Raw genomic sequence first — 72,089 nt, 5'->3', positions numbered from 1 at the left:
TCACATGTGACTCACAATGAACATACCATGCCTGACAACATGTTCTGTATGGACAGATGACACTGACATCAGGGAATTCTGTTGGTATGCCATCAATGTAGGTGAAGGGTAAACCTGCTGCCCAGTACCAGTTCCTGTCACAGGTGGCCAAGACTGGCACATCTGTGTTCACAACATGGTCCCGACAACCCAGGTACAATTCTACATGTCACTGTACATGCATGTGGGAGGTGTGCACATCCCAGACACCATCCATGTCATGGTCTAAAGAACATATACATGGCATGTGGTGTACAGCATTGGCCACACACATTAGTCACCCAGGTGACTGGATGGGGGCTGTAATACCCACCTGTGTGGACAAATGCAGTATCAACAGGCCTGAGCCACAATGCAGACCATTGTCATGTGGCCTGATGCCAAGGTATACCCATCGCCTACCCTTGTATAGTCTGCTGGCACAGGTGACCACCACACACCCGTGTAGATATGCACCCATGCATGTCAGAACTGGCACCCTCTGTGTTCGCGTGTGTGTATTGTATGGTGCATATGTCTACATCCACAGCCACTACAACCTCCCAGGGCATACTGAAGCATGCTGTCTGATGTATGACATCTCCTCATATTCTTTGCCCATATGGCCTCCGTATGACCCATGTGGCGCATGTGATACCTGCACATTGATGTGTTATGGCAATCCCACTAGTGATGAGTTGCACTCCTGGCCCTGTCAAGTGTGTTAATGTGTGTGCGTCCCTGTGTGTGTGTGCCTGTGTTGACTCTGGCACCTGTTCATGCAGACAGGCACATGTATGACACCTACCGTATATATACTGTATCCCTGTTGCAGATGTCACTCACCCTCACATATATGTTCTGAGTGCTCCACATCAAGTAACCCATGTGGTGCATCCAATAACTGCATCGAACTGTGATAGCACTAAATAGTTGTCGGGGGGTTGGGTACCCTGTGCTGGTAGGTGTGTGACACATACATGCTTCAGTTTTACACTCCCACCCCTCCCTGACATGTATTTGCCTCTGTCTGCCTCCCTCACTCCCTCTCTGGTGGATGTGGAGACACACACCTCCCTTGCTTAGGCAGCAGCATGTGTATTTTATGTGATGCTCATGATCAGCTGATGGCCTTTGCATGAATTGCAGCCCTCCCCTAGCTGATTGCATGTGAAACAGCTGTGGTAATAATCTCATAGCCAATTGCATGGAAACACATTCCAATATCTAGGAACATCATGGTGGTGTTGTGCCTTTTCAGCCACTGTGAGCAGGAACTAGATATGTTGTTTGGCAAACAGCATCTCAGATGGAATGGGGATTTACCTCCAACAACATACACTGTGGAAAGAGGGCAACAAACAGGAGGGGGATGTGCCTGACCTGACTAAAGACTGTAAGTTTTGCTATACTGCATTTGGAGTAATGTTAGTGTAATAGTGTTCGTCTGGATATGCCTGCCATACATGTAGTAATACCTGCCATGTCAGTTCCATGTATATGATGAATCCCCATCTGCAGGGTCATCTGGAGACTTGGCAGTGTTGTGCCTATGGTTTCATGTGTTATGCACAGTGCATCTCTCTGTGGAATGCAGATGGTAGTGTGAGGATTGCAGTCTGTAGATGGTGAAGGCTGTGACAGTTACTGACTTCATATCCCTCATAGGGCATATGTTGCAACAAACACCGTTACAATGGAAATTATACAAGGTTATCACAGCAACATGTCTATACTGGCCCTGTGTATGCTGTCAGCCACACCACGGTCAACGTTTGTACATATGGCATGCATGAAGTGGTGCATATGTGCTGTACGCCATAAATAGTGTCATCATATATGATAACAAGCCAGTGATATATCAGATTGCTACACATGTCATGCAGAGTAGGGGTTACATTTCATGACATAAGCTGGACATTCTGTGGATGTTTGTACAGTACTGAGGTCTCTGTAGTGATGGTGAATGTTGGCAGTGTGTATATTGTTAATATGTACTGTAGCCTGTGTACAGACTGTGGTAGATGTCATTGTCCTAGCTCCCCTTCTATCAGATATTACATGCTGCCCCATTGGGCGGCACAGTGGTGCAGTGGTTAACATTGTCACCTCACAGCAAGAGGTTCTCTGGTTCGATTCTCGGCTGGGGTGCCTTCTGTGTGGAGTTTGCATGTTCTCCCTGTGTTCACGTGGGTTTCCTCCGGGTACTCCGGTTTCCTCCCACATTCCAAAGACATGCATCTGGAGCATTTCTCCCTGGGCCTCCACTGAAAACAGGCTCTGTGGAACCTAGTCAGACATTCCTGGTCAACAAATGTTAAATAAATAAATAAAATAATAAATAAATTGTATGGTACCATTTTGCCATACATGTTTGTAGGGCCATACACACACATGTCCCATACCACAGACAGCCATCAGACCAAGCTGTGTAGCAGCCCACTCTATATCTATATATATATATACATATATATATATATATATATATATATATATATATATATATATGTAGGGACATTCTGTGACTGGAACATATGAGGATGGTGTAGAACAGATAGTCCATATACTGTAATATTATGCTAGCCTACCATATGTGGCTGTGGCTGTGGCTGTGTTCACATTGGTTGTGGTTATGCACTGTCACACAGGTGTATCTTACCCTGTGCTGTGACATGGCTGTTGAGCCTGCTATATATGCAAGTATATGTGCATTCCCCCATACAAGATGTAGGCCAGTGTTGAGCCAGTCTGCTTGTAGCCTGCACAGTGAATTGTTACATGCTTAGCAGCTTAGTGTACTTAACAAGTGGGATGTCATGTGCAGATACTTGTCAGATGTACTGCTGCCGGGCCTCCCTTAAATGTATCTTACCCTGTGCTGTGACATGGCTGTTGAGCCTGCTATATATGCAAGTATATGTGCATTCCCCCATACAAGATGTAGGCCAGTGTTGAGCCAGTCTACTAGTAGCCTGCACAGTGAATTGTTACATGCTTAGCAGCTTAGTGTACTTAACAAGTGGGATGTCATGTGCAGATACTTGCCAGATGTACTGCTGCCGGGCCTCCCTTAAATGTCATGTATGTCAGACAGACCAGTGGGATGCTGTACAGATGTATGTCAATATCTAGTGGGTAGTATGTGTCCATGCCACCCCTGTATCAGCAGTCATTATGTGTCAGGCCAGACAGGAGTGTGTGAATCCAACACCTATGGTGCCAAATGTATACCAGTTGTTATGTGTTATACCCATCTACATGGCTGTCTACATTCATACTGTCAGGCCTGGTGCACATGTGTTGCACTAAGGGAATATGTGTATACCTCTGGACTGTACAGGGTGTGTCCGAAGATCCATATATAGTGGCCAATATCTCTGCTGCACTCCACATAGGCATTACATGCTAGCAGCAGTACTTTACAATGATTTCCGTAGAATGTCTGTCAGTAACCAATGGCACGTTATAAGCAGATTTCAGCATCCACACACACCATGTCTGTGAAGACAATCCTAATGACAGTAGCAACAGTCTAGTAATATACCTGCTGTACATACCTGACATCTCCTTGCACTACAACATTGGGACTGTAGGGGCTGGGGTAGGGCTACACTCCATGTCCAGGACATATGGTGGAAATATATGTCCATATACCTACCAGATAGTCATATATATAAATATATATATATATGACGTGTACTACATTGAATTACCACTGTCATGACAACCACCTACTATAAATCCCTACAGCATGTGGCCGTGGTCCCTTCACATTTCTTGTGTGATGGACATCCATCCTGTGTGTGTGGGCATCAGTGATACAGGCAGCAGGTAGCAATACCTCTTACAGGAGAACATGTTTGTAGGAGGTTCAGGAACTACAGACAGACTGTGGGTAGAGTTGTGTAATGCTTTGCATAGTACTGGTGTTACAGGGTGTGTGTGTGTGTGTGTGTTTGTGTTTGTGTGTGTGTGTGTGTGTGTGTGTGTGTGTGTGTGTGTGTGTGTGTGTGTGTGTGTGTGTGTGTGTATACATACAAGTGTACCTTGGAACGCCGTCTTTCTGCATAGGTCACTACTGTTGGCCTACCTCTTGCTGGGCAGATGTATGCCTATCATGTGTTGTCAGTCCACCACACAAGCCCTGTGTCAGTTATGACACTGGCAGTGTGTGTGTTGCATGCTACTGGTACATGGCTACATCCATGTCTATATCTAACCTCAATTCCCTGACTAAGGGTATGTTGCAGACTATCCTGTAACACCTGCACCTTTCTTAGTGTAAGGCAACAGTGTTCCACATATATGCCTGTGTTCCAGCCTCTGTCCCCCATCTACATACCAAGCTCTGCACATTTGTCATGCTGTTGGTGGTTGTTCTGTAGTGGGCTGTGAGTATATCACACTGCCATTGCTGCCATTAGTACACTGCTGTTGTATCCCCCACACATACACTGGGGCTGGGGCCATATATGTGTGGGCATCACCTACACAACACATGTGCACCCTTATGCACTGCAGAGGCCAGTGTATGCAACAGTGGTATATGTTCTGGTATTACTGAGTCCATGTGGGGAGCACCATAAATGACCTAGGCTGTTACAAATGTGGGGGTATCAGGGGTGAGCTTCCACAAGGTATGTGGATGTACAGTACCGTATACCCCACTTATATTGCAACTACTAAAATGACTTGGTGTACTGAAAGCATACTGTCTCTTGCAATACAGACTGTTCTGTGCATTATGCCGAGTTATGTTCCAGGTACAACCCATTTGATCACAAAATGTCTTTACCTCCTACGGAGATTGTACAGAGTGTAGATAGAGGCTGCTGGACTACACACCTGCAGTACATACTGTTGATTGTGCGGTACCCTGTGGCCCAGTCTGTTGGCACTATTGTACATTCTGAAGGGCTTGGCTTGGACTGCAACAGTTCTGAACCTTTTCAGACTACTGTATAAGTGTAACTGTTTCACAGTTGCAGTACTCCATTTATATGGTTGTCAGTATTTGAATAGCTATATGATATGGCATATAGGACCGTTATGGTACACAATTAAAGGAGTCCCATTTCTGCAAACCTGTATGTGGTGTCTTTACTATGACCTTTCTGTGGGTATATGTTGCAGGCAATGATTGACATTTGTATGCTTAGCCCATACAGTGTCCAGTTGTTCAGGTGTTAACTGTAGGCATACTGGCTGTTCCATATTGTATGCACCACCTACATATGTATCTGACTGTACATATATCTGCGTGTGTATGTGGAGTTACATGTATATATATATATATATATATATATATATATATATAGATAGATAGATAGATATATGTATATGTATATCTGTATCAGCATATATGTGTATGTGTATGTGTATCCTGGGGATGTTGATGGCTTCCACATATTACATGTCCTGTGGGTGGCAGACTGTACTTGGTAGTGTATTGCAGGGTGCAGGTGTTTGGCTGTGGGGGGCATGCCTATTCACACAAGATGTATAGTGTGTGGGGCCTCTCAACCCCATTAATGGTGCATGTGGACACTGGTGTATTTGTTAATCTGCAATTGCTATCTACAGATGTATGGCCATATATACCTATATAGATATATTTATTTACTAACAGATATATTTGTGCATAGATAGTGATATATATGTATATAGAGGAAGTAAAACAACATATATATTTGAATACATGTATCTATACATATATGGGTATGTTGTATCTGTTAAGGTTGCACTATAGTGACACACGCAGACATCTATATGTCGTGTATACATTCTCTGCACTGTTGCATGACAGGACTGGCTGATATGTTTCTGAAACATTGGATATATGTGTACCTGTCATGGCTTAGTGGTACATTGGTTTGTTTAGAGTGTGCAGGGTTCTTGGTTTGAGCCTTGCCAGAGTTGTTTAATTTGTTGCTGGCCAGTTGGATAGAGAGTGATTAGGGCACTGTACAGCAGATGTAAGCAGGTCTGTGTGTTCTGCCCAGCAGCAAAATAAACAGGTCCTGCAAGGCTCGTAACCAGGACCCTGCACATCATACACAAAGTGATTTACCACTAAGCCATGGCAGATATGCATAATTATGATGTTTCCACATACATATCATCCAGCCCAGGTATACAACACTACAGGGAACGTATTCCACCATGTAGATGTATTTGTGTGTGTATATATATATATTCATCATTGAATAGATATAGCATATCTATATATGTAGATATAGGTATAGACATATATATATATATATATATATATATATATATATATATATATATATATATATATATATATATATATATATATATATATATATATATATATATATATATATATATAAGCCAATACATACAGATATACATACATACGCATACAGCCAACGATATATATGTATATATCCACATGTCCACATATAGACAGCACTAGGAATGCATATATGTCAGCATATATATGGCTCACCTTTCAAAGGGAGAAATCCATGTGTCCGGAAGCTGGTAGGCCTAAAGTATGTTCTAAACATTGCACAATCCTGCAATACATGCATAGAATGTGCAATGTGTGAATGTCAGTATGCATTCACTCATTGCAGATTAGGCAATTTAGTTGCGGATGTCACTATAGTGGGTATGGGGAATAATTTCCTATCCCCACTGTAGTGCACACTAGGAGTTTGTATATCAAAGTAGGGTGGTTGTAGGGGGCCCAGTCCCCCAAATGTGGAGTGCAGGGAGTCATGCCCCCTGCCATTACGATATGTATTCCATCCTGCAGTTCGAGTGTCAGCGAAGGTGCCTATAGAACTGCAGTTCTCTTAACTGTGGTGCAGAAAGAAATGACAGGTTAGTCCTTTTTGTTTGCAGAAAGGGCCGTTCGAAGGAATGATTGTCCCCCTGTCAAAGGTGAACACATATATATCAATATAGGCATATATGGACATACATCTGTAGATGGAACTGGGAACATAACCAATGTCCACATGCACCATTGATGGGTTTGAGAGACCCAGACAACATACATCTGGCATGGATAGGTATTCCCACCAGCCAAATATGTCTGGCCTGCTATACAGTACCAACCTTAGCAGACCTCATAAGCAGGACCCTACACAACAAGGGCAGTACATGTTAACAGTACTCCATCCCACCTGTAGGAAGTAAGGCTGGCATTCCTAACATATCATGCAGTACAGTCAAGTGACATGTCATGCTTGGGGGAACCCCCTGGGCAGGTGCGGTAAGTAGCTGGGATCTCTCATACAATCCAATAGTCCTACACCTGATTATGGTTTCACCAATGTTGGCAAGGACAGCCACAAACCCACCATGTCAGCTTGGAACTAACACCCGGTAGCCTGATGACCATGGTCTGCAGGGACATGGAACATACCAACAATGAACCCATGGCCAATGTCACTAGTTATCTCAACACATGGGACTCCCAACAATGTTGGACTTGTCAAAGGCAGAGAACACAACCTGAATCTGGTATACCTCCTCAACTCAATCATGACAGGTGTAGATGAGGGTTAGGAGGTGCACAATGCCTATGTAGATCATAGCAGGCTTTTTTACACCATCTTGCTTGTAGGAATGTGTGTAGTTGTTATGGGATCTACCTCCGTTCACAGGATATGTTTCCACCAGGACTGCTTGGCATATGCCAACGTACCACAGGTGCCATCCTCTGGGCATACAGTCCTTCACAGGTCATAGATGTGTCAATGCCCTCCTCCACACTGTTGAAGTGTGCAGCACTACTGGGGTTGCTATACCTCACAGGGTGTGGTTGTTGTGGACACGACTGCTATAATTGCAGTTTCTGTTGCATCTATCCCCCCACATAGCTGTCTGTAATACTGTACAGTGTATGTAATCGGGTTGTTAGTTGTTGTCTACACCATTCACAGTAGTTGAGCACCTCACACCCTCCTAAGGGTAGGGCTATGCCACCGGCATTGCCACACACATGTTACTTAGGTGAGGATCACAGTAGAGTGGGGAGAGGGACATACACCCTGCTGTTAGAATGTTCAATGTCATCCACATTGCAGACTGCAATTAAAGCACTGTGTGGTTGTGCCTATCCTTTCTTGGTGGAATTACATGTGCACCAGATGTGTTACCTGCACTGTGACATACCTCCATGTGTACAGTCCTGTACCTATACTGCATCCTAACCAAAGGCATTGTGTGTTGTACCCAGACATGGCATGTGTATCATCCACTACACTTACTGGTTTCCAGTGTAGAAGGCCTGCTGACACCACTACACCCATCAGCCATGTGGCACATGGACAAACACAACACAATCTGAACAGATACTGGTGACAACAATACAACATTGTTAAAGCTATGATGCATCATGGCTGCACAGCTACACCTTCCAAGATATTAGCATTTCACTGTACTGTTGACAACATGCTACACATCATTCCATTGCTACATTGTTGTACAGTCACCCTGTGCATCAGAACCATGTTAGCCTGTTCCTGCATCGATGTTGCGGATGTCAGGCAGTGGCACAGGTATCATCATATGTACAGGTTATGTTGTTGGTTTGCCAGAGGCCTAGGCTGAGCCATACAATTGACAACATGTGTGTGCGTGAGGGGGCTGAGTATTGTTATGGGCCACTGGTGATGTCATATGTGCAGGTATGTGGTTGCCCTAGGTTCATTGTTTATTTGTGTGTGTCTGTATGCACACAGTTCCTCCATGTGGCTGTCCTATACAGGAAATTGTGGGACAGCTGCAGACTGTACCTGGCAGGGTTTGCAGCTCTCCATCTCTGGCCACAGACATGGGACCTGTGCCTGTCAGGAGTGCTACAGGCAGTATCAGGTATAGAGCCAGACCGAGTACTGTCCCCCAAGTTTGACAGACATCCATTGGATCCAGGTCCCTCCTGGAACTGGCCAGGGCCACATGCATATGGTCTGCTCTGATGGGTTGTGGACAGCCCCTCCACAGTGCTGGGGCTGGTACTGTCACTACAGGAGTGGCTGTGACTGTCTGCATGTCCACTGTGACCTCCAGCTGCTGGTGTTGCTGGCATACGTCCATGTGGCCGTTGCAACCATCCCGCCCTGTCCTGACGCATGGACATGACATTTTGGATGAGTTCCAGTGTCTCACCCCACCATCTATCCATGACCTCGGTGTAATTACGGATGGCACCTGCTAGGTCATGGATGCTGTCAGCTACAGAGGTGTGATGAGCCCTCTGTGCCCTTAGACCCTGCCTGGTGCACCGTTCCATTCATGCCTGTGCTTCCATATGGTTGAAATAGATGTTGCACATCTGCCAGGTGCATGATGACCAGCAGTGCTCCTAGGAGCACCCCTACATCTGCCTATGTGATACCCTGCCAGACATCTGGCTATGGCTGCTGTGTCCTAACACACGTGCCATAGATACCACACTGTCCTGGCCCATGCCAACTGTAGCCTGTCCCTCAGCTAGGGTCAATGGTGATGAGATGTGTAGAGACAGTGTGACTGTGTGCGTGGATGGTGTGGATATGTGTGTTTTGTCAATTGGTGGCCCAGCTGCAGCCCCTGATGACCCTTCCTGTGCCTCACCACACCTATCTTCATGGTCACTGTCTGTATCAGTGACATCAGATTCCCTGCAGGGGGGACCCAGCCCTAACTTGCCACCTGTGAAGGGGAAACAGGAAACAGACTGTAAGACCTGTACAACATCACTAAACAGTAAATACACACACACACACACACACACACACACACACACACACACACACACACACACACACACACACACACACACACAGACACATGTGTGTGCAGACATGGCCACACACACACAGACATATACACATGCAGTCGACATACACTATACCAGACAGCACCTACAGGCAGCTCCCGCAACCCCATAACTCACACAATAGCAGGTGATGGTGCATTACAGTATCACACACATATCTGTAATTACACACATGTCAGCATACAGGACATGTGGGGCTAAACAGCATGCAGTGCAACTGTAGTCAATCTCCGTTGCCAATACTATACATGGACGTGATGCATGGTTTCTGTTTGTAGGTGATGGCCCTCCCCCTGGAACCCACTGCACCCATGTCCACAGCATTGCTATGCATCTGTTCAGCACCCTGGCATGTACTGTGCACCATACCTCATGGGTGTGCACACCATTGCAGGATGTGTCTGTGTGTGTCAGGTGTGTTTCCGCTGCTGCTCACAACCTCTGTGTGTTCCTGGATCATGTGTGGACATGTGTTTAGTGACTGCTTGATGTGTATTCACATACGTCATCATCAGTGGTGCAAGTATGAGTGGTAGATTACCATTAGACCAACCACAGAGACATTGTAATGTATCTATGGTGAGTGTAGCGACCATTATTGACCATGACTGGGCCCTGGCTGATTTTGCTTGTGGTACACATAGGTTCATAGATGAGTACTGTTCTATTGGTCCTGGGCCTACATGAGCCTAGCCACAGGGGTTCCATGCCATGCACCACCCACTAATGTTATTCCCCTGTGCCCCTGTCAGTCTGTGGCACACACATGCTACCCAGGGTGTATTCCCCATTCACCATATGATTGACAAGTGTTTCTGTCAAGAGGGCCAATGAGTAGCATTGCCTGACATGTATGGGTAGTCCGTTCCAAAGTGTGGTGATTTCCCAGGACAGGGCCCTATCCCTCCAGTATGTTCTGTGTAATGTGTTGATTAGGTTTAGGACCCTGGAGCGTGTGTTAGCAGAGGGAGTAGGATGTTGTTATATGTAGCATGTTCAACTGCCCTGTGTATGACATAGCCATGTATGTTGGGCAGATATGAGCTGTGCCTGGCCAATGCACACTGGAGTGTAGCCACAGTTGTCTGAGATGGACTGTGTATTGCATGTGTTTGAGGCTGATAATCCCATTAGTGTGTGTGCTGTGTCAGTGCACATTTACACTATGCATTATGGGTAGGTGTGTTAGATGTGTATATGGCCTACACCTTAGCTATGACATGCACAGTGAATTGCCAATCATAACCTTAAACCATACTCACTGGCATCCAGCCACTGCCTTGCTGGTATCCCAGAGGTACCGACATTGAGATGGGATAGAGTTGATGTCAGTGGCCACAGCTGTGGCATTGCTACAGGGTGGCTGTAGTATTACAGTACAGCTGAAGTCCACAGTACTACAGTTTATGCATTACTGCTTATCGGTACTACACAGCAACATACTCCACATCTCACACATGCATGGTGTACCTGTACAGATGCATACACTACAGTAGTCTAACGATATGCCCTGGAACCTTGCATGTTCAATGTGTGGTGTGTGAGTAGCACCCACCTCCATGAAAGTATAGGTCTGGAGATCTTGCAGGCGGGCAGGTGCTACCAGGCTGATGAGCAGCTCCTCTACTCTGGTGAGGGGGGGGTGGATGTTATGGCCCACCCCTCATTGCAAGGTGGTCACCCCGCACAGCAGCGGCATGACTTCGTACTTGCCAGAGAGGGTCACTACAATGGTGGCAGACCTGCTCATAGGTTCAGCTGTGCAACCCCACCTCATTCACCCTGTGGACCACATCAGTTAACATGGCTGTTCTCTCCTCCTGGTCCATGCTTGTCCATGAGAAGAGCAGCTGATAGTTGTGGATGATGCTGGTGATGATGACCTCCTCCTCAGCAGCACTGTATGCGGGGTTTCTCAGGTGTGTCATACTCCCTGAAAGACATGATGGAAATATGTCTGAGCAACTCATATGTCAAGTTTACCATAATACAATACACATATCAGTCTCCCACCACCATATCAGCTCCAACAAAATGTTTGCACTACGCTAGTGGTATGTGTCCGGTATGTGTACCATTGGGCCATATATTGTATTGTACAACACTTTCTCCTATGTGGTTATAGACACGCTCCCTGTGGGGACACAGGAGTTGCAGGGCTGTTACATGGTATTTCACCTGCATGCCATTGTCACTGCCACTATGTTTCCACATACGCATGTGGTAGGCCTGCTATGTGATTGCTACTCATCTGCCATTCTGTAGTATTGGAGATATCTATGCATGCTGTTGGACATGTTCTGGGATTGTGTGGACTATTACAGCCCACATATGTTCCATGACAGTTACACACCGGTATGTGTAGGGGTCATTTGCAGTAGGAACACCACTCCAACCTAATGTGCACATGTTCCCAGTCCACATCACATCCGTGGCCCACCATGGAACCTCATTTCCTAGTGTTCCATCACTACCTTCATGCGGAACCACCTCAGGGGATGGTGCCCCCCCATGGAGCACACACAGGCATGTGTCTGTCACCCAGGTAGGTCATGGGTATTGGGCATGGAGAGGTCCACAGCAACACGGGGTATGTGTTACATCATCTGGAGGCATGCAGTACACATACACAAGGTTCGACATGCATGTCACTCCTGTCCAGCGCACAGCCCAGGCACCTTTATGTCCATGTAGATGCTGTCATGACTGTCCATGGGTGGGCACCATGTTTCCTTTGTTCCCATGTGGGGGCTCAATGGCCTCCACATTCCAAATGTAACTATCCGTCCACAGAGTTTAACCACCACATGTGTCATATACCAGCCCTGTGTACTGTCATGAATGTCACCCAACCAGACCTACATACTAATACATGCCTAATACCCTTCACCAGTATATATATCCCACCATCCCATACAATTGCAATGTGTTCCCAAGATTGGTTACAAACCCCACTCCACACTCCATCTTGCAGCCATGTACTGGTGTGTAGCTATGTTGTGTATTCATGTGTGATGTTCTCTCACACATGTCATGGCAGGGAAAATGTATTGACTTGTGTATACATATATATATATATATATATATATATATATATATATATAGTTATATCTATACATATATATACATATATATATATATATATATATATATATATATATATATATATATATATATATATATATATACATATGTGCATATATGTGTAGATATCATTTTGTGTTATTTACCTATATAAATGTATAACTGTCCGAGATTCTGTACACATACATAGCTGTGAATATGTATCACACATATATGTATATGTATGTGGAGTCACACAAATATCTGGACCACACTCATGTACCCGCTTTACTTCACAGCTGAGCTGTTCTGCCTTGCTGAAACACAGACAGGTGTCACATGTGAACACAGACTAACATTGTGGGGGTATATATGGTGACAGACTTTAGCTAAGCATATTATACTGCTATGGCAGTTTGGCACGCTATGGTACACTTTAACATGACTGTCCTGCAGGTGGTGTGGTCTCTCACTGATATGTCTATCATGGCAGTATTAATACCCCCACTAGCCATGGGCCACAGTAGGTTACAGGACACAGATATCATGGGTCACATCTTTGCCATTCACTGCTGGTCTGCACATTTGGCAGGTATGTCCCACTGCCCACAGGGAATGATACTACTGTCCAGTGCAGTTGTTGAGCACAGCATCATTAAAGGAACAAGTGCTGATGGCACATATACATCCTTTTACAGTATACATCCTATTATTCTATACCATATACTACAGGCCAGTAAATGCATATCTGTTCCACATACATGTTATGTTGTTTCTGCTGTTACACAACCCTGAGCTTTGTGAACTTTCTTGACGTTTCTCTCTCTCTCAGTTTCTCTAGTAGAGTGATTGAGCTGGTTTGAATAGATTGCAGCATGCTTTTGTTGGTATTGCACATGATCAAGTGGTGGCATCTGCACAAGTCAGTGTCCACCAGTTGCCTATTACATGCAGCCTGCTGTGTAGTACTTCAGATAACTACTGTCATGGCAACCCTGTACTATAAACTGCTGCCTTCCGTGGGTGTTGTCCCTTCACCTTTACAGTATGGAAGACATCCTTCCTGTTTGTGGACATCAGTATTACAAACAGCAGGTAGCAATACCTCTTACAGCAGAACCTGCAGACACAGGCCAAATCCACATTTGGGTAAGGTTCCAGACCTACAGACAGCGTGAGTGGTGTTGTGTGCAATGTATCTTGCTGTTCTTACAGGGTTTTTGTGTACATGGTACTTTTTCATGGAATGTTGTCTGTCTGTATAGCTCTCAATTGTGGGCCTATCCATATGATACCAGGGGGATTGGCTGTTAGGTTTTGTCTGTGCACCACACAGGTATTGTCCCAAATATATCCGGGGCATTCTGTCTGTTGAGTGCTATCAGTATATGGCTACATCCATTTGTATTTCAATGTCATATCCCTGCATAAGGGTATGTTGCAATGAATCCTGTAACACCAGCAATTTCCTGGGTGTGTAACAGCAATAATGCAAATATGGCCCTATGTTCCTGCCTCTGTCCTCCACATATATGCCAGTCTTTGTCCTGCTGTGATACAGGAAGGGTTGTTAGGCAATGGCCTATCATTATTTACAGCTAGCATTACTGCTATCATACCAGTCTTGTCATGGACTCCCACACCAACTTTTGGGCCATGTCCATATATATGGGGGCAACAGCTGGTGAACACATATGTGTCCTTGTACATTCCTGAGGTAAGTGTGTGGCACACAGTGTTCCTTGCCCTTGTACAGCCTCTTATTGGGGGGTGTTCCATGCCATTAACCTAGGTATGGCACCTTTTCAGTGATATAACTGGTAAGAATAGGGTCATTCAGTGTGATAGTGAAGTGTTAGGTTAAGCAATGATATGTACAATATACTGTGACATTAACACAAGTGCTACTTTCCCCCTTAGGGCTTGACTACAGGGTGTAATTAGAAGCTGCTGAACTACATTTGTAATTGTTGATTGTTACGTATCCTGAAGGCAAATCTTGTTCCTACTGTTGTACTAATTGAAGGCCTTGGCCTGGACAGCATAGTATGGTATATACACACATTGCTTGCATCTACTGTTTTGTGTGGGCCTTACATTCATGACTGATTACATATTTCAAACCTTATGTGGTGTCAGTACTGGCATACATTATTGTATAGTACAAGAATAAAGGATATCTAGATGTGCATACCTGTGTTTTGTGTCATGTCCTTTGAATTGTGGGTGGGTATATGTTTAATGTCAGTATTCTCATTTGTGGGAATGGTTGCCACATTACAAATTTCACAGGTGCCAGTTGAAGGGCTTGTGGCTGAGAGATATACTTTGCACCAAGTACTTCCACACTACTTCTACATATGTATGGCTACTGATACCTTTTGTGTGTGTACATGTGTATGTACCTATATATATAGCTCATATGGCTATATATATATATATATATATATATATATATATATATATATATATATATATATATCTATACACATACATACGAACATATGTACGTGTCTATATACAATTGCTGCTATATGATTTGTGAGTCATACATTAATATATATATATCTACATTTACAGATATATATCTGTCCATATGTCCATGCATGTTCGCCTCATATTTTGGCCTGTACCTCATTCACTTGGCAATTGTCATGGATGATCGCAGCATTGAAGGTAGTAACTAGTGGCAACACTTTTGTGTTTCAGACTTCATCTCCTTCTACATATGTGTTCTGATACATTTAACTGTGTAACTAGCAACATTTTAAGTGTAACAGAGCATTAGTTGACATATATCTCTATTTGTATCCACAGTGTGGCATACTTTGTCCAGACTTCTTGCATTAACAGATTATGTGGTGTGATAATAATACATTTCCTGTACTGTTGACTGATTATGCTGCAGGTTATGTTTGTGAAAACTTCAGGTTGTGTATATCTGCCATGGTTTAGTGGTATATCACTTTGTGTGTGGAGTGCAGGGTCCAGGGCTCAAGCCTTGGAGAGGCAGTTTATTTTGTTGTTGAGCAGAACAAGGGATGTTGACTACAGAGTGATTAAGGCAATTTTAAGCAGTTGTAAGCAGGTTTGCGTGAGTTTGCACCATGGCAAGCACTGCCAACCTCAGCTTATGTGTTCTTACAGTCAGTTAGGTGAAGATTTCTCAACCTGTGTAGGCATAGCTTACTCCCACGCAGTCCCCCGCAAACCTACTTACAGCTGCTTAAAAGCTTACCTCCGCACTAATTCCTTTAAAAGAAAAGAAAAAGGGGTTGATAGGAAAGTGGTGAAAAATGGGGCACATAGAGGGAAAGACAGTAGGGAAAATAGCTAAGCATGTGCAGGAAGGGTATAGGAAAGGTCCATAGCTGCCCATTTCTTCTACAGCAACAGCTGTGCATATACGCTATATTTGCAGGTACATTAGGACCCTCAAACCCCTGGGGGAAGGGTGAGGACAACATATATTCATTGTGATGCCAATTAGACCAGATTACATGTGTCCAGTGGACACGTGTGCGAAATGGGCAGCTATGTATGGGGTGAGATTTTTTTGTGGGAACAGATTGCCCTTTATTTTTTTTTGTTCAGGTGAGAGTGAGATGTTGGGGAGGGGTAGTAGGTATATTTGGGGAGGCAGGTTGGGTAGGTTAAGAGACAAGACACACAAGATGCATACAGGTCCAGTATATGACACATGTGGGGGGTAAACACATTGGATGTGGAAGGGTGTTTGGAAATCGCAAGTCCATGAGCCCCCAACTGGAAACAGTGGGACTGAAGTCTCCACTCATGGGCAGTTACCACTGAAAATATCTGTGCTGGGGGCTGTGTAGGAGGGGCAAGCTCACCCTTTAATAGTACCACTCGGCCCTCAAGCTGGTGTAGCCGCTCTCGGTAGTCCAGATCAAGCTCCTTACACACCACGGCCTGGACCTGTTGACGGGTGACGGGTTCCCCTCTGCACCTGCTCTGAGGGGGGGTGAGCCCCATCCCCTGCGGAGGTTCCACCCAAAGGTGGCACAGGGTCCACGGAGGAGGAGGTCTCAGGCTGGGCCCCTGATGTGCTGGTGTCTGGTGCCATAGCAAGCTGAGATGGGACAGGTGGGTCCGCTGGAACCGGCCTACCCATACGAACTGTGTTGACACAGGTTTATGACAGATATGGGTTAGTAACAGTCAGCAGCATTCAGGATTAGTTATAACAGCATGCATAGGTATTCCCATTAACCCGACACACCAGAATTAACACAATTGCAGAGCAAGCAGATCACATGCATATATGAAATAACAGTGGCCATTACAGGAGCATGCGGGTTTCATTGATTGCAACAGGCCACCAATATGGGTGTATTTTCACATGGCACATGCATAGAAACAAATGTGAATATTTATAAACCATTAGGACATATTTCCCAACAATAGGTTGGAGTGTACTCATACCAGTTGAGGAGTGTCATTGGGTTAATATGCACATATGGTAGGGGTGAGAGAGAGAGTTCAATTAACAACTAATATGTCCTTATAGATTTTATAACATTCTTAGTCACTGCAGTGGTCTTTCCCTTACATGTATAATTACACTACACAATGGCCTTATATTGTACACTGGTATGTTTATATATTATTATATACGTGACCTGTGTGTTACATACAAGCATGACAGGCTGCAGGTGTTAATGCAACATATGTTGAGAATTGCTCTCATACACTTTGGGTGAGGTGCTAGAATGACAGGTTTGTTTCCATATACAATCTCTGATTATGTACACATTTGAATATCAGTTATATGTGATTGACAGCTGCCTACATTTTTTGGAACATCACACTGGATTTTCAGGGGAACAGGGTACCAAGTTGGTGATAAGAGGCATTTATCTGGACATGCTGGACAGACTGGAACAGTTGTGGGATATGAATATGCATACGACTTTCAATTTGAACATTCTAGCAAATTCCATATAGTTGGGTGTAATTATGCATACAGCTTTCTATCTGAACATTGTATCAAAATCTGTACAGTTGTGGGGTATGATTATGCATACAACTTAGTAGCACTCCCAGGAGTCAAACCCCTGCTGTGTGTGACAAAGTATAATAGCTAACATCACAGTAAACTGTGCTATCAGGGAATTGATGTACAGCTTTCAACTGTTTTCTATTTAAGTCTCCCTAAATTGTACAATATAATTGAGTCTTGGCACTTCCTACATTGTTATGCAGAACTTCATGCCCATTTTATCTGCATACCACGGTGTGGGTGACACAGCTTAAGATACAACAGTACTATTTATAGTATGGAAAAGTTCACCAACATATGTGAGAAGAGTAAACAGAAGCACTCCAGGGGTTATACCTTTATTCACAGACTAGTACACATTTATTTCTACTAGTACAACACTTTCTAAGGCTCTTATATTTATTTGTTATGACAGTACATGCAGACTGATTACTAACCTGCTTCGCATTGCAGCCTTTGCAGCCTAGCATCATGGGCTTGCTGGTTTGCAGCCCACTCATCTGCAGCTATCAGAGAAATGCAGTGATATGCAGCCATACCTATCCATAGTATACACAAGCTAGGCAATTATTTACTACTTAGTACATTGAGTACTTACTCAGTCCTGGGGCATTGGGCATCTGCCGAGACTCCTGGATCCACTGTTCCAGTACATCCCCCTCCACCACTTCAGGTCAGCATGGTGGTGCCTGACCTGCTCACCAGTTCGGGGGACACCTGTGGCACTGGTGAGGTCATGGGCGAGACTGCCCAGGCCTCCATTTTATATTGCGAGCCCTGGTACTGGCCCTGCAATAGTCTCTGACCATGGTGTTTTACCAGGAGCCATACCATGAGTTTTGACTCCTGGATGACCCAGCACTGTGCTCTAAATCAAGTGCCTTCACTCACACCAGCCATTCTGCCTGCAGTAGGAAGCTACAACCAGTTATGAGAAGTATTCCCACCTGTGGGGTTTAAATACTGCCATTTTCATGCACGTTCCCATGATTGGCCGGTTTTGAAAAGGCTAAGCTATGGGCACACCTGCATACATAAGGTTGGCACTGCTTAAAGAGGTTTACCGCTAGGCAGATTGAATTGTCTCCGCTACACATTGCTTACACTTCTTAATTTGAGCTGTGCTATGGTTACCATTGCTTAATAGTTAATTAACACTATATTTGCCATTTGGCAATGATTTATTCTTCATAACAGGTTATATATGTGTCTAGTATCCGTGATTCATGTGTCCATACACTGTATGGGTACCTGGGGAATTCTACACTTTATTACAATCACACCTCAGATCTATGCTTACTGCAGTACTCCAGTTCACATATTTATGTTCTGTGGCAAGTTATCCAACATCACACTGTACATGGATTCACTTCACATGTTTGGTTTGACTTTCCTGTGGTGAGGATTAGTTTGCTGATACCTCATTCATATCTATTGCTATTATGGCTAGGTGGTTAACTACTATGACTATAGTATACAGGCTCCTGAGTTTGAGCCTTGCAGAGACAGTTTATTTTGTTGCTGGGCAGAACATGGGCCATTGGATCCAGAGTGATTAAGGCATTTTAAAGCAGTTGTGGAGCGGGTTTGTGCAGATTTGCATGACGGTAAGCACTGCTAACCTCTGGTTACAGTTTCTTACACTCAGCTTCCACGTTGCTTAATCTATGTAGGCAATGCTTACCCCCACGCAAACGCACTTAAACACGCTTACTACTGCTTATTTTTGCTTAACCCTAGTGCCTTATTCATTATGACACTTCATATGTGCATTTAATGCAGTACTCCAGTTCACATTTAAATGTTATTATGTAGGTTATACGGCAAAAAAGATGTAACTATATGTTCATCTACAGATTTCACATGGAAAATGATATGTGCTGTAGTAGGACTCAAACCGGGAACGCCTGCTCATTAGGTGGATGCTCTAACCACTACACTATTGCTGTACTGCTTCATTTGCATATATATTCCTTGTTATCCTCTTCAGCCTTTTCAGCTACTTTAGCCATAGCTAAGCGATGGGCATACCTGCACACCTACGGTTAGCTGTACTCAGGGTTTTACAAAAAATTAAATAATAGGGTTTCTTCGTTTTGACTGTACTGTTGCTGTTGAACACATGGGGACTGTTGGTGGGATATGCGGACACTTGTGAGCAGTCTTGCTCATTTATTTATACATTCTTCTGTTCTACTTTGCAGGGGCATGTTTATTCTGAGAGCTCTGCTCTCAGACACTCCCCCTGCACTCATCCACGCTCCGTGTAGCATTAGTTCAGGCAGCGCTCCTTCATTAATATGCATGGCACGCTGCCGTCCTCCTCTTAAACTGCCGCTTCCATGCAGGACTAGATTAGTCCTGCATGGAAGTTTAGTAAATCCGGGGGAATATGTTTTCCATTCAAAAGTATGGTCAATGTGCTGCAATATGAGTGTGTGAAATTTGTCTAACCTACCTATAAGTTTGACAATGGTGGATTTACTATTTACACTAAGCATGCACTCAGACAGCATTTTAGACTCCTGTTAAGTAATAGGAAAAACTCCTCTGAGGAGGGGTGGTAAGCTAATTTAAAAATAGAGATTGTTTTCTTTTTGATTTTACTTTTCCTTTTTCATTAGTACAAGAAAGAAATGTAAGCCTAAGCTAATAGAAATGCAGCCTAATTTTATTTACCACTACACTCAACAAAATCATGATACTAAGCCACAAAAAGCAACCATATAAACAACACTAAATTTGTTACAATACTTCTATCTGACTACAGCATTGTAAGTCTGTTTTCAAAATTCTATTCATGAAGCACCAGTGGAATTCTACAGCAAAGTCAGCAGCCAAGAAATATCAGTATCACAAAATGAGCAAGCTGTTCTAAGGTGTGCACATATCTCTAGATATTTTGCATTCCACAATAGATAGATCCATGATCTCAGTACAGGTTTATACAAAAATTGTAGTAAGAAATAATCTAGGGTACTATTTGTTTATCTCTAGATGATATGCTGATGCTTAATTAAATGTTTGTTGTATCACAGAGTTTTATTTATTTATCATTTGTTAACTGGGAAAGATCGACTTGGAACAAAGCCAATTTTCAGCAGAGGCTCAGGGAGAAATCCTCCAGATGCATGCCTTTGTAATGTAGGAGAAAACCAGAGCAATCCCACATGAATGCAGGGAGGACATTCCGAGTCCACACAGAAGGCACCCCAGCATCAAACTGAAGACCTTCTTGCTATGAAGCAACAATGCTACCGCTGCACCACTGTGCTATCCAGTTAGTTAGTGGGTTAGTTTCCAACCAAAGCAGTGTATTTTGTATTTGTTATTATTTAGTGTATTGCCCATCCATTCCTTTTTTTGCTAGTATGGTTTGGGTTGCTTGAAAAAAAAAGTCTAGAAATATTCACAAATGACTTTGTAGTCTTGGAAGGTACATTTTGTAATGTTATCCTGAGCAACTCTTCCACTAATAGTCAGTCTCTTTTTTTTAATACTTTAGAAAATATTTGCATATTTTCAGGGCATGAAGAGCATTTGCATCTGAAAACTCTCATCTGAAAAGTTGGAGGGTAAAGCAGGTATAGTTACAAAAATAGTTTTAGCATGTAAATTACTGCTGTGCATATATCCACTTAGGAGTAGGTTAACCTGCTTCTAATATTACATGTTTCTCCGAAAAGAAATGTGAGGAGACATTAAGACATTTTTATTCACATGCCACAAACATTAGGTGCACTTGACAATCAAAGACATAAATAATGCAAAACAAAATCAAATGAATGCTAAATTAAGACTTCATCTTAAAACAAAATGAACCAGGTACACCAGCCACTGCTTAGGAGTACTACAAAAAATCCAACTGTACTTGCTTAAAGCAAGTTTTAATATAACCTTCTTAAAGAGGCCGTATATGAATGTTAAGGCATAGTCACACTTTTGCATTCAATAGACATCTTGCTTATGGACAGGATTTATTTGCTGGTATATGCAAATATCCAAACAGTTGTATGCTCTTGTAAGTGCTGTTCAAGTTTAATCTAATTGTTTATTGAGGACTTGAGAATTATTACATTTATTTTATTTTTATTGTGACAATGATGTCTTTGAAAAGGGCCCTATTGGTCAAGTTAACCTACCTAAGTAAACAAAAATAAAGTAAATACGCAGAGTATACCACATCATTTGAATCTGTGTCTTTTATTCCTCTGGGAAAAGATAGTGAAGATCAAGAACCCCCAAACTACTCTTCTTCAGTTTTTTTCTGTTCTGAGGGTACTCGAGTCTATATGCATTTAGCATAATTGCTCTTGCGAACAGATGGCACAGTGGTGCAGCAGTAGCATTGTCACCTCATAGCAAGAGGTTCTCCAGTTCAGTTCTCTGCTGGAGTGCCTTCTGTGCAGAGTCTGCATCTCCTTCCTGCATTCGTGTGGGTTTTCTCTGGGTACTCTGGTTTCTTCCCACATTACATAGACATAGATGGGTCTCTGCTGGAAATTGGCTTTGTTCCAAGTCGGACTTTCCCAGTAAACAAATGTTAAATAAACATCTGTATGGATAAATCCCAGAATGCTGCAGTGGACAAGGATGTACTAGACACAAAGCAATGCGTTTTAAGGGGATTGGTTTCTTATAGAAATGCAAGACACTGGAAAATGTGGAGAATATGATAAGCCAGAACTGACACATGAAGATCATTGCCAGTCTGAATCGTGCAATTAGATTGATAATTTATTTCTTTAGAACATATAAGGTCTTGTACCTTTTATTTGGAGATGCTGCTGTGTGGTTTATGTGCTGATATTTTACTAAAAAAAATTCTTCAGTAGCATCAAAAGATAATACGTACAAATTAGAAAAAAATAAAACACAGGAATATAGACAAAGAGTTTAACAACACATAAACATAGCTTGGGTGGTACAGTCGTGCAGTGAGTGTCATTCTCAACTCCAAACAAGATATTCACCTGTTAGGTTCTCAGCTAGGGTTAGTTCTGTGTGCAGTCTGCAAGAATTTTTTTCAGTTTGTGATCATTTTCTCTGCATTCTTCTTTTTTTCTGGTTTCCTCTCACCTCTCAAAGACATGTGGTATGTAGGATGATGAATCAAAATATTGCTAAGTGTGTAGGCAGTGTGTGTGTGTGTGTGTGTGTGTGTGTGTGTGTGTGTGTGTGTGTGTGTGTGTGTGTGAGACAGAGAGATAGAATAGTGGGCGTGGCAACTATTTATGACTTATAAGCATGCAGTGAGGGAAGAATGTCTTGGACCATGTAGTCTCTCCATTTTCTGTCTTCTGGATAAGCTGATGATCCTTCTTCACTGAAAAACATATTTCTTTTTTTTACTACACAGCACAAACATCACTTCCTATATTTAACAATCAAAAGTTTCACACTGTGAGGATCCAGTAACCACTCATTTGGGTTAAAATAACAAGAAATACTTTAGTGATCTAAATGCTAAAAACCATAAGAGTGATTATGTCCTGCTATTAGGACTTCATCAGATGCTACACTGACCTTTTGATTGGTTGGTGTTTTTTCATTGATCTTTCACACTGAGCTACTTCTGTTTTTTGATTGGTACTTTTCGTACTTATCAGAATTCTGCTACTGATTTCATGTCTAAATAAATAATTCATTTGAATCAATTAACTAAATGAATTTAAGCAGTGTGATCAGTTAAATAGAAGCAGCCAAACTATTTTACTAATTCTTGCTGAAAAATTACCTTGTTCCCAATGTTTAAAAAGAAAATGGTCAAATTATTTAGCAGCATATTGAATGCTTATTTTTACTTTGATTACAATCAGTGAAAAATAAATATTTGTATGCATGTATTACAAAATGTACATTGAGTATTAATGAAAAAGTGCACATATTTTAGTGTTTATTAGATATAGTATAATTTCAGGATGTGGTATATTTACATTTGCTTTTTGCATGAATTAAATAAAGTGAAATTTTGCTAGAAATGTATATAACTAACTTAGGGGAAATGACTGACTGTGTTTTATTAATGTGTTAAATCAAATTACCACAGGGCATATATGATTATATGTAAAACAACATATATAAAGGGATTAAGAAATATTATGTCCAACATTAAGCTTACAAGATGTTGCATGAGTTAAAATAGCTCAAATTCCTTAGTAGTCACCCAGTATGGTAGGGGTCAGAGGTACTATTGATGATAACCCTTGGACTAGTCATAAAACAGCAGTAACAAACTGAATGATTAACATTATCCATTATGGATAAAAATCACTAAGTCACATAACTGCTGCCGAAGAGTGTGCTCCTCTGAGGATGGACGGATGGCTTGTGCTTCTTTTGCTGGTCAGACAAAATGCCCTTTGGAGAAAAAACTTAAATTTTCTTAGATTTTGTTAATGTTTTATTACCATTCTCTGCAGAAAAGTTATTTAATAGACTGTCTCAAGACTGCAGTTTTCTTTTAAACAGAACACTCATTCTTTCTGTCATTTTGAAAGTACTGTAATCTAACTATAAACATATTTTCTGTAGATGAACTGTTTATTGTTCTGTTGAGGGGCTGTCATAGTGTTTTAAAGTGGTTTTACTGTGTGTTTTATGTCAAAATCATCATGTTTGTGGATTTGGTAGTTTTACTGGCATTTGCTTTTTTCTATCCTGGGAAAAAGACACAGTTTTCTGCTTGAACATGCAAGAGTCTATTAGTACTATGGCTAGTCCCTCTTCCAGCAGAAAAAGTTAAACAAACAGCCTTTGCCAATACTGCAGGCTAGCAATTTGCCTTAACCACAGGTGGGTGACTCTGCTGTGGCCATTTGTTGCACCTCAGATCGCTTATCTTTTACCCCAGATCACTCTGATGTAGCACCTACAACCACTATGGACCTGGTGTTAGCCTTGTCCTCTGTGGCTGTTGCAGTCCTCTCAGTGGGTAAGAGAGCTTCAGTCTTGTTGGTTCTGGAAGAAGGAACAGGGAAAGTTTCCCTGTTGTGTCAGAAGACTGTGTCCATCCCTGGGGAAGCAGCTGCTGCCATTAGTAACATAGATGGCCCCATTCTATTTCATTGTTCATGTCAAAAAGAAATAAAAAAAAACAAGCATGTGTCTTCCCCACCTCAAATTTCTTTTGATAGAACTAATTTACTGGGATTGGCTCAGGGGTTAATTCAGGGTATTGATCGTTCTTGTAAAGTAGTTTCTAATAATTAAGAGGGACTCCTCTTTTCCTGAAGAGATTCAAGATTCTGAATATGAATAGGAAGATGTAGGGACAGATTCAGGGTTTTATCCTCAGATTTCTGATTTAGACTCAGAGAGCTCAATTTCCGAATCCTCCTGTGAAAGGTTTTCTTTCTCTGATACTATTGCTAGAACATTCCAGTGTTTTCAAGAAGGTGAATGCTGATATTTTCCATTTCCTCAAAAAATACTGAGTTGTTACAGAAGGGTTTCTAGAACCTACACCCATTCTTCCTGGCCTATCCTGTCTGCTTTAGGGAATGTGATTCTTACTGCCTGCAATTTTCCTGATAACCAGATGTCCATAGGATGTATAAAGTTACTCAGTCTTTTCAATTTTTATACACTGTTCCCAAACCTGACTCAGCAGTTATAGAAGTTATATCCTTAGATGATTCCACTGATGCTTAAGTACTTAGTTAATTCCAATTCTACTTTTTCTAGTTCATAGGTTCATAGGTTCATACTAGGCTATCTGCCCTAGGGCATTTACAAGCCTAGCCAGAGTGTGTTTGGCTTTCGCCACCCTTTGAATTGAGTTTACTGTGCCCTTTTTAAGATTAGTTTACTGTGCCTCTGTCTAGTAGTGACACAGAAGTAATCTCCGGGGTAAACCTACGATCTCCCATCCACTCGTCAAGATTCCTCTTGAAGAGAGTCAGTGAGGGGCTCTGCCTAACATGTACTGGGATTTCATTCCAGAGCAAAGGGAGCCTCTGGGTTATGAATCTGTCCCTGCAGCATGTCCTATTTATTTCTGTTCTGAGGTTCAAGTCCCTCGAGCGCATAGCTCTAAGGGATTTGGAATTTCTGAGGTGGAGCATGCCCATTAATTCCGGGTTGGACATAGCTTTATACATCAGGCATAGATTGCCTCTAAGTAGGCGGTATGCAACTGAGTAGAGCTGGAGTTTCTTTAACCGATCAGCATATGGCATCTGTTTGAGTCCCTTGATCCTCTTTGTGAGGTACTTTTGGGGTCTTTCTAGTTGCTGCAGGTGTCGGGTAAGGTACATCCCAAATGGGGCATTGTATTCTATTATGGGCCTGATGAGGGATGAATAAAGGGGCACGATGACCTCTCTTGATCTAGATGTGAATCCTTTCATGATAAGGTGGGCTATATAGAAGGTCTTTCTAACCTCTTTGGCAATGTGGTTGTCAAAGGAGAGATTACTATCAACTTGGGTCCCCAGGTCCCTAATTACTTCCTCCGTACTTAGTGGGTTACCACCTATGTGGTAATTTGTGGGCACTTTGTTTTTGCCAAAGGGTATGACTATACATTTTTTGGCGTTTAGCTTTAGGCCATGGCTCTGGCACCGGTTATCCATCTCTGTGAGACCCATTTTCAAGGATGCTCGTGTCAGCTGGAGAGTCAATTATGGCACCCAGTTTGCAGTCATCTGCGAACTTGGTTAGCCACAGTCCTCCCATGTTAGCCTGTACCTCAGAAAAATATATACCGAACAAGAGAGGTCCCAGGACTGAGCCTTGTGGGATGCCACTTGTGACTGGTTTCGAGTCTGACATGACTCCAGCAATTCTGACTCTGTGGGTTCTGTCTTTGAGCCAGTTTGCAACCCATCTAGTGACATAGGGGTTTATATTTAAGCTGGATAGCTTATCTATGATGCCCGAGTGCGGTATTGTGTTGAATGCTTTTGCGAGATCCAGGTAGGCTGTGTGGACTACCTTCCCTTCATCTATGGCCTTGGTGACTGTTTCAAAGAAGTCAACCAGGTTCAAGAGGCAGGATCTGCCCTTAACAAAGCCGAATTGGGTACGATCTAGTGTCTGTAGGTCCCCAATGTCTTTGTTTATGAGTTCCATGATGATCCTCTCCATAGCTTTGCAGACTAGGCTAGTCAGGTTTATGGGGTTATAGTTTCCGGGGTCCGTAGAAGCACCACCTTTGTGGAGTGGGACCACTGTTGCTGTACACCATTCTTTGGGCACATATCCTGTAGTAAGGCTGAGATTGTACAGCAGCTTTACGTGAGGGTTTAGTTCTTCTTGGAGTTCATGTAGGACGCAACCCAGGACACTGTCTGGTCCCATTGATGCTGTGTTTTTTGCTTTGGAGGGGCAGCTTTCACCTGAGCATCTGAGATGTTAGGGAGGCAGCACTCTTCTGGGATAGATATTTGCTCTTTTGGGGGAGAGGGGGGGGTTTGCACTGAACCTGTCTGCCAGGATATTGGCAATGTCCGTAGGTTCCATGTATTTTTTGTCATTTTGGATCAACTCTGAGCATATCTGGGAGTTGCATCCCAGGTTCCTAACATAACTGAAGAAGGCCTTGTGATTATCTTTAGTTTCCTGTGCAATTTTTCTCTCGAAGCTGGTCTTGGAGGATTTTATGAGGGATCGTAGTTTTTTTGCTAGTACTGATCAGAGATGCCTTCCCTTTTTGGGATTTTGCTCTATCATGTAGTAGCTTCCTCCTTCTGTTGTACAGCTTATTTATGGCTGGGGTCCACCAGACTGGACGCCTGCATTTGGAAGATTGGGTCTTGGTTTTGTTTGGGATAGCATGATCCATGCATTCCTGGAGGTGTCCATAGAATGCGTTTATATAGGATTCTGCAGTTTGGGCCATAGTTTCCATTTGCCCGGGGGCCTTGAAGGATTCCACCTCAGTTTTGAGAAGTGTGAAGTTTGCTTTTGAGAAGTTTTTCACTGTGGTTTTCTGGGCTGGGGGTGGGGTCGGGATGTGGATATCCAGTGAGATTAATTTATGGTCCGATCTTACCAATGAGGGGTATACCTCTGGTATGGAGCATAGAGTCCCAATGTTGGTGATGATTAGGTTAAGTATGTTTTCCCCTCTTGTGGGAGTGGTGACTAGTTGTTCCATAGCATTTGAGTTTATAAATTCTAGGGACCTTTGGGCTAGGGTGTTGGGGCTTGAGTAATGCTCCCAGTCTATGTTTGGGTAGTTGAAGTCACCCAATATACTGGTGTTTGGAGAGATCTTCATATTCTCCCGTGTTCTCAGGAAAGCCGAGTGGGTTTCCTGATTTTGAGAGGGTGGTCTGTAACATGCTACAAACTGAAAAGCTGTTTTGCTCACTGTTAGTTGCACATGGATGGTCTCCAATGCTTCGTGCAGCACCACTAACCTGGAGGTGTGGGTATCTTTGATGAATATGGATACTCCCCCTCCTTTTGTGGATCAGTCTGAGTTTTGGGGCCGAAAAGCATGATATGAGGTATAACCTGGTAGTGCTGGTGTGCTCTCTGGAGCCTTGAACCAGGTTTCTGTCACTGCACAGATATTGATGTTCTCCATACTGAGGAGGGCTTCGAGTGCGTGCATCTTGAGGTTTAGACTTCTGGCGTTTAGCAGCATTACCCTTAGTTTCTTATTCATTGTGTTGTCTATGGAGGTGGGTTTGTCTTTTGAGCCTTGCCTAAAAAAGGAACTATGGGGGTGGCAAGAGCCTTTGCCAATATCCGAAAACCCAGGGGTGACAGGTGCAAGCCGTCCCTAGTGAAGCAACATGGCTTGTCGAGCATGTCATCCCAGGCTGACAGACACTGGATCCCCTTTGTATGACACCAAAATTTTAGCCAGTTGTTAAAATCGATCATTTTGTCTTTATACTGTGGCATAATTCTAGGTGAGGGTAAGATCCTACTCAAGGTCAGGGTCATACTGGCCTGGGCTACATGATCAGAGAGCCCCTCTATGTCTCTTTTCATGTAGTCGAGGGAGTACATAGTAAGGATCGTAAAATTACTGATATGGTATGGGAAAAGGTGTATTCTTCTGCAACTATGATTTTCAGAATTTTGAATTGCTAGGCTCATATGTTAAAGTTGTTCTGATAAACTGTGAAATTATGAGGCATGTTTTATCTACAGTTTCTTCTTCTGAAGAAAAATCTGCTTCAAATGACTTAGTTTCTTCTATTGCATAGGTCACTGCTAATCGTTTACAGTTTGTGTATGACTCTGTTGGCATTTCTTCCAGGGCTATGGTCACTGGTACTGTTTCAATGGGGGTTTGCTTGGCTGTATTCTCATCACCTCCCAGGTTATGTAAAAATGAGATTTTAAATTCTTCCTTGGATAGAGGTTTAGTGTTTGGCCCCTCTGCAGCAGAGGTGATCAAAAAGTGTGATGAACGGGATAAGCTGATCCAGTAAACCTCTAAGATTTTTTAACTCTCTTTTCCAAGTTGTCCAATGAATTTTCTTTCTCCTCATCTGGTTTTGGCAAAAACAGAATGGACAGCCTCAACACAATTTAGATAAATGGACATTTAAAAAGAAATGGAAAGGAATTCCAAAAAGAAATCTCAAACCTCCCAAGTTCAACAAGTCTGAATAACAGTTCGAGAGACTTTGTCACCCACTCCCACCATGGCCTCTTTTATCTTCCAGAAATTCTGAATCTCTATTTTTCTCTTTAGCAACAGATTGTTTCAGACCAAAGTGTTCTGAAAATCATTCACCAAGTTTATAGATGGCAGTGGGAGGAAATTCCTCCTTTCCAATGGGTCATTCCTTATCCTGCAGATCAGATTATTTTGCTTCTATCTGTTCTTCATCACATGCTGTCACAAAGAATGAAGAAAAAAAAAAAAAAAGAAACAATTCCTCCTTCCCAGGTGGGGAAGGGATTTTATTCAAGAATGTTCCTAGTACCAAAGAAAGACAATATTTGGAGACCTGTGCTGGATCTTTTTTTTTCTAAACCTGCTTGTGATAGTTCCCAAATTCAAACTATTGTCACTTTAAAATCCCTTACCTCATTTTTCTTTAAAAGATGCTTATCATCACATCCCTATACTACAAGACTTACAGAAAACAGAAGTAATCCAGAGGGCTCAAGTGAAGTCTGGTATCCCACCTGTGACCCAGAGGGTGACAGGATTAACAAGAAACAGGGTATAAAAAAGTAGTCCAGATAAAATCACTTTACCTAGCAGATCTAGGAGACTCTGTCTCTCTGATACCCTCCTTGTGTGAGGAATAAAGACATTGCTGAAGTTTCTAGTAGTTTATTCAGTTAACTGCAAATTCAAAATAATGTTAGCACACCACCTGTCTGACATCATACTCCAGATTCTCAGAAACTATTTATTTATTTATTTGTTTATTTGTTTAATTATTAATTTGACCCATGGTGGTGGTGCTGCGGTAGCATTGTCGCCTCACAGTAAGATGCTGTCCGGTTTGATTCTCAGCTAGAGCGTCTTCTGCGTGCAGACATGCGTGAATGTGTGTACCTTCGTTGAAGGTTGTGCGTCAGGGCTGGTAACTCGGCACGTAAAAGTCAACTACCAATCATTAGTGGACCAGAGTTCCGCTGTGGCGACCCCTAACCGGGAAAAGCCGAAAGACACAACCATTTATTTGTTTAATTATTGACCTTTGTTGACTGGGAAAGTCCACTGGGTCAGAAATCCATTTTCAATGGAGGCCCGGGGAGAAAAGCTCCACAAACAGTATTCTTAACAATAGACAAAGAGTAAAATGGTCATAGAAAACATATGCAAAGGATGTTAGTATATATAGTATAGTAGATCAACAAAATAAAATTAATCAAAGTACATTTATAGATATATTCAAGATATACAGTTCATTTGAAATACTTAAGATCAATTAGAAATTGTGTAGTAGGCAGTAGCAAGAAATAAGATATGTTAGAGGAAAAAGGGGAGGGATCACAGTCATTTCAGGAGTTGATTAATGGAGTACAGGTAATAAAGAATAGGCTGGAATTATATTGCTTATGGTAGCTTAGAGATTTGTGTGCAGGAACATGTATGGGTATTGAGAAAATGGCATTTAAGTGCAGCTTTAAAAGGTTTTAGTGATTCTAGCTGAGTGATTGTGAGGGGCAGGGCATCCCATAAATGGGAAATGGTGTAGGAATAGAGACTTTTTCCAGCTCTTTTGTTTGGTTTTGTTATACTTAAATGTTGTTTGTTAGTGGACTGAAGAGTGCAGGTTGGGATGTAGGTTTGTAGGATGGACTGAAGAGCAGGGCAAACTTTGGGTTTATATATCAGTTTGTGGGCAAAATTAAGTTGGGAATACTTAAGGTAGTGGGGGAATTTAAGCCAGTTTAGTTCCATGATAGCATGGCACTGGTGAGTGCAATTTGGCAACCCTGAGGCAAATTTAGCTACTTTATATTAACATCACTGTAGTTTGTTCCCAAGAAATTTGTGAAGATTGGTGAAGATGGGACATCCACAGAGAAGGGAAGGGATGAGAAAAATGTTTGCAAATTTTATTCTGGTTGGCTTGTCTAAATAAAGTTTATGTCTATAAAGTTTTCCTAGTTTAAAGTGGGTTTTTTTTATGGTCTGGAGAATAGTTATTTATTTTCAGTTTGATTAACGGGGAAGTCCAGTGGGGGCCCGGGGAGAAAAGCTCCATAAAACAAAATACAGCAAAGAAAAACAGTAAACAACAAATGCATTTGCAGTAAATACAGTAAAAGAAATGCAGTTGCAATAAAATCTGTTACAAGTATCATCAAAAAGTGAGATATAAATTAATTTACATGAATGCAATGCCTTTGAAATCTAATAACTATGTACAATATTTACATTTAGTAAAGCTATTATATGAGAGATAGCTTTAGATGGCTAAGTGAGCCGTAGGTGCTTGATATTTTCAAGGAGAGAAGATGTCACATAGGAGGTAGCTTTAGAAGGCTAAAGTGGACTCTAGGGAGTTTAGGCATCAAAAGAGAGAAACCTTGCTTTGCTTAATGGGATATAAGTGGGAAGAATGCAGCTACATCTCCATTTTGAGGAGAGGTAGGAGTAAAGCTGTGGTTTGAAATGATCTAAGTTTGACAATGTCCTAAGTGTGGAAGGGAGTGAATTCAATTTTTTGCCTAGGGAGAAGGAGAGGAGAAGTTGTCCAGCAGGTCATTTTGGTTTATGGATGGAAATTAAGTTTTGATGTTCAGAATTTATAGTTCTATTTGGGGTATAGAAGGGGAAGAATGTTTGTCAGAGCAGGGCATTTGGTTGGGCAGAAAATGAGTCTATGAGCTATGGTAAGTTGGAAATAGTCAAGGTAATTAGTGAGTTTTAACCAATTCAGAGACTGAAGGGAGGCACAGTGATGAGTAAAGTAAGTAGATTTGGAGGCAAATTTAGAAATCTTATTGTAACAGATTTCAAGTTTGGAGGTGAGGAAAGAGGAAATATTGGTTAGAAGAGGAGCTCCATACAGTAAGGAAGGGAGGAGGTAGGTAGAAGCCAAAGTATGTCTTGTAGAAGAGGAGAGGAAATGGTTATTCCTATATAGTATACCTAGTTTTTGGTGGGTTTTCTTTATGTTTTGCTGTATGTGGATATCAAACTTTAGTTGTTCATCTATAGTCACACCAAGATGTTTAGCAGAGGGAACAACTTTAATAGGAGAGTTGTTTTGGCTAAGGACTTGGAAGGAAGATTTATCATAGGAGAAGGATTTGGAAGGGGAGAATAGGAGAATTTTAGATTTATTTGCATTTCGAGAGAGGTGATTTTGGTGCATCCATAATTTGGTAGTAGAGAAGGCTGTTTGAGTTTTAGTTAGAAGATCGGGGAGGTTAGAGGCAGAGCAGATGAGAGTAGAGTCATCGGCATACTGAATGACTTTAGCATCACGAATGGCAGAGTGAAAATTGTTGATAAAGATATTGAACAGCATGGGACTGAGGATGGACCCTTGTGGCACTCCTGTTGGAGTGGAAAAGAAAGGAAAGATGCTTTCTTTCCATTTCACAGCCTGAGATCTGTTAGAAAGATAACTTGAAAACCAGGATAGAGTGTTTGGGGAGATGTTTACCTTAGACAGATGACTAAGAAGATGCTTATGGGAAATGATGTCAAAAGCTTTAGAGAGATCAAGGAGAACAGTAGATACAGGATTACTAAAATCCCAGGCTTAGTTGACAGTTTCTAAGAAGGAGAGAAGAGCTGTTATGGTACTATGCCCAGGTCAGAAGCCATGTTGGGTTGGAGTTAGAAGTTGGTGTTGGGTGAGAAAAGGCATAAGTTGGAGATGGATGCATTTTTCTAGGATTTTAGAGATTGGTGAGATAAGAGCTATAGGGTGGGAGTTAGAGAAGTTTGCATTTTTGCCTCCCTTGTGGAGGGGAAGGATGTAGGCTGAATGCCAAAGTTTGGGGACATAGGATTCCTTTATGGATCTATTGATGAGGATACTGATAGGGAGTGCTATACCATCAGCAGCAGATTTGAGAAAGATAGATGGGATATTGTCTGGAGCATTAGAAAAGAGTTTAAGCTTGGATAGGAGATTTTTATGAGGTTAGTTGAGACTGATTTAAGCTGAAAAATAGGAGAGGAGTTATTAGGGAACTGAGTTAAGAGAGAAGACTGGTGAGGTGGGTTACTATTTGGGAAGGTCTTGGTTAAGTCAGATATTGACTGGATGAAAAAGGAGTTGAATTGAGAGGCTAGTTCAGGGTCAGATTTGCTTGGGTCAGGGCAAAGGTTGTTTTTGGAGCCTGAGTTGAGAAGAGAGCTAATGGGCTTCCAGAAAAGCTTAGGGATTTTGGCATGGTTAGACTGGAGCTTAGTATAGTAGGATTTTTTATCATTGATGATTTGTTTTTTTTTAAAGGTTATGCAGCTATGTGTATAGGAGATGTTTTTTTTTAGGAGTTTATTTTTATGAAAGAGCTTCCAGGCTTTATCTCTTTGAAGCATGGTTAATTTAGTTTCTTTGGATAGCCATGGGGCACTGTTCATTTTTATTCTTTTGTTTCTTAGGAGGGCTAGGGAGTTTAGAGTGTCTAGGAAGGTAGAATTAAAGTATTCTATGGGGTTGTCTAGAGGAAGGGTTTTTAGAATGTTCCAGTTCATTTGTTTTAGTATGTTGGAAAAGGTTTGGGGGTCAAATTTACTAAGGTTGCGAGTTTGAATATATTGATGCTGATGTGGGGTAGAAGTAGTTGCGCGGAGGATGTAAACTGGGAGATGGTCACTAATAGAGTCAGGGACGATGCCAGAACAGGAAATTTTACAAGGATGGTGACTAGGATCCAATCTAGAATGGATCCTGGGGGGTTTGTTTTATTAGGTCTGGTGATGGACAGGGTTAGTTGAGTGAAGTTGAAAAGATTAATAGATTGGGAGGGATTAGGGCTGTTGATTTTGTTCCAATCGATATTTACATCACTCAGGATGTAGGTTTCAAGGTTAATATTAGTTGAGGCCCATAGGAGTATATCTTCAAGGGTAGAGGAGTTTTGCACAGGAGGGATATATAGGGCAATGATACATAGGGTTTTGTAATTGTTCATTTTTAATAGACTGACTGTTAGTTCTGCATAAGCAAATTGAGGTGTTGCCTTTGGGAAGGGGATTAGAGTGAGCAGATTAGAGCAGATTAATGCAATGCTGCCACCTTTTCTATGAAAGCAGTCACATCTGAGAGCATAGAATCCTGGAGGAAGGATTTCAGAGTCTGAGATGTGAGGTTTGAGCCATGTTTCAGTGATGGCTACGACATCAGGTTGGTTGTGGGTAAGAACAAGAAAAAACATGAAACCCGAAGCTAAGAAAAACCACAAAACTGGAACACAGCAACACTTTATTCCGGTACCTCGGCAGAACGCCTTCAAAGGAATAAATTACAGTCACAGGTTTCATCTATTTATACTATACATAATATAATTAATCAATTAACATAGTTTAATTACAAGAAAAAAGCTGCCAAAAGCTACAAAAAGACTTAAAGAGACATTACCAATAACAAACTAAATATGAATTATATAAAGCTATTTCATATAAATCCATGTGTAAAAGTATCTAAATGTTCAAAATAGACAATAAAATGGTTATATTGGTTGTGGGTAAGCCAAGCTTGGAACTGGTGAAATTTGTTATACAGACATTGAGCATTGACTGTTATAAGTTTGAGGGTATTGTGGGGGTAGAGTTGTTAGGGGGGCAAGGTGGATAGATGGCATTTATGGGAAGGTTTGGTCCAGCATTGGGGTAAATGTCTCTAGCTAAGAAGAGGTTTTTAGAGGGAGTTGTCTTTAATTGTTTTTGTTTGGATTTTAATTGTTCATGAGGGAGAAGTATTTCTTTGAGAATACATGTTTTAGTAGTGGAGGAGGTATTTCTAACTTTGAATAGGTACAGGGGCTTGGGCTGAATCAGGGAAGAAGAGATGAAATAGAAATGACTATGTGAGTCTGTTTGGTGAATGTTTTCATTGGTTGTATGAGAGGGTGGTAAGAATAGTAGTTGGTGGGAGGTGTAGGAGGTTGAATGATAAAGAGGAAGAAGGAGAAGTAGGAGGGAAATGGAAGCTTTGAGGGAAGAAACATGGTTGAGAGCAAAGGAAATGGAAGGAGTACACTATATGTCAGTATATATTGACTATAAGTGAAGGTTTATAGTAAGTAGGAAGCGAAAGAGAGGAGAAAGAGGCTAGAATAAAGGATTAAGGGTAATTTAGTATAAGACAGGGAAAATGAAGAGAGAGAAGAGGAAGGGCAGGGGAAAAGAATTAATGTGTGTAGGGGGGGGATAAAGGGGTGTGCTTGATAGGATGCTGAGTTTAACTGTGAGGGCAGATGGGAGATCTATCATTGGGTGGTGGGAATTTAGTAGGTGTGGACATGTTATTATAAAAGTAGGAGCATGGGGGTGGGTGGGAATTGGGGGTAGGGAAGGGCAGCAGAGTAAGCCCGCAGGGTGAATGGAGTGGGTAGAGCCAAGGAGAAGGAGGACAGCTAGTGAAAAGTTATCAGTGGAGCAGAGAACACCTCAGAGGTAAGAAGGCACAATGGGAAAGCACTGAAAATGAGTTGGAAGGGGGCAGAGGAATTAGAATGATTAAGAGATGTAACCGGGCTGTAGTAGAGTAGTGGAGTATAATAAATTACTAGTATGGCTTAGAGAGAAGGTAGTTAGGTGAGAAATAGGGCAGAGAGGCTTTGGAGAGCAGTAGCAATACTGACAGCCAGTATAGGTATTTAGATAAAAGTTGAACAATGCCACCTAGTGGCCAAGCAGGGAAACAACAGAAAAGAGCATTAGCTGTTAGAGGGCTGAGAAGTAATTCAGGAGAAAAAAGGGTAATTTATATCCGTGGTAGGCTGCTAGCAAAAGCACACTGGGAAAGAACTACACCAGTGTTGGTAATACAATGAATCATAAATTGCTGTAAGCTACATACACTAGTATTATTGATTAAATTCTTGGGGCAGCGGAAAGGTTTCAGAAACACTGTAGGGTTCCCTTAGTAATTCCAAGTCAGGACAAGAAGTCTGGGTTCACAGTAGGGCAGTGGGAGACACCTGGGAGGTATAGATGTCGAGAACAAACTGAAATGGAAGGGAAAGAATATACAGTTAATACCTAGATAAAATGTTCTGCAATTATAATGGTGGTAAGAGACTGTGTTTAAATAAATCTTTCTTTTCTTTTACAGAGGTGGCAGATGGCCTAGTGGAGGGTAGCAGTGGAGGAGTAATCAAGAGTAAACTGTAGAGTTAGGGGAGAACTAAGAACTAATATGGTACTCAAAGATGAGTTTATCAGTGGTTATACCTAGTAGTTTAGCTGTCTTTACTAGCTTGATTTCAGTGTTGTTTTGTGAGTAAATATTAAAGTCTAGAGTTGGTGGTTTGGCTGAGAAGATTACAAGCTTACTTTTTGGGGGTTCAGTAGTAATTGAGCATCATTTAGCCAGAATTCTATGGATGTAAAGGCATTTTGTGTAGTCCTAAGGAGATCAGAGAAATTGCTAGAGGAGGAGATAATCCTGGACTCGTCAGAATATCGGATGAGTTTACTTTGTTGGGAGGCAGCGTAAAGATTGTTAATGAAAATATTGAAAAGGAGAGGGCCTAGGAAAGATCCTTGAGGAATGTCAGCCAGATATTCAGATTGTTTATTTTTCCATCTGACAGACTGTTTTGGGTTCCTTTTAGATGACCAATGCATCTTGGTCGAACTTGAAAAGACGAAAAGGCAAAATGACGAAGTGGCATATAAGCGAATTCTTTCCCCTGGGAAAGAAATCGCTTGGCTGTTTGTTACTTTGCTGTTTTTGTCACTGTAGTGCAATCTCGGAGTTGGTATATTTAAGTAGGGGGTGTGTGAGGGGCACAGCGGTGGGTGAGGGGAGTGAAGCCCTCCACTTTATGTTATGTTTTAAGTGTTTTTTTTGGAACAGAGATTTTTTTTTTCCCTTGGAAAAAAAATCGCTGTTCTAAGCATCTGCGTTTGTAAGCTTTCACTTACATGGGGTCGATAAATCATTGTTCACTTTTCTAAGTGGTCAGTGATTTAAAATAGACCCACTGTTTTCTGTTAATTAGGTAGCTGGAAAACAATGTGAGAGAATTTAGAGAGAAGCCTAGTTTTTTTTGAGTTGTTGCAACAGTGTAGGGTGTGATACTGTGTTGAAAGCCTTATATCAGTCCAACAGGACTACTGAAGTTATTTGGCCAGAGTCTAAGGCTTTTTTCACAGTATTGTGGAAAGACATAAGGGCTGTGATAGTGCTGTGTGCTGGGCAAAAGCCTTGATGGGTGCATGCAAGGAGGTTGCTGTCACAGAGGTGCTTTAGGACCTGGGTGTGCACACAGTTTTCTAGGAATTTTGATAGTGGGGAGAGTATTGAGATAGACTGATAGTTTGAGAGGTCATTAGTGCTACCACCTTTATGAAGTGGAGTAATGTATTTTTTCCATATTTGGGGAACATATGATTCAGAGATTGATTGGATTATTAGTATACTAACTGGATAAGCTATTGCTTTAGCTGTGACTTTTAGATATTCACATGGGAGATTATCTGCTGAGAGAGCATGGTCTAAGTTTGGTTAGAAGTTTAGAAATTAGGGCGGTAGATACAGGCAGTATAATGAATGAAGGAGTTGAAAGGTTGTTGGTGGAGGTTTCAATATGGGTGGATAACACTGAAATGGGATTGTCCTGAGAGAGATTCAGAGGGAGATTTAGATTTTCCAATTGTATGTTAGTTTTTAGTGATGAGTGTTTAACTAATCTTAAGATAGTACTGATAAACTGGGAGTTAAACATGGGAAATTTGATATAGGCAATTTTGGACCTACTAACACTCCTAATGCTGACCCCCCCCCCTTCAACCTATTCAGATGATAACCCCAGACCATCAACTACGTGACACGTCTTACACTGTCATTATTAACCCTCTACTCAACAAAACATCATACAAACCCCATTCTCATTTCAGCCCATACCCACTGACACCATTAGGAAACTGTTACAAAAACTAAAACCCTGCTCCACCTTGGCTGACAGTCTTCCACCACACTACCTCAAACTGGCTGCTAACTCAGTCACCTACCCAATCAGTATCCTTATAAATAGGTCTTTTTCTGAATCAGAAGTACCTACCATATGGAAACAATCTCACATCACCCCAATCCACAAAGGAGGCAACTCTTTTGATTCCTCCAATTTCCATCCTATATCCATCTTGTCACCCATATCCAAAATTCTCAAGAGAGGTATCCATCAGCAGGTAATGCAATATATATTGCAAAACAACCTTTTAACCAAAACCCAATATGGCTTCCGGCCTAGCCACAGCACAGCTACAGCCCTGTTAACTTTTACAGACACTGTGAACAAGGCCAGAGATGCAGGATGCTATACAGCCTCAGTATTCCTTGATGTCTCCAAGGCCTTTGACACAGTGTCTCACCCCTTACTCTTGAACACACTGTCTAACTTAGGCTTCTCACATAACACAGTAAAATGGTTTCAGAGCTAGCTCAAGGATTGTAAAAAAGCAGTGAAATAGTCCAATAAACTCTCACACTTTCTCCACAACCCTGCTGGAGTTCCTCAGGTCTCCATCCTAGGACTCTTACTCTTTAACATTTTCACAAACAACCTTCACACTGCCAATCACCCTGGGACCCTCGTTCAATACACTGATGATTCCACCATAATCTGTACTGCTCAATCACTACCAGAACTACTTTCAAAAATTCAACAGTCCTTTACTGCAGTCGAATCCTGGCTAAGAAATGCCCAACACTTTCTTAATCCAAAGAAGACAAAACTAGTACTCGTTCATCCCAAAAACACCTCTACTGTCACTGATCATTTCAACATCCTTACATCTGACAACACTGTCATAGAAATAGTGCAGGAAACCAAACTTCTAGGCATTATCATTGACAATAAACTTTCATTTGACACCCATATACAGAAAAATATAAAGAAAACTCATCAAAAACTGGGAGTCTTATATAGAAATAAACATTTCTTTACTGCAGCAACCAAAACTACCCTTGCAAAAATAGTTTTACTTCCCTCCCTTCTTTATGGTGCCCCTATACCTCTTAACCTCTTAGAGCAAAACATCTGGACAAAGACTAAAATTATGGGGGGCAAAGAGGGACAGGTTTTAAATATTACTCTTACAAACTTAGAAATTTGATAGAATGATAGGTTTTGCATTAGCATGAATTTTTTAAAGGGTGTGGAGTCTTAAACTCAAATATTTGTAATTATTTAATGACCTCAGTCCTCAGCTATTTGCCAGAAAGGTATAGATTTTAGAAGGAACACACCAAAAATATGAGGCAAAAATCTGGACATTCTGCGAAAATCTGTATAGTTAAGAGGTATTTTACTAATTTACAAACATCTACCCTAAGCAAGATGGAACAGTGCTACAACAAAGTTGCAAGTTTGCCACAAACTTTAAATATCACACACACCACTGTAAACCAGTTAAACTGGATGGCGCAGTGGTGCAACGGTAGCGTTGTCACCTCACAGCAAGAGGTTCTCTGGTTCGATTCTCAGCCGGGGTGTCTTCTGTGTGGAGTCTGCATGTCCTCCCTGTGCTCATGTGGGTTCCCTCCGGGTGCTCTGGTTTACTCCCACATTACAAAGACATGCATCTGGAGCCTTTCTCCCCTGGCATCCACTGAAAATTGGCTTTGTTCCAAGTCGGACTTTCCCAGTTAACAAATGTTAAATAAATAAATAAAAAGCTGGCTTGAACTCCCCAACCAACTTGCCTTTATTCAGCTATCCACTTTTCACAACCTTATTTCACGCCTATTGCCTGCCCTGCACTAGCCAATCTAGTCACACCTTACACACCAAATCGATCCCTATGATCAGAAGACAAAAATCTCTTAGCTATCTCAAAATCCACAAGAAAACCAGATCATTCTCTGTATTCATACTCTGTCTCTATACTTTGGAATTCACTACCTCTAACTACCAGGTCTATGCCTAGCCTAAACCATTTCAAAGCATCTTTAAAAAAATAATCTCAAAAATACATGGCTCTGCTCCTGCATAAAGCCTGCCTAATGCTCAGGTCTTCCTCTTCTTACACATTAGCCTCATCATCCTCTTCTGTCACATTTCAATCACTCACAGATTGCAAGATCCTAAGGCTCTTCCAACTCCTTCTCTGTTTCTATACCATATCCTTAAGCTACTGCTCAGGCTGTATTGCTTCTATTCTTCTTAACTCTCTCTCACTATCTACCTGCATCACTAACTTTCTGGCTGCTATTTTCCTAACTAAAATTAACATTCTATTTTTCATGTACTATAACAGTCAATGTCACACATTGCACTACCTACGTACTATTTTTTTGGACACTATATACATCATATATGGTGAGCGTGACTATTATTGTCCATAGTGTTTTAACTCTATTGAATTTTCTAGATGTGCAGTAATATATTGCAACATCTTGTAACATAGTTTACTCTTTCAACTTATTTTTGTGTAGTATTTCTAATGTAATTTGTATTGTATTGGATTATACCGTATTTGTATTGTACTGTATGTGGAGCTTTTCTCCCCAGGCCTCTGCTGAAAATGGGTTCTGTAGACCCAGTCAGACCACCCCGGTAAACAAATGTCAAATAAATAAATGGGTCTTTATCAAGAAAAGGAGTTGGGGTTTGAATAATACCTGGGTTAAGAAGAGAGGAAACAGATTTCCAAAACTTTTTTGTGTTGTATTCTTGGTTAGATAATTGTGTTGAGAGTTTTTCTTGTCATTTATGACCTGTTTTTTTTTACTTTGTTACGAAGTTGCTTGTAGTTGAGTTCATTTTATGGGCTCCTATTTTTCTGCCATTCTTTCCAGGCTCAGTCTCTGGGAAGAAGATCATGTTTGGTCTGCTTTGTGAGCCAGCGGGCATGGTTAAGTTTTGTCCTTTTGGTGCGTATGGAGGCTAGGCTATTTAGTATATTGAAAAGATAGGGTTTTTACTGAGAACCAATCTGCATTTTTAGGTTATTTATGAATGCACATTGGTTGAATTGGGCAAGGTTTCTAGAAGTTCTAAAGGAGTGTGTTTTGGGTAGATGAGTTTGAGTTCTATGGGTAAATACTGGTAAGTGGTCACTTAGTATGTTTGGAATGGTTCCAGTGTTAGAGGAGTTTTGGGGTGGGAAACTAAGATCCAGTCTAGGGTTGATTCTGATTTGTTATTGTGAGTATGAGTAAGGTCTGTGATGAGATGAGTAAAACTATACAAGTTTATGCTGTTAGCAGGTGAGTTAGAGATTAAGTTTTGCTGATTAATGTTTGTGTCTCCGAGAATGATGGTTTTGTTAGATATGTTACGGATTGCCTATGATAGAAAGTCTTCTAAAGAAAGGATATTTTGGCCTGGAGAATATATAATGCCATAATACATAGCTGCTTATTGGCATCAAGGTGTAGGATGCTGGAAGTAGTTCAATGTTTCCAAAAGTAGGGATTGATTTGGGAAAGACTGTGAGAGTTAAAGGTTCATGATATATTAATTCTACACCCCCACCTTTTTTGTAAGGTCTATCATTTCAAAGAATATTGTATCCTGATGGAATAATTTTGGTATCAGATATATGTGGTTTCAGCTAAGTGTCTGTCATTGCCACAATATCGGGGGAGTATTGAGATAGCCAAGCTTGGAACTCAGTGATTTTATTACAGATACTGTTTGCATTTATAGTAAATATAGATAGACTTTGGTTACTAGAAGCTTGGAAGGAGATTGGTAGGTTGTTTGGGCCAGGATTGGGATGGATATCATCACTGTGAATTGATGAAAAACTAGCAAAGCGCTGCTGCAGTTTCACAGACCGTGGAGGTTTCCACTTCCACATCCTGCACAAGCTCACTATGAGTCCACTTGAAGGAAACAAAAATATGATTGTTGAAAAAATGGAGTTGAGCTGGAAGATCAGTCTTGACGGCCACCAGCACCCTGGTCCAAATTCAAGCATTTCTATTAAAAGTGTGCTTGCACTCAGGAAACTTAAATCATACAGCTAAAACACCTAACCCAGGATTTGGACATAAACTGCTAATTAACCCCAATTCCTGCTGTTAATATGAAAACGTCAATCAAGTAATTACATTTGTAAATCACTGCATCTACATTAGCATGGTTTATCTGGTAAAACAGTGACATGGAAAACAAGACACATTATATTTATTTTGGGGGGGGGGTGTATACTGATGTGTAAGTAACTGGCATGGGTTTGAAAGTGTTTTTTTTTACCTCATGATGTGCACAAACTTAAAATCAACTTTCAGTTATTTGAAATGTGTTTGTTTTTCTACCACTCATTTGGGATTTTGGTGCTAAGTGTGAGAAAAGGTGGCCAAACGCTAGCCTCCCAGTTTGATTGAGACACCACTCCCAAACTGATTACATCAGCCTTTTATATCACCTAACCCTACCACAGGACTCATGGCACCACCCGTTCTCTCAGGAGATTGGTTAACTGACCTTCCACCTGATCCCTCCCAGTTTTCAGTCCTTTATCTAGCCAGGCACAGAGCTGTCTATCCGTCTTTTGCACAAACATTACCACCTGGAACCCAAAGAAGGGAAAAATCTGAACAGAAGAGCTCTCAGTAACTCCTAGACTCAGGAAGAAGGTTGACAGTGAACACCCCAGACTGGAGTACCATAACACCATGTTCTTGGACCAAGACCATTCCACATTTCACTGCAGCTATCCCACAGCAACCAGGTAGAGATACTTTAGCCACTGGGCCTGCATTTCACAAAATGTCTATAATCTACAGTTCAATGAAAATTGTTGTTCCAGGGCAGCACTGCACACTGCTATATTCTTTACACTATAGGCACAATTTGCCGATATTCATAGAAGATCTGCGATTCTTATGTTTATTAAAAGTGTTTATATACTCTGCAGTTCACCACTTGCTGGATTTTTGTACCATGGGCACAGTAAGGCCACATTAAAGGTTTTGAGGTCTGAGACTTTACTCACCATTTACTTTTTTCCTCTTACTTGTGCGTGTTCATGAGCTCTGTAAAAAGTTAGCGCTGTTACTTGTTTTCCATTGTATGCTATTTTTCTGGATGCATGTACTGTTCAAAAATAGGAATCACCTAGTTTAGCTTTAAGTGACTACCTCCCCTGCATATAAAAAGGGCTGACTTTATCAAGGGGAAGAATGGGGACTGATCACATTAATCATATAAATGAGCATCTTATAAGCAGACACTGCAAACCCTTTTTTGTTATACAAGAGAATATTAGCCTTTCAAATTATATGTCAGGAGATAATGAGCTCCATAAAAGTGGGCACAGCCTCTCATTTTACATGTGCTTGACTGGAAACCGTTCTGGAATAAAGGTTTCATATTTGGTTCCAAGGAATATGAGCCCCACTGATCTAGACACAGCCTCTCATTTTAGATGTTACAAAACAGACTAATAAAGTCTGGTGAAAGTTTCGTAAAAGCAGGCATTTTCAATTATCAAAGTGAAAACCACTGTATTAGATGGACCAGATGAAGCTCAGGCAAAAATGCTTTCTTAAATATAGTTCTACAGCTGTAGCTCATAGTGTGTTGTCATTCTTTGTTAGTAGTTAAAAATAAAAATAAAACCTTTTAACTAAGAATGAGGTTCCACAGACTGCTGATTTGGTAAATCCACACACGTCTTTCAGGAATATTCAAATAAAGGGTTAACCTCTAAGCCTTGGGATTGGCTTTTTATTTTTCCAGCTTCCAGTTTTCCTCCAGTCAGCTGCCATGGAACCTCCCACTATTGTCTGTAATTGCCTTTAAATAACTGACCTGTTGAATGTAATCTGTTAGAATAAGAACAATCATCCATCTACCTGCTTAAATGAATAAACCACTGGAAACTTCAATTATTCCTCCCACAAGGAGGGTATCATAGAGACAGAGTCTCCTAGATAAGCTAGCTAGCTAAAGAGATTTTATCTGGAATAATCCTTTATTCTTTGTTTATTCATCAAGACTCCAGACATTTCTTAAGGTTTTGAGTGTCTGGATCACATTATAAGTTCTTTACCGTACCCTTTGGACTATCCACTGCACTGCACTATCCACTGCATCAACGCTGTTCACAAAGTATCTAACTCCAATCATGGCTCACTGCAGCCTACAAGTTGACCACATCTTTCCATATTTAGAAGACTTGCTAATCTTTGTAGAGTCTTTTACAAGTTATCATGAATTTCTCTATTGAGTCAGAGATCTCTTGCATAAACTGGGATTCCAAGAGAACATTCAAAAGTCTTTCTTGACTTCCTCATGCAGAATTGTTTTTCTGTGATGTCATCTGGACACCTAAGTTCTAACAGCTTTTCTTCACAGGAAAAAAGTAAATCTTCATATAGATCTATTTCTAAGGGTTTCTACTCAAACTTCAGTTACTGTGAGGGAAACTGTCAGGAGTTTGGCTCTTGTGGCGTCTATGATTCTCATGATAACCATGGCATGACAGCACATGAGAAAGCTACAGTGGTGTATGAAATCTCTTTGGATCCAGCATCAACATCCTTTTTCTTTTCAGATCCTGCTGCTGGAGTTTGTCAGAAGAGAAACCTTTTGGTGGAGACAACTGATATCATTAAATCCAGGTCTCCCATTCTCCCACCTATTCTCCCTCTTTGAAGACTCATGCTACAGTAGTTTCTCAAGTGACCCTGGAGGAATGTTGCTTGAGAGGAACCTTGTCTTGACAGCCCATCTGCACTGGCATTGCTAACCCCAATACAGTGCTGCACCAGGTGGGTGCACCCAAGTTTCTCAGTGAATATGTCATCAAACTCCTGTATCACTGCTAGGATTTCTTGAACCTGGGTAGGAGATAGCTGCTAGGATGTTGCTTTCCCTTTCACTGTGGTGTCAGTCCGAGCCTCGCTGAAGAGATCAGTCACCAGATCCCTCTCAGATTCCTTCTGCCACCCATTGCAAATACTCAGCACAAGATCCTCCCTATTATGGTAAGGCTTCATCATGTTAACATGGTACAGTTTGTGCCCTTGCCTCCTGCCTAATAGTTTTAACATGTAGTTAACATCACTGAACTTCTTTACCACTTCAAAGGGTTCTTCCCATGCTGTCTGCAGCAGGGATGAACACCTTAACCTGCTGTTCCACAGGATACTCTAGTGCTCAAGCATTTTAGTCATACCAGATCTTCTTCTGCTGTTGCGCTCCTGCCATGTTCTCCTGGTCCAAGCCCATGACCACCCTAAGCCTTGCCCTAAGGTTTAGGGCATATGCTACAACAGACTCATATTGTTTACATACTCTTTCAAATATATGCATAAAACTACCAAAATTATCACCTTTTTTATATTGTGGGAGAAATGTACTGACCTTTGTTGCTTCTGGGATTTAGTTATTAATTTCCTTATTCCTTCCATGTTCCTGTCAAAGAGTCAGTATGTCTTTCTCATGTTGATGCTGCTTCTAATTTTCTCCAACCTCAAAACACCATAGTCTTTCATTTTTTCAGCCTCCAAATGCTGCAGTTTCTCTGCCAATTCTAATTCCATATGCTTTGCCTCCAGTTAAACTATCTTTAATTCCATATGGATTTTTAAGTCTTCTGAGGAAAGGGTGAACTGCCCTGTTTCTGAAGACTGCACATCCCATCACCAGACTGCTTATCTTCTTGGTTGCTGATCTGTGCTGCTGCTGTGACTAAGGCTGAAATCATTTCCTCTTTAGTCATGTTGGCATGCAACAGTCCTTTGGATTTGCACCGCTTAGCCAACTGTTTCATTGTCATCTTAGCATAATCCTCTGTTGACATCTTTGCCTGCTTTTCCTTATTAAACTAAACTAAAAAAAAACAAAACTGTTGTGAAAAATGGAACTCTGTATGTTTACCTTGTGGCTGCTGAGAGTACACACACCTTTAGTGATAATTGCTTACAGGCTACAGAAGTGCAATTACCTTCCACACCACTGCTCACCAATATGTGACATCACTCCTCTGGATCAGTGATCAAGAAGCCTCAATCCTCACCACTGACACTGTTGAGGAACATTCACTTTGAGAGAAAAATAGACACACAGAGTATTTTCACATGCAACTCTCTGCACCAAGCAGAATTTACCTTAAGAGCATACAGGGAATGCACACTCCAGTCCTGGGGCTGAAAGTCCTCTTCAGGCCAGGCCTCAAATAAGACTCCACACTGACCACTTCAGAGTTGAGTCTGGCCAGGTGTTTCAAGTCAAGCCCTTCACCACTTTCCATGTGAAATCAGTGCTCTCTGTCCCTATTCCAGCTGACACACACACTCTTTGAAATTTGATTTTTACACACCTGCACACAGGAGAAAGGCTGGCACAGATTTGCCTGCTATGCCACTTCCACCCAGACTATAAGGTAGATACTGACACAAAAATACCCAAAGCCAGCTACTTTAGGGCTCTTACCAGGGTACCCAATTATACTTAGTAAAATTAATACTTATACAAATGGTAGTGCTTCCAAGCAGCAAGACTTTCAGAAATGTGAAGCCACAATGCCACTAAATGAAAGTAAGTGCTCTCAAAGGTTAAAATATTTTCTAAAAGACCAGCCACAATGTAAGGTTTAGATATATTTAATAATAATAAAAGGGAAAACTCAAAAATACTGAATATCTATTTACAATAAACATCAGAGTTTCAGATCACAGGAAATATAAAAAACAACGCAGATGGAAAGACGCAGACAGATGCAGAAAAAATAGTTAGCTAATCTCACTATATTTTCTTAACTGACTGAATAATTACTGTTCCCTACTTACTTGCTTGAGCAAGGTAAGATGAAGTTAGATGAGTGCCTCTTTTCAGGTCTAATAAAGTGCTGTGTACCTCTATCACATCTCTCACTAGTATCTAAATACAGTTTCAGTGCTGGCTACAGAATGACATCACATCTGGTCACCTGACTTTGCGGTTCCCACACTACTCCCCCCTCCTCACTAACAACTAAGGTGGGATTTGGCACAGATGTGTCACAATGCACACAAAGAACTTTGCTAAGGCTTAATACAGCATCTGAAAGCTATAAAACAATTCCAACACTTCTACCTTTCCTGCAGAAAGACTTTTCATAGACATTACATCTCTGGCTACATTTAGACCTGTGAGATAGAATCTTTATAGCCTAAACCAAGTCATTTAATTTCAGGCTGTTTTTCTTAAGGTTAACTGTGCTGAGCTTAACCCTTTCCCTTCCCTTCCAGTGTCCTCTCTTAAAATATATACATTTCAGCAGTTACAATACAGCCTGACATACATGTATATTTCTTTTCTGTCTGGCGGGACCCACTGTTGATACATTTTTAATACAAGCAGCTTTATGAATACATTTTAATACAAGCATCTATACAAATCAGTTTGATATTCAAATGACATATAATACTTTACAAAACTCTAGCTAGCTATGCAGGCATATGTTACACATGCACTGTCCTACTTCCCCTAGCACAGCTGCTACTACCTCACATCATCATTGCAATGCTCACCATAACAAATCTATTTCAGGCAGGGTCAAGGCACACTCTGCCAAGGCCTTGGCTTCATCTATGGCTTTTTGAAAGTGTTGGATTCTAGAAGTATTTTAGCAGCTGCTACTTGGTCCCTTGTACAAATTTTTGCAAGGCACTATAAACTTGATTTCTTTTCTAAGTGTAGATCAAGCTATGCTAAGACCATTCCCCAGGGGCTCCTGGATCCTTCTCTTTCCACTTCCCAAATATGGGTAGCTATGGTTATCTACCCATGGATCCACTTTAGAAGCTCAAAGTTTCAAAACTTCGAACTTCATATGGCCAAGACCATATCATCGAAATTTTGAACATTCAAAACTTCAATAAAAAAATTAAAACAAATTTTTTTTTTTATATTTATGCAGGGAAGCGAGCCTCCCTGCACTCCCCACAACCTGTGCTAATTAGCTATAGCAACTCTGATATTGCACTACAATTAAGAGAATGGAAAATGTCCCATTCTGTGCTATACAGAATCTCCACTTAACCCATTGGAAGTTTCAAAACTTCAATGTTATCATCTCGACTATATGAAGTTCTAAGTTTTGAAACTTGGAGCTTCCAAAGTAGACCCCTATCCATATGGCTAAGGCTACTGCAGCAGTGACCAATATGAAGAATACAGTACAGTTATGCCACTTGAATTTACCATTCCAAAGTAGACCACTAACCATATATCTAAGGCTACTGCAGCAGTGACCAATATGAAGAATGTATGCCACTTGAGTTTACCATAGATGTTTGAATGATCACTGCTGCAATAGCCATTCCCTCCATCTATCCCCCTTTGTTTTAGTATGTTTTATGCCAGGGTGCATACATTTATTTTTTTGTTGTTCCTCACATTGTCATTTCAGGACTCGGCCTCCCTCTCTCTGTCTGCTGGCACGAAAGCTCTGAAGGGCTTTTAGTTGGCTCAACTTCAGCTGCTTGGCAGTTTGGGCATGTGGACAGTGTCCTGAAGCTTTAGAAGCTGGCAGGCTGTTCTTTCCTTGGCAGGATATAACCTGTATAGCTAAGACTATTGCAGCAGTGATCATTCAAACATCTACTGTTATAGTAAGTTCAACTTATACTACTGTACTTTTTCCATAGCATAATGAGATTAATTTAAGAAATTGAAGTCAACTAAACAAGTAATAACTGTAATCTATGGAAATGCTCTCAAATACTGATTTCAGTAAATGATATACAGAGCTAAAATTTTCAACTAACCCCATCAGTTAAGCTTCTGAGATCTACCAATCCTAAAAGTTAGAACAAGTTTATCGACATGTAGCATGCTTATATTGTCCAAATCATGGCATAGATAATTCAGAAAAAAAAAACAGTTATAAAATATGATCATCTAGTACAAAGTGTTCAGATCATCATTAACAACTCAAGTCAGTATGAAATGCTTAGCTGTCACTCTGACTAAAAAGACACAGGGTCATAGGTTTATAGGAGATTACTAGTCTAACTGCTCAAGAGCCCTTACAAGCCTATCCAATTTTGCCCAGATTTTACCCAATTTTCTATACCTAGGGGAAAGATAACAAGGGGTTTTGACAATTTTTACAGATTGCCTCTGCCCATAAGGGTCTTAGGTGCCACTTCAGGAATGACTTTGTGAGTTTCCATCCATTAGTCCAGATTGTGCTTGAAGATGGTCAGAGAGGGCTCTGGTTCATGTGAATAGGAAGCCTATTCCAGAGGAGAGGCAATCTCTGGGACACATATCTGCCTCCCCAGTGTGATCTATTCATGTCAGAGTTCGGGTTTAAATCCCTGGAGTACATAACCCTTGTGCAGTTAGTTTTGCGAATATGCAACATTTCATCAGGGCTAAGTCAGAGACTGACTTGTAAGTCAGACATAGATTACCCTTCAGTAATAGGTAGAAAACTGAATACAGTAATAATGCTTTTAACTGGTTCCCATATGACATGTGTTTTTTTGGTCAGAAACCTCTGAGAACACTCCAACTGTTGCAGGTGCTTGGTGAAGTACATGTCAAAGGGTGCATTGTACTCAGTTACTGGTCTGATGATGGCCAAGTACAGTAGTACTATGAAATCCTTATATCTGGAAGTTATACCCTTAATTATAAGCTGAGGCACTGCAAGAATATCTTCAACACCATGGACACGTGATAATCAAATTTCACATTACTATCTCAGTACCAGGATCTCTCACCAGGTCCATTCTTAGGGGATTGCTATCAATGTTGTAATTTGTAGAGGTATTTGATTTCCCAAAAGGTATTACTATGCACTTTTTGGCCTTTAGTTAATGTCCATAATGATTTCCCCCAACTTGCAGTCATCAGCAAATTTGGTCAGCCAAAGGCCATCTGCTTTTACCTTGACATCTTAGAAGTATATCCCAAAACAGGAAGGAGCCCAGCACCAGTCTCTGTGGTACTCTATGGGTGACTGGCCTCTTGCTGGATGTGGATTTTCCCCTACTCTAATAATATGTACCCTATCTGTGAGTCATTTGGTTATCCATCTGGTGACACACAGGTTTATCCCCAGTTTGTGAGTATATCTATAATACTGAGTGGGGTATTGTGTCAAATGCCTTGGCCATGTCAACATCAGCAGTATGCATTGTCTTACCCTCATCCATGGTCTTGGTGTCCTTCTCAAAGAAGTCCACCAGATTGAGCAGGCAGGACCTGCCCTTGAAGCTGAAATGGGTTGGGTCTATTGTCTGGAGATTACAGGTACATGATTATCCTTTCCACAGTCTTGCATATGAGGCTGGTCATAGTTTCCAGAGTCTTTTGATGCCCCCCCCCCCCTTGTGCAAAGGGATGACTGCTGCTGTCCTCCACTCTACTGGGACAAAGCCTATCTGGAGAGTGTAGTTAGATGGAGATCTGAGTGGGTCTGCTAGGTCATGTTTCAAGCTATTTAATAGGCACCTTGGGATTCTGTCAGGGCTTACTGATGCTGTGTTTCTAGCTTTGGAGAGGAGAGAGAGAGAGATGACCTAATCTTTTATGATAACAGGCAAAGGAATGGTAGGGAGTATTTCATCGAGAGTGACCAGAGGTGATGAGGGGTGAAATCTGAGATGAGTTTATCAGGCAGCAGGTTTTCTATTTCTTTTGACTGAGTATGGGTAGTGCCATCTACAGACAACTCAGCACATTGCTGAGTGTTCATCATAAGATTTTGGACATAACTAAAAATGCTTTATGGTTATCCTTTGCTTGGGAGGCTATTTTAGCCTTGTTATTTAGCTTTTGAAGACAAATGAAGGATTTTTTCTCTGTTGTGCACCCTCTCACTTACTTCTAGGAAGAATTTCTTCCTTTATTGTATAATGTATTTATGCCAGGAGTCCACCAGGGTGATTTGTTTTTCTGGCTAGACCTAGGTTTTGTCTGTCAGGTACTGCCAATTCTATGCAGTTGTTTAAGTGGTTGTACTGGGAATTTGTATATACTTGTACATAGGACTCTGTGTTTTTTGGGGTTAGGGGGAGCTATAAATTTACATATGCCATCACTTAATAGAAGGTAATTTGCCTTGGGGGAAAAATAGGGTTTTAGGGTTTGCTGGGGGTTCTACCATTACATTTATTTCAAAGCAGACCAATTTATGATCTGATTTTTCTAACAAGGTCATTATGCTGAGGGGGGGGGGTGCAAACACTACCTCATGTTTGTGGGCACTATGTCAAGGATATTTGAGTCCCTAGTGAGCATGCAAACCAGCTGTTGCAGAGCATTTGCTACGACAAAGTCTAGGAATCTGTCAACCTGCATGTTATTTGTCGTACATGTTTCTCAGTTTATGGAGGGATAGTTAAAATCGCCCATTAGTAGTGTGTTGGGTTGAATGGAAAGTGATTCTAGTAACTTCAGGTATGCAGATTGGCTATCATGGTTCATTGTTGGGGACCTGTATCTAGCAATGAGATGGTGAGGGATTTTGTCTATGATCAGCTGGACACGGGGTAGCTCAAGTGAATCATCCTGCTTGACCAGTCTTGAAATGTGCTTGTTTTTCATGTAAATGGAAACACCTCCTCTTTTTATTTTTTCCTTTTCAGAGGGTGGTCTGAATGTGTAATAGGTATTATAGCCTCACACTGCCTGGATGCTTTCCACAGCCTTGAACCACATCTCTGTAACTGCACAGATATCTGCATTCCCCAGGGTGAGGACAGCTTTCTGGGTGCGCAGTTTCTTGTTAAAACTGCCAGCATTGAACAATACTATCTTTAGGTGAACATTAGAAGAATTTGTTACATTGGTAGGTCTGTTAGTTTGGCACTGCCTAAAAAAAGCACTACTGAGGTGACTAATGCCCTGGCCAGTATTCAAAATTCTAGCAGCAACAGGTGCAGGCAACCTCTGGCAAAGCAGTTTGGTCTGCGGATCATGTCATCCCAGGCTGACAAATACTAGATTTCCTTGGAATGACACCAGTAGTTAACCTAATTATTGAAGTCAATCATTTCCTACTTGTATTATGGTATAATTCTTGGTGAGGGTAGAATGCTGCTTAATACAAGGCTCATGCCTGAATGCGACATGTATTCAGAGAGGTCCATTATGTCTCTCTTCATATAGTCTGGGGAGTTATGTCTTTGGTCATTCACACCCACATGGACTACGACTGAGTCATACTAGTACTTGTGGTTGAGTAAGCTTAGTCTCTGTGTGATCTGGCAAATCCTGGCCATGACAAGCAACTGACTGTAACCCTCTCTTTAACCAAAATGGCAAGGAGGGAGGGTGTCAGTGTGTTTCACGATGGAGTCTCCTATGACTAAGATGTTTGAATGTGTGTGTGTTTCACCTTAGGGGCTTGGTTGTGTAAACACTGTGATGTCTATTTTTATGAGTAGTGGTCTGTGTTGACTTGGTTTTGTTTGTATATGGTTTCTGAGGGCAGCTTATGGGAGGCCTCTGAGGTTTTGGTCAGTTATTTTTGAGTACCTCCACATACGTGGGTTTATGTGCCAAGACCTTATTTAGTGAAGGAAATGATGTACATGTGATGACAACCTGTTTGTCATTTGATTTGTCAGTATGTGAAAGTAATGTCTCAATTTTCATAGTGTAAGTATATCTCTCACATACAGTGTTTGTTCATTTCAGGATTAACTGGTTGTCAGTATACATGAGACAATTGCTACATTGCCTAAGGATGCCAATGTCCACCAGGCTGGCCACAAAGATAGCAGAAAAGTGCCTATCTGTGGTTTCAGGTTTTTTACTATGGGTTTAACTATGGAGAAGTGTGTGTAAAATTAACTGGACTTGGATAATACCACACAGATGATGAATGGGTACTATACTCAGTGTGAATTGCAGTTATCCAACAAGGTGATGCTGCACTGCAAACAACTCAGATGCTCCTAGAGGAGCAGCAGGGGGAGTGATTACAGATATAGTTGTTCTAAGGGAAATTTTAAATTGAAAGCATTTGCGTCTATACAAGGCACTGCTAACTGCTGCTGCAAGGGCAGCAGCCTAGCTCAAACACTGGGCTTATAAAGAATCAGAAGAACAAGTTTTACAACAGCAAGCATATAGACCAATCAGGAAAACACACAATAAGCTTTCAACCAGCAGCTCCCAACTCAGATAGGTTTATTACAGCCTTCTTCTGCCACAAGAGTGCAGTCAGAAAACCATCTTGTTGTAAAATGCTGGTTTTAAAGCTCAAGTACAGGGAAACCACACAGTCTAGATACTACACTTCTGTTTCAATCTATTTTTGCATATACAAAGCTCATGTCATGTTATGTGCTGATAAACTAACACACTTAGCAAGAAATTGGTCTGCATTTATTCGGACACAACAATGTTCTTATCACACAAAGCACACAACAACAAATCACACTGCCTTCTTTACGCCATATGTAATAAATGCTTGTACATTTTAATTTCTGTTTTTATCCCAGGATTCCCAGCTGTACAAGAGTAATCATATTCTACAGTTCTTTGAACCAAAAGTCATATCACTCAACAGAAGTAGGAGCATATATGAGTAGACACAGAATTTCCCTACAGTAAAGTTCAGCTGTATATCAGTACCATACATCTCAAACTCTAAGAGCAAGAAATTTGGACAAAGCCATAAAAAAAAGTGGGACAACAGCCCAAAAACAGGGATAATTTTTAAATATTGCTCTTGCAGACTAAGAAAGTTGATAGAATAACAGGTTTTGCTTTAGCATGAATTTTCTGCAGAGTATGAAGTCTGAAACTCAAATGTCTATCATTAATTTCTGAAACTCAAACGTCTGTCATTATTTTCTAACTTCATTCTTTAATGATTTGCCACTAGTTTGCCAGAAAACCACAATTTATGAAAAATGGACCAAACTATGAGGCAGAAGTCTGGACATTCTACAAAAATGTGCACAGTTGAGAGGTATGGCATGCAGTTTCTGGTCAGAGTAGTTGGAAGGAATACATATTTGAAAGCTTTGTGTGGAACAAAATTCATCTAGAAGCCAAATCGTATATTACAATATAAAAACAGAAAAAAATCTTCTTGACTTAATCTGTTAGAGACATAGTACAGCCTCATCTAAAACCCATGTCAATCTATTACAACATAAAACTTTAAACAATCATCTAGACTAATCTGTTACTGAGACCTAATAAAGCCTCATCTAGAAGCTGTCAATCGATCACAACATAAAACATTTAAAAAAATCCTCTAGACTTAATCTGTTACTGAGACCTAATAAACACTCATCTAGAAGCTATGCAAATTTATTAAACATAAACCATTAAAAAAATCTCTAGACTTAAGTTGTTACTGTCTGAGGCATATTAAAGCAGCTCTGTGAAAATGTTGAAGCAAAGCTTTGTATAAAATAACTGTATGTGAGATTATGAAAATGTTTCAAGTAAAGCAAATGTAAAGTAAGTGCTGCATTTTTCACATGTACTCATGCTCTTCTGGGACAAATCACTGCCTAACACTAATGTGTCACAATAAAAATAGGATTCACAGGTTCAGTACTAGGTATCTGTGTTTATTTTCTCTGTTTATTTGCTAAGTTTTTCTGCATAGCTGCCTAGCTTGAGCATTTTCTGGCTTGTTAAACTTGATTTCTGTATTAGTAGCTGTATTTAGAGCACAACCAAAAGCTGTTTGCTGAATTTCCTGTTTGCACTTAATTTTAAATCGTTTTTTTCTTAAAACTTGCATATTTTCTGTCCTTGACCTAGCACTCTTGTGTGGGGTCATTTACTGCACTGTTATAACTTGATATTACTTGTGAACCTCTGCTATCTCTGTAAAAAACAAAAACAAAAAAAAATCTTGCTTTTTACCCACTTTTCTGAGAGTTAAAAAAGTTCAGTTACAGGCTTGCTGTTCCTGAACTGTTTGAAAGTTTCTGTGAGGCCATTTTTGCTTGGGATGAAGGAGGGTCTCTGTGTTTATCAGTGGCAGTGACTAACATTGAGCAGCTTCCCTGCCCCCGGAGAGGTGGTTACTGACTTGAAACTGTAGTTTTATTGGCCACTAGGGGTCATTTCCATAACTCCTTCATCTTCCTCTCTTAAAACCTAGTTGCCTCGTGGTTTGAGCATCTTTTCAGGCTTGTTGGCTGTTGGTGAAGCACCCTCCAAGAGGAAAAAACGCTGAGAGAAGAAGGGAGCCACTTTTGAGATTTTAAGTATTTTTTCTCTGTTTATTTGCTAAGTTTTTCTGCATAGCTGCCTAGCTTGAGCATTTTCTGGCTTGTTAAACTTGATTTCTGTATTAGTAGCTGTATTTAGAGCACAACCAAAAGCTGTTTGCTGAATTTCCTGTTTGCACTTAATTTTAAATCGTTTTTTCTTAAAACTTGCATATTTTCTGTCCTTGACCTAGCACTCTTGTGTGGGGTCATTTACTGCACTGTTATAACTTGATATTACTTGTGAACCTCTGCTATCTCTGTAAAAACAAAAAAAAAAAAATCTTGCTTTTTTCCCACTTTTCTGAGAGTTAAAAAAGTTCAGTTACAGGCTTGCTGTTCCTGAACTGTTTGAAAGTTTCTGTGAGGCCATTTCTGCTTGGGCTGAGGGAGGGTCTCTGTGTTTATCAGTGGCAGTGACTAACATTGAGCAGCTTCCCTGCCCCCTGGAGAGGTGGTTACTGACTTGAAACTGTAGTTTTATTGGCCACTAGGGGTCATTTCCATAACTCCTTCATCTTCCTCTCTTAAAACCTAGTTGCCTCGTGGTTTGAGCGTCTTTTCAGGCTTGTTGGCTGTTGGTGAAGCACCCTCCAAGAGGAAAAAACGCTGAGAGAAGAAGGGAGCCACTTTTGAGATTTTAAGTATTTTTCTCTGTTTATTTGCTAAGTTTTTCTGCATAGCTGCCTAGCTTGAGCATTTTCTGGCTTGTTAAACTTGATTTCTGTATTAGTAGCTGTATTTAGAGCACAACCAAAAGCTGTTTGCTGAATTTCCTGTTTGCACTTAATTTTAAATCGTTTTTTCTTAAAACTTGCATATTTTCTGTCCTTGACTTAGCACTCTTGAGTGGGGTCATTTACTGCACTGTTATAACTTGATATTACTTGTGAACCTCTGCTATCTCTGTAAAAACAAAACAAAAAAAAATCTTGCTTTTTTCCCACTTTTCTGAGAGTTAAAAGTTCAGTTACAGGCTTGCTGTTCCTGAACTGTTTGAAAGTTTCTGTGAGGCCATTTTTGCTTGGGCTGAAGGAGGGTCTCTGTGTTTGTCAGTGGCAGTGACTAACATTGAGCAGCTTCCCTGCCCTCCGGAGAGGTGGTTACTGACTTGAAACTGTAGTTTAATTGGCCACTAGGGTCATTTCCATAACTCCTTCATCTTCCTCTCTTAAAACCTAGTTGCCTCGTGGTTTGAGCGTCTTTTCAGGCTTGTTGGCTGTTGGTGAAGCACCCTCCAAGAGGAAAAAACGCTGAGAGAAGAAGGGAGCCACTTTTGAGATTTTAAGTATTTTTCTCTGTTTATTTGCTAAGTTTTTCTGCATAGCTGCCTAGCTTGAGCATTTTCTGGCTTGTTAAACTTGATTTCTGTATTAGTAGCTGTATTTAGAGCACAACCAAAAGCTGTTTGCTGAATTTCCTGTTTGCACTTAATTTTAAATCGTTTTTTCTTAAAACTTGCATATTTTCTGTCCTTGACCTAGCACTCTTGTGTGGGGTCATTTACTGCACTGTTATAACTTGATATTACTTGTGAACCTCTGCTATCTCTGTAAAAACAAAAACAAAAAAAATCTTGCTTTTTTCCCACTTTTCTGAGAGTTAAAAAAAGTTCAGTTACAGGCTTGCTGTTCCTGAACTGTTTGAAAGTTTCTGTGAGGCCATTTCTGCTTGGGCTGAAGGAGGGTCTCTGTGTTTATCAGTGGCAGTGACTAACATTGAGCAGCTTCCCTGCCCCGGAGAGGTGGTTACTGACTTGAAACTGTAGTTTTATTGGCCACTAGGGGTCATTTCCATAACTCCTTCATCTTCCTCTCTTAAAACCTAGTTGCCTCGTGGTTTGAGCGTCTTTTCAGGCTTGTTGGCTGTTGGTGAAGCACCTCCAAGAGGAAAAACGCTGAGAGAAGAAGGAGCCACTTTTGAGATTTTAAGTATTTTTCTCTGTTTATTTGCTAAGTTTTTCTGCATAGCTGCCTAGCTTGAGCATTTTCTGGCTTGTTAAACTTGATTTCTGTATTAGTAGCTGTATTTAGAGCACAACCAAAAGCTGTTTGCTGAATTTCCTGTTTGCACTTAATTTTAAATCGTTTTTTTCTTAAAACTTGCATATTTTCTGTCCTTGACCTAGCACTCTTGTGTGGGGTCATTTACTGCACTGTTATAACTTGATATTACTTGTGAACCTCTGCTATCTCTGTAAAAACAAAAACAAAAAAAATCTTGCTTTTTTCCCACTTTTCTGAGAGTTAAAAAAGTTCAGTTACAGGCTTGCTGTTCCTGAACTGTTTGAAAGTTTCTGTGAGGCCATTTCTGCTTGGGCTGAAGGAGGGTCTCTGTGTTTATCAGTGGCAGTGACTAACATTGAGCAGCTTCCCTGCCGCCCGGAGAGGTGGTTACTGACTTGAAACTGTAGTTTTATTGGCCACTAGGGGTCATTTCCATAACTCCTTCATCTTCCTCTCTTAAAACCTAGTTGCCTCGTGGTTTGAGCGTCTTTTCAGGCTTGTTGGCTGTTGGTGAAGCACCCTCCAAGAGGAAAAAACGCTGAGAGAAGAAGCGAGCCACTTTTGAGATTTTAAGTATTTTTCTCTGTTTATTTGCTAAGTTTTTCTGCATAGCTGCCTAGCTTGAGCATTTTCTGGCTTGTTAAACTTGATTTCTGTATTAGTAGCTGTATTTAGAGCACAACCAAAAGCTGTTTGCTGAATTTCCTGTTTGCACTTAATTTTAAATCGTTTTTTCTTAAAACTTGCATATTTTCTGTCCTTGACCTAGCACTCTTGTGTGGGGTCATTTACTGCACTGTTATAACTTGATATTACTTGTGAACCTCTGCTATCTCTGTAAAAACAAAACAAAAAAAAATCTTGCTTTTTTCCCACTTTTCTGAGAGTTAAAAAGTTCAGTTACAGGCTTGCTGTTCCTGAACTGTTTGAAAGTTTCTGTGAGGCCATTTTGCTTGGGCTGAAGGAGGGTCTCTGTGTTTATCAGTGGCAGTGACTAACATTGAGCAGCTTCCCTGCCCCGGAGAGGTGGTTACTGACTTGAAACTGTAGTTTTATTGGCCACTAGGGGTCATTTCCATAACTCCTTCATCTTCCTCTCTTAAAACCTAGTTGCCTCGTGGTTTGAGCGTCTTTTCAGGCTTGTTGGCTGTTGGTGAAGCACCCTCCAAGAGGAAAAACGCTGAGAGAAGAAGGAGCCACTTTTGAGATTTTAAGTATTTTTCTCTGTTTATTTGCTAAGTTTTTCTGCATAGCTGCCTAGCTTGAGCATTTTCTGGCTTGTTAAACTTGATTTCTGTATTAGTAGCTGTATTTAGAGCACAACCAAAAGCTGTTTGCTGAATTTCCTGTTTGCACTTAATTTTAAATCGTTTTTTTCTTAAAACTTGCATATTTTCTGTCCTTGACCTAGCACTCTTGTGTGGGGTCATTTACTGCACTGTTATAACTTGATATTACTTGTGAACCTCTGCTATCTCTGTAAAAACAAAACAAAAAAAATCTTGCTTTTTTCCCACTTTTCTGAGAGTTAAAAGTTCAGTTACAGGCTTGCTGTTCCTGAACTGTTTGAAAGTTTCTGTGAGGCCATTTTTGCTTGGGCTGAAGGAGGGTCTCTGTGTTTATCAGTGGCAGTGACTAACATTGAGCAACTTCCCTGCCCCCCGGAGAGGTGGTTACTGACTTGAAACTGTAGTTTTATTGGCCACTAGGGGTCATTTCCATAACTCCTTCATTTGTCCTCAGAGGAGTGGTTTAGGGCAGTGACTTGTGGTTTGTTGGCCAATTTGGGTCATTTCCTGTCTTTTCCAGCCCCCTGCTATAAAGCACGCTTTAGCGCGATTTAGCCCGATTTAGCCCGATTTAGCACGGAGTTGCTACTGTTGCACACTAGAGCAGCGCCGGTTAAGCAGGTTTAAACTATTCGGGCTACCTAAAGTCCACTCTTCAAATTTTCCCTTAAAACTACCTTCCTCGAACTATACTACTGATCTAATCAGCGTATCCTATAATTAAAAAGATCATCTCTACTTGACTCCAAGTAGACTATTCTCTATCTGTTAAACGTAGCACTTGCTCCTACAATACTTATTACCTTGATACGGCACTCTTGTCATAGATAGTACCCCAAAAAGGCAACCCCCCATTTCTCGGTCACCCACGTCCCCCGGAATCTTTTTAAAGTTTTTTTTGTCTATTCCTTCTAGCATGTCGAGGGATCAGTTGCTAGTGTCCTCTCCTGCTCAGCTGGTGAACCTGGGAATATTGAGGCAATGTTACAATTGCCTCATGTACACAGACAACCCTCTCCTCCTCCCACAAAACACAAATACATGCGAGAGATGCAACTATACGGCCAAACTGGATTCTGAGCTCTCTCAACATAGGACTGGCAAGACCAGTCAGGAGGAGAAGGTTATCACACACACTATAGACCCAGTCTCACATATTACCATTACAACCTCAAATCATACACATAAACACACAAAGACATACTCGGAGGCTCTGATCAAAAATCTACCAAAACAGCTGAGGCCACCAAAGCAGACACCCAAACAACCACCACCTCAGAACACAACACCTGCAACACATAGACCTCACAGTCAGAGTGTCAAACAGTCACAGCCCTTAAGGCCAAACACAATGCCAGACACACTAGTCATTGGTGACTCCATAGTCAGACACACTGAAGTCCCGCTCACCAGACTGAGTAAGGAGAAGGTCACAGTAAGCTGCCTGTCGGGCGCTAGAATCCGCCACATAACGCAAGCACTCAGGTCTCTCAACAGCAGGTACAAATATGATTCAGTCATTGTCCACGCTGGTGTAAACGACCTGAGACGCACCTCCTTGGACTACATGAAAAGAGACATTGAGGAGCTCTCTGATTATGTAGCCCAGACAGGTATGACCCTGACCTTGAGCAGTATCCTACCTTCACCAAGAATGATGCCACAATACAGAGATAAGATGATCAGCTTTAACAATTGGCTTAAACACTGGTGTCATTCAAAGGGGATCCAGTGTCTGTCTGCCTGGGATGACATGCTGGACAAGCCACGCTGCTTCAAGGGACGGCTTGCACCTGTCACCCTGGGATTCCGGATATTGGCAAAGGCTCTTGCCACCCCATAGTGCCTTTTTAGGCAAGGCTCAAATTCTAAACCTACCACCCTAGAACACAAAAAGGAAAAAACTAAGGGTAATGCTGCTCAATGCCAGAAGTCTAAATCTCAAAATGCACGCACTCGAGGCCCTTCTCAGTATGGAGAACATCGATGTCTGTGCTGTGACAGAAACCTGGTTCAAGGCTCCTGAGAGCACCCCAGCGCTATCAGGTTTTACCTCATATCATGCGTTCCAGCCCCAAAATCTGGACAATACCAAGAAAGGAGGGGGTATCCATATTCATCAAGGACACCCACACCTCAAGACTGGTGGCAACGCACGATGCATCGGAGACCATCCAGGTGCAATTAACCATAGGCAAGACTGCTCTGCAAATTGTAGCATGTTACAGGCCACCCTCACAAACTCAGGAACCTCACATGGCCTTCGTGAAAACACTAGAGGGATAAATGTATCACCAAACACCATCATACTAGGTGACTTCAATTACCCTAATATAGACTGGGAACACTACTCAAGCCCAAACACCCTAGCCCAAAAGTTCCTGGAATTCATAAACTCAAATGCCATGGAACAACTAGTCACCATCCCCACAAGAGGAGATAACATACTTGATCTCATCATCACGAACATGGGAGCACAATGTTCAACACCGGAGGTGTACCCCTCACTGGTGAGATCAGACCACAAACTAATCTCGCTGGAGGTCCTCATCCCACCCCACCTGAAATAAAAGACCACAGTAAAGAACTTCTCAAAAGCCGACTTCACACTTCTAAAGACTAGTGTGGTCTCCTTTAAGGCCCCGAGCGGGATAACAGTACTCAAGCCGCTGAATCACTTACAAATGCCTTCAACCAGCACCTGCAGGACTGCATGGATAAGGCAATCCCAAGCAAAACAAAGACTCTTTGTACCAAAGGCAAGCGTCCAGTCTGGTGGACCCCAGCCATAAACAAACTCTACAACAAAAGGAGGAAGCTACTACAAGATAGAGCAAAATCCTTAAAAGGTAAGACACCCTTGATCACTATAAGTAAAAACTAAGAGCTCTCATAAAATCATCCAAAGCAAATTTCGAGAGAAAAATAGCTAAAGACTCAAAAGACAATCATAAGGCCTTCTTTAGCTATGTTAGAAACCTGGGAGGAAACTCCCAGATATGCTCAGAGCTAGTTCAAAATGATGTGAAGATTACTGATCCTACAGACATTGCCAACATACTGGCTGACAGGTTCAGTGCAAACTTCTCCCCTCCCCCAAAAGGAGAGATATCTATACCAAACGATTGCAGCCCCCAAACATCTCCAGCCCAAGTGAGAACTGCTCTCTCCAAAGCAAAAACACAGCATCCATGGGACCTGATGGTGTCCCGGCTGTGTGCTCCATGAACTCAATGAGGAATTAAACCCACAGCTAGGACAGCTGTTTAATCAAAGTCTTACCTCTGGATACGCACCCAGGAGTGGCGCACTGCAACTGTGGTACCACTTCACAAAGGCGGTGCCTCCACCGACCCTGGAAATTACCGGCCCATTAGCTTGACAAGCCTTATCTGCAAAGCCATGGAGAGGATCATAATGGACCTCATAAATAAAGACATAGGGAATTTGCAGACTTTGGATCCAACCCAGTTTGGCTTTGTCAAAGGCAGATCATGCCTTTTAAACTTGGTTGACTTTTTCGAAACAGTCACCAAAGCCATTGATGAGGGAAAGGCAGTCCATACAGCCTACCTCGATCTGGCTAAGGCCTTCGATACAATACCCCATTTGGGTATCATTGAAAAACTCATCAGCTTAAATGTCAACCCATACATCACAAGATGGGTTGCAAACTGGCTGAGTGACAGAACCCACAGGGTCAGAGCTGCTGGCGCCATGTCAGACTCAAAGCCTGTCACAAGTGGTGTCCCACAGGGCTCAGTCCTGGGCCCACTCTTGTTTGGCATCTACTTTTCCAAGTACAAGCAAACACAGGAGGGTTATGGCTGACAAAGTTTGCAGATGACTGCAAACTGGGCCATAGTAGAAAACACATCTGACACAGATATCCTTCAGAAGGGTCTCACAGAAACGGATAACTGGTGCCAGAGCCACGGCCTAAAGTTAAATGCCAAAAATGCATAGTCATACCCTTCGGGAAAAACAAGGTTACCCCTAGCTACCAAATAGGTGGCAATCCACTGAGCACAGAAGAAGTTATCAGGGACCTGGGGACCCAGGTTGATAGTAGTCTGTCATTCGACACCCATGTAGCTAAAGTAGTTAGGAAGACCTTCTACATTGCCCACCTTATCATGAAGGGATTCTCATCTAGATCAAGGGAGGTCATAGTCTCCCTTTACTCATCACTCATCAGACCAATGATTGAGTACAATGCCCCATTCGGAATGTATCTGACCCGTCACTTGCAGCAGCTGGAGAGGCCACAAAAGTTCCCCACCAAAAGGATAAAGGGTCTCAAAATCTGTCCTATGCTGCCCGACTGAAAGAACTCCAGCTCTATTCAGTCGCCACCGCTTGCTCAGAGGTGACCTTTGCCTAACATACAAGGCCATGTCAAACCCAGATTTGATGAATATGCTTCACCTCAAAAAATCTAGATCCATCAGAGCCACAAGGGCGGGAGACTTAAACCTTGACACGGCTATTAATAGGACGTGCTGGAGGGATAGATTCATCACCCAAAGACTCCCTATGCTGTGGAACAAAATCCCGGTACATGTGAGGCAGAGCACCTCGCTGGCCTTGTTCAAGAGAAATCTTGACCAATGGATGGGAGATCGCAGATATACCCCAGGGATTACCTCAGTGTCACTGCTCGACAGAGGCACAGCAAAATAATGGGTATAGTTCCCCATACTAAAGGGGTTGCGTAAGCCACAAAACGATGGGCTAGGCTTGTAAATGCCCTCGGGCAGATAGCCTAGTATGAACCTATGAACCTATGAACCTATGAACCTGCTTGGACGGTTTTGAAAAGTGCAATAAAAAGTAAACAAAACTTGTAAATGTCTCTGACTAAGACAACTATATATCAGCACATTAAAATTCAGAATGCATTACATGACACATTATTGAGATAAGGACTTCAGTTATACCAATGCTCTTTTACACAAGCTCAGTGTCCCTTTAGCTGCAATTGCAAGAATTCCAAAACACAACTCAGACTTTATCGCTCAATATCCGAATACAAAGATCTAAATTCTAGAATGACAGTTCTAAAGAACATGTTTTTCTCTGCCACTAGTACAGCAAGAGAATTCTGTCATGGCTATTTAAAAAAATGCAATGGAAACCAGACTGAAGTAAACTAAAACTTACCTTTAACCTGAGTTTCATACTCGGCTATTATTTCTTTATCTTTTTTAAACCTGATCAGTGTTGACATATTTCAAAATTCAAGCTCCTTTCAATCTGTCATAAATCAGATATCAATGTAATTTAATCTGCTTTTAGCTAAACCTGATAAATGCAAAAAGAAGTAATCGTTATTACTAGTGGAGGGACACAGCAGCAAAGCATGCCACAACAGTGAGATGAATGGATGGTGCAGATATCCCCCGCTTCCTGGTCTCTGACTTCTATATTCGAATTCCAGGCATGCTGCCTTTTTATAGTCCTTTTCTTCCAAAGTATACACTGCAAGCATGCTGTCGCTATCTAAAAATAAAAGCGATCTTCTAAAACTATGTAGCCAAAGGCATGGATCGCTCTTCAGCAGCATATTCCCAAGCAGGTCTGGCTGAAATCTGTTCAAGACGCACATTGCTGCTGCCCAAACAGTTGCACCCCTTGAGACCTCAGCCAAATTCTGACTGGCTGGCAGGCTGCTCATGATGGTGATGTCATCGCTCACATGATGACGTCAGCGGAAGATTGCCAAGGCAGAAAAATTTTTTAAAAAGACCGGGAATTAATCGGGAATAAAGGGGGCCAATTGGAAATTCATGGCACCCCATTATTCGGACCTCAAAATTGGCAAATGCTGAGGAATTCAACAGATGAGAGGTATGGTACCAGCCTTTCCCAGGAATGTGTGTGAAAATCAAATACCCAGGTGTGGGTGTGTCAGGTACTTGGAACTGTGACACAGTGCTCCAAAGTGAGTCTTGTTTCGGATCTGGAGAAACAGATAGTCTAGTCCCAGGTGTGGAGCATGTTCCCTGTGTGGTCTTAGGGGAAATTGTGCTTGATGCAGAGAGCTGTATTTGAAAATACTGTGCAAATTCATTCCTGTTCTTAGTAACCATCTCTCACCTTTGTCAGTGGTGAGAATTGAGGCTCCTCAATTTCTGGCCCAGGGTAGAGAGTCCATCACACCTTCAGTTTTGTATTCCTTTCCTCTGTAATTTGCTGTAGTTCTTGTTCAAAGTCTTCTTATAATACCACATAATCTGCATACAGCAGCTTTGTTGATCTGTCCCCTCCAACCCATTTGCTAAGGTAGTCCATCAGCATTATGAACAGCAGAGGGCTCAGAAATGAACAATGATGAATCCCTACTCACACTGGAAACCATTTGTGAGTCTGAATACTGTTCATACTTATATCATTGAACCCTTGAATATAGGTTCATAGGAGGTTACTAGGCCAATGGCCCTAGAGCCCTTACAAGCCTAGTCATATTTATCCTGAGTTTCCCCAATTGTTGATGGTTAGATGAGTGAAGTTCACAGTGGTAAGGGTCTATGATTATTAATACTGACTGTTTCTGCCCATGAGGGAGTTGGGCACCACCACAAGAGTTAATTTGCAGTCATCCGTCCATTGATCTAGGTTGCATTTGAAGACGGTCAGGGAGGGCTCTTTTTCACATGAACTGTAAGCTTATTCCAGACAAGTGGCAGTCTCTGGGAGATGTATCTCACTCTCCATCATGATCTGTTAATGTCAGAGGCTAGGTTAAGATCTCATGAGTGAGTGATCCTCCTGCAGTTTGATTTATGAATGTGTAGCATTTCCATCAGAGCCGGGTCAGTAAGCCAGGCACAGGAAACCTCTTAGCAACCTGAAGGAGACAGAATACAATTATAGGGGTTTCAGTCTTTCTGTGTAAGGCTTGTTTTGTGTACCTTGCAATTTCTTGGTAAGAAACCTCTGTGGTCTCTCCAGTTGTTGCAGGTGTCTGGTGAGGTATATGCAAAAGGGAGAACTGTATTCAATTATTGGGCTGATGATGGCCGAGTTTAATGGAATTATAATATCCTTGGAGCTAGATGTGATGCCTTTACTTATAAGCTGTGCCACATAAAAGGATTTCCTTACTACTGTGATATACGTGGTGGTCAAAGTTCAGATTGTGATAAACCTGAGTATCCAGATCACATCTTACTGGATCTACATTTAAGTGGGGTGCTGTCTATAATGTAATTAAGAGGGATGTCAACTTTCCCAAAGGAATAATAATGCATATTTTTGCATTTAGCTTTAATCTGTTTCTTTGACACCAATCATTTGTCTGCTTTAACCCTGTGTGCAGTATATTAAAAACACTGAGGGATTCAATGATTGCTCTCAATTTGCAGTAGTCAGTAAACTTGGTCAGCCACAAGCCATCCAAATTTGCCTGGACTTCTGAGAAATAAATTCTGAACAGTAAGGGACCCATCACAGAACCCTGTGGTATGCCGCTGGTGACTGGTCTTTTGCTAGAGGTAAAGTCACCCACAATGACATGATGTATCCTCCCCATCTGGTAATGTAGGGATTAATTCTTAATTGGAAGAGTTTCTCTATAATACCTGACTGGGGGCTGTGTCAATGTCAAGACTAGGTCAAGATAGGTGGTACGTACTGTCTTTCCCTCATCCAGGACCTTGGTGGCTTTCAGAAAAGAACTCAACCATGTTTAACAGACATGCTCTATCTTTAACAAATCCAGACTGAGTCGGGAACAGAGATTGGAGATTACCTAAGTACTTGTTAATAAGGTTCATAATGATTCTTTCCATGGCCTTGTCGATGAGACTAGTCAAGTTTATGGGCCTATAATTCTCAGGGTTGGTTGATGGTCCCTCTTTGTTCAGAGGGATTACTGTTACTGTCCTCCATTCCACTGGACCATAGTCAGTCTGCAGGCTGTGGTTAAACAGTGATCCAAGTGGGTCTGCTAGGTCATGTTTTAAGTTGTTTAAAAGGCAAGCTGGGAAGTTGTCTGGTCCCATTGATGCTATGTTTTTGGCCTTGGAGAGCACCAAGATGACCTGCTGTCTTGAGATAATAGGATGAGGAATGTGGCAAGTTAACTTTGGGGGATGGCTGAAGGGGATGGGGGGGTGGTGAAGTGTGCTCCAAATCTGTCAGCTAGCAGGTTGGCTAATACTTCCAGCTGAGTATGGGTGGTGCCATCCACAAACAGATCAGTACATAGCTGGGTATTCCCTTTCAGATTTTGGATGTAGTTAAAGAATGCTCTATGAAAATCCTAAGATAGGGAGGCTATTTTTTGCTTTATAATTAGCTTTGGAGGACATGATAAGATCTCTGATTTGTTTGTTTAAACTAGAGGGGGATTTCTTCATCTCCCGAGACAGTTCCTGATTGTTCTTGCACATTAGTTTTTTTCTCTTGTTGTGTAGCCAGTTTATACTAGGGGTCTACTGTGGTGGCTTGTTTTCTCAGCAAGACTTGGTTTTAATCCAGTCAGGTACAGCTGATTCCATACAACTGCTTAAGTAGTTATACATGGCATTGGTGTACAACTCTGAATAGAAGTCTGTGTTACATGCATTTAACAGGGCTTTGAAACTTCTTATACCATCACTTAGTAGGCAGTGATTTGTCTCTGAAAAATTCTTAAGCATTTTTGAGCTTGATGTGATATCTGTTTTTATAATTACATTGAATGAGATTGATTTGTGTTCCAGTCCTACCAGGGAGGACATTATATGGGGGTGGGGTTGCAATGCTCTGCCTTGTTAGTGAGTACTATGTCCAGGACATCTGAGCCTCTTGTGGATGTGCTGACAAGCTATTCTAGAGCATTTGCATTGATAAAGCCCAAGGATCTCTGAGCCAGCATATTTGTGGTCATGTATGTTCCCCATTTGATGGTAGGATAATTAAAATTATACATCAGTAAGGTGTTGGACTGTATGGCAAGTGACTCCAGTAAGTCCAGGTATGTGGTCCTGTTTCATGGTGGGGGAGTTATAGATAGATGTAATATGGTGGGGGTATTTGCCTGTAGTTAACTGGACATGGAGTAGCTCAAGAGTGTCATACTGTTTGACCAGTCTCATGGTGTACTTATCCTTAATGAAGATAGATACACCTCCTCCTTTGCTACTTCCATGCTCAGTTTGTGGACTGAACATATGGAAGGCATGGTATCCCTGCATGGCTGGGGTGCTTTTCGTGCCTTTGAAACATGTCTTGGTGACTGCACAGACATCAGTATCTTTCAAAGTGAGAAGTACTTCCAGGGAGTGCAGTTTCTTATTTAGACTGTTAGCATTAAGCAGCAGTACCCTAAGATTATCTAGAGAGGATTTTGCTAAGTTGGGAGGTTGGTTATATTGTCACTGCCTAAAAAGGCACAAAAGGAGTGGCTAATGACTTTGCCAGTATCTAAAAGCTTAGAGGAGACAGGTGCAGAACATCTCTGGGAAAGTAACAAGGCCTGTAAACCATTTATTCCAAGGATGACAGATATTGGATGCTCTTGGACTGGCACCAGAAGCTAAGCAAATTGTTAAAGTCAATCATTTTTGCTTGTATTTTGGCATCATCCTTGGAGAATGTAGAATGCTGCTTAAGGCTGGGCTTATACCTGCATGTGACACATAATCTGAGAGCTCAGTCATGTTTCTCTTTATATAGTCCAGTGAGGTACATCTCAAATCATTCACAACCATACCTCTCAACCGTACCAAATTTCTTGGTATTTCCCATTTCTGAAGGCAAAATAATGGGGTGCCATGAGTTCCAGAGTGGTCACTTCAAATCTCATTTTTTTTATTTACAATTTTTCATTACCAAATGCAGAATGTACTTAAACTTACTGCTTCCATAGCAACCCGAATCTGCTGTGGGAGAATATCATACAACTTTACTTTATAGCTGCACCAGTGAATACCATTGTCAAACTGTGGACAAAATCAAAACTTTTAAATGACTAAGGAATCTGTTGAATTACCAAAGTGATGAAGTTAAAACTCAGAAGTGACAGACTGAATTAAATAGTTATAGATTTCTTTTAATTTAGAAAATGTATATTAATTCACCTTCTCTTAGTCTGTCAGTGACTCAGGACTTAGTTTAATGGTGCTAATATTTTTTAAAGTGCCCTTGATTATTCTACATTTGTCCCTGGTTTGGTTGATATCATTTGTCCCTGATTGGTTGCTATGGAAGCAGTAAGGTAACTTAAGTACACTGTGCACATGGTTATGAAAACCTTTTTTACTATTTTTGTAACCCGTCCCAGGCTGAACTGCAGTAGATCATTTGTGATCGGTGCTCTTATCTGTCCCCAGGGAAAAAAAAACAATAAATAAAATACACATAAATAAATAAGCAACAAGCGTACAGAAAAACAAGCAATGTTCTTTCCAAGATGCAGTGGCACTGTCTGGTATACATTTAAACACAGAACACCTGACTTTTTCTGTGACAACAAAAAAGTTATGTTTCTTTTATGCTTCTCTCTTTTCTAACACCTTATCTCACTATTAGAAATCTTAAAGCTTTTAAAAAAAAAATCTACTATTTATCGCCTTCTTACAGTTGCTTGGGTATTGGGTAATGGTTCTGATGATAGGCAAAATGCTTGGCCAATTGGGCTTGATCTCCAAGTGCCAGGCTGCACTGCTCTTCACAGAGCTTGTTGAAACAATATGTCAACTTCTATCACTATTGGGTTAGTGGCAAGCGATAGTAACAGCTGCGGATGGTTAATATGTAGATGTAATCTTTTTAATGGTGCTGTGCTGTGGTAGATGTTTATTATATGAGGACTGTATAGTGACTGATGGTCAGTGGTAACTGATTATACCTGGGGCAACTTAAATACTTTATTTGTGCTTCATCTGTTAATTTATACATCTACGATCTAGGTAAGGTTAATTTCAAGTATTACTTCTTGCTCATCTGAATAAATATGCTAGCCCACACAGAAACTCCAAATGTACCAAAAGCTCAAAAATAGAAATTATATTCTCAAACATATGCAAGTAATGTAAAAAGTAAGGGCTTTTCTTTTATTTATTTCATCAGATGAAGTTTTATATTCAATAAAGTGAAAGCGCTTTCTTTTTACATTACTTACATATGTTTGAAAATATAATTTCTATTTTTGAGGTTTGAGTACATTAGAGTCTCTGCAGACTAGGCTAGCATATTTATTCAGTTGGTCTGTGTATTTTTTACCTCTTGTTCATGTGTTATGCTTTTTTATTTAGTATTGTGTGAATACATCCAAGACAGATGAGTAATCTTAGCGCCCCTACGTTGCATGCATGCGTTTAGTTAGAGAACCAATTTCCCTTGGAAATTTGAATATACTACTCTTCATGTATAATAGATACATGTACTGCCAGCTAGATATTGCTGCTTCCACTTGCAGTACTAATCATTACTGAATATGATATTCTGGAATAAGTATAGATGCTGTCTTGCTAATTTAAATAAATTCTAGTGACTTGTGAAGCATAATGCAGTTTGCAGCTGTACTCGTGAGTGTGCCTGTGAATTGCTATGATTTACACCTATGCCAAAATTTGCTTGGGTGAAGTAGCCTTTATTTGTGAGTACTCTGCTTTTCTCTGAGGAGGATTGATGCTTAGTGTAATGATGGTTGTAACATTCTTTATCAGCATTTTATTGTGGCAAGTTTGTAGAACATAAGGTGCATTTTTGTAATTAATTGGAAATTCTGGTAGTTTCAAGTAGGTAATAAGCAGTTGCACTGTAAGTCACTGGTGTGCAGGTATAGGGGACTGATCCATGTGTTTGCTTAGTAAGGTATTATTGCATGGTGCTTGCTGCTTGTGCACCCCAGGACTCAAACTCTGGCAGGTGAGGCAAAATTGTAGCAGAAAACAAAGTAGAGGTTAGAGAAAAAAACACGTTTCCCTGTCAGTTCGAGCTGCTTGTTTGGCTCTGACATTTGTTTTTCAAGTTTCATTGGGTAATACTTGCTACACTTACATGTCAATCTCTCAGAGCAAGAAATCTGGACAAAGCCAAAAATAATGGTGGGCAAAGGCACAAAACTGGGGACAGAATGACAGATTTTAAATATTGTTCCTTTAAACTCAGACAATTCCTAGAATAACAGGTTTTGCAGTATTATGTATTTTCTGATGGATACGAAGTCTAAAATTCAATCTACCATTATTTACTATTATTTAGTGACTTCAATCTTTATGTTGGTATTCCACAATCTCATTGGAGTGGGTGGGGTTACATGATTATGTATGCAAATTTTATTTTAATCAGCGTCCCAATTTTTGGCCAGTTGTACCTACTTTTCATGGGCCTTTGTCCAGATTTTTGATGTTTCCAGGTTGAGAGGTATGTTCACAACCACTTGGACTTCAGTAATGGAGTCATACTGGTACTTGTGGTTGAGTGACTTGAGTACTTGAGTGACTTAACGGATCCTGCCACATGACAGGCAGCTAACTGTAACCTGCTTCTTATCCAGCCAGGTGAGGGGAACATCTGTATGTCTCACAATGGAGGCACCTATGACCAGTACATTAGGTTTTGTGGTGTTATGCCTTATGGGCTTATTTGTTGAAACACTGGTGTTTGTGTTATTATGTGTTGTGGTCATTTATTTTTTTCATTGTTATGTGTGTAAGTATTTTCTGTTTGGGAGGCCTCTGGTCTTTTGGTAAGTTACTTGTGAGTACCTCTGCATATGTGAGTTTATGTGTCATGTCCTTATTTAGTGTGTGTGTGTGTGTGTGTGTGTGTGTGTGTGTGTGTGTGTGTGTGTGTGTGTGTGTGTGTGTGCTGACAACCTGTTTGGCATTTGATTTGTCCTTATGTTCATAGGTTCATAGATGTGTGCTAGGCTAATGGCCCTGGGGCCTTTACAAACCTATCCCATAGAATTGCCCTGGCATTGTGCTGCCTGTCATTAATTCCCAGTGTCTATATCAAGTAGACCCACTGGAGAGTTACTGTAGAAGTGGGATTGTGAGAGTATTGCCTCCTATTTCATAGTGTAACTACATCTGTCACATAAAGCATTTATTTGTTTAAGGAGTAAGTGGTGATCAGTATACATGAGACAATCACTACATTGCCTCAAGATACCCATGTCTATCAGGCTGGCCAGATAGATGATGGAAAACTGCCCACCCATGATAGCATTTTCTTACTGCA

This window comes from Protopterus annectens, chromosome 1.part1 (assembly GCF_019279795.1).
Source record: "Protopterus annectens isolate FY-2018-M chromosome 1.part1, PAN1.0, whole genome shotgun sequence".
NCBI lineage: Eukaryota > Metazoa > Chordata > Ceratodontiformes > Protopteridae > Protopterus > Protopterus annectens.
This window is presented reverse-complemented; position numbering follows the sequence as displayed.